This window comes from Desmodus rotundus, chromosome 13 (assembly GCF_022682495.2).
Source record: "Desmodus rotundus isolate HL8 chromosome 13, HLdesRot8A.1, whole genome shotgun sequence".
Taxonomy (NCBI): Eukaryota; Metazoa; Chordata; class Mammalia; order Chiroptera; family Phyllostomidae; genus Desmodus; species Desmodus rotundus.
The window spans coordinates 92,141,851-92,213,939 of NC_071399.1; positions in this window are offsets into that span (position 1 = coordinate 92,141,851).

Here is a 72,089-nt window from a genome sequence, read left to right on the forward strand (position 1 = left end):
ACGGGGTGACAAAGGGCTGTCGGCACACTTAACGGCGTGAGATCGGAGGAACATTGGGCTGCTGTGGGTGTGTCTCAGAAAGCCCACCTAATTGGAGAACAGGTTTCGTTAATAACCCGGGACATTAAGGTTGACCTTCCCCTCCCCAGAGTGACAAGTACCTGCAGTGACCGTCAACTGCCTTCGGAGAAACTGGGTTTGCATTAAAACACCGCCCACAGCCCGCACCTCTTATGCCGGTGGAGAGCTGTGCCTCAGCTCCTCCACATCTTCAGCAGCATCCGTTTAACGGCATCACACATCCCAGGGAGAACAAATTTCCTTTCTTCACACCAGATGGGAATGAGAAACGTGAGTGTCGTGCACAATGAAAGGACATCTATAAATCTAGCGTTTTATCGTCCCATTTCAGACGACGGAATTAGAAGATCCATCAGTTACGCCTCCAGCCATGCACTACGCCTGCTGAGGTGCGGGGTCCCTGTGGGGAGACTACACAGATGACACGTTCGGAGGACGGAAGTCATGCATCAGTGGGCATCCTGGGGTTGGCAGGAGCCACTTGCAGCCGCCACGCCTGCATTACGCCGTAGGGTGTCAGGCACAGGTCAGGGAGCCGAGAACCACTAGGAATTTGCTCACTATCATCTTGGTAACTCGGAGCCTCATGGGTATCTGATTTCTTATTTCTCTCCATACAACGGTACTTCCAAACATTATTCAGGCAGTAGTCAAAATTGACCAAAAATTATCTTCCTTTTATTAAGATGTTATTTTCATAGTGGGTAAAATAGGTGGTATTTCCCCTCGTTTCTCTTGGCTTTTTCCCAGTTTCTAATTTTCACCCTCACCCATGCTCTTTGTCCTCGTGGTTGTAATGATGACAGGCGGTACAGGTGAGGTGTTGACAATTTTTAGAAAGCTTGCACCCTTATTATCTCGTGTCTTCCCTGAGCGAGCAGCCCAGACAGGCAGGAGCAGGAACGGCTTCATGACCGAGGCCCGGGATGAAAACTCGGATATTCTGAATGTTTCTCAGTGTTGTTGTTCCCATCCCTCTCCCAGCATGCTCCGCTACAACATCTCCTTTTCCAACGGTCCAGTGATCAGCAAACTAGGTAAGAGGCATGCCAGAGATTCTTTGCTTTCTGTATTTGTTCTTCTTTTTCTGTTTGACAGAAAACCTGAAGAACACAAGGAAAATAGCAGAGTTCTCTGGCCACGTTCTCTCCATTGGAGTGGTAGTATTAATACATGGGCATACGATGTATTTTCAGCTACTTCGGGCCTGGAAACATACCCCAACCTAACTGCTTTGGCAACACACACAAATTAATAAAGCATATAGAATAAACTGCTCCAAACCCCAGTAGCTTAAAACAACAACAAGCATTTATTATCTTTGACAGTTCCCTTGGGTCAGGAATTTGGAAGCAGCTTAGCTGGGCATATTGACCTGGCTAAGCTACTCCCTGGCGTCTTTCATGACATTGGTATCAGCCTGAGCTGCAATTAGCTGAAGACAAGAGATCATCTTCCAAGATGGCCCACTCCCACGCCTGGCAGGTCGGTGCTGGATCGTGGCCGAGGCCTCGGTCTCTCTCCACATGCATCTCTCCCAGGGTTGCTTAAGCATCGTCACCACCAGAGCAAGTCACCCAGGAGAGCAGGTAGAAGCCACAAGGCTACCAAGGAGCCAGCCTCCAAAGCCCTAAGCCACGTACACCACCGTGATCTACTTATTGCCCTGGCCAGCGGGACTCAACAGGTGGCAGAACCACGTGGGTGGGGGTCGCTGGGTCCATCTTGGAGGCTGGTGATACTTACTGTGGACTCCCAAGTGAGCCACTGAGTATGGCGTCTCTCCCAAGGCACAGGAATGCCCTGGAGTGCACATCCTGGCAGGGGGTAGACGTCACCGTGGTGTACAGTCGGAACTTTCAACATCAGCCTCTCTCTTCCCCTGTCATGGGACTGCCTTCTAATACTTGGCTACCAGGGACACCCCCTTGGACTTAATGTCCCTGACTCCGTGACTGTAGTTTGCTGGTTCAGGATTGGGGTGTGGGGCAGCATTGAAAATAGCATCCCCCAGGCTACAGTTGACTGGTCCAGGTGGGACACCTGATGCAGACTAAGCCAGCATAATCATTTCTTGGGATTTTGAAGTTGAGAGCCAAACAAACGTGCAGGCAATCTCTTCCTCTAAGGGTTGACGTGTAGAATGTAAAACATCTCCATATGGGGGAGGCAGTCAGAGGGGAGGAAGAAGGTCCGTAGCAAGCAAAGCCCAGAGCAGCCAAGAGGAGAGAAGGCGTAGCTCCTGCCTCCAGCTGAGGCGTGCACTTCCCGCGGCTGGCCTGTGTGCTCCGCAGCCCTGCAGATTCTGCGAGCTAGGAAGGTCCCCCGGTGCACAAACTGTGCTGACAGAGTTGCTCACGCTACAACTCAGATGCAGAGAAGGTAGCAACTTCGGCCTTTGTGGGAAGAAGACGTGCTCAATTTCCCCTCCAATTGCTGCCAGGCTCTCTGCAACGGGTATGGGGTTGAAAGACGTACAGAGCTCACGTGGCCTTGAGGTTCTGGAACTCAGAGGTTCAGAAGGCCCCGAAGCTCTGGCCTTCAGCCACGGGTCCATTGTCCACTGTATCACAGCTCAGCTTAACAGGATTCACAGCTACAGCCCCTGAGGTCGTCACTCATGATCTACCCCGTGCACTTGACCCCCAGGACCGACACCCCCACTCCCAGGGCCAAGGCCACCACCAGCCCCAACTAGCCTCCCGGAGCATCCAGCAGAAAGCTGTCATCCTCAGCCCCTCCCTCCCTGTCTCTGCCACACCTGCCCTCTCGGGCACACGTCCAGCTTGGCCTCTTCTCCCTTTTCTGGCAGCAGGAAGTTGTGGGGTCTCCATCTTCCCCCCACCTTGAGGATTTTCTTACATGAAACTCTAAGGTTTCTTCCCCAGGCCCAACTTTCAAACTCCAGGGCCAGCTATTCTGCTTCTAAAATGGTGACGAGTCATCGGCCTCCTGTCCTGGGACAATAAGGGGAGGCTTTAAGGGAAAGACTTGAGAGGCACATTTAAAGACAGAAGCCTAACATTTGTTCAAAACTGGAGTGGACTTAGGCTGTTCCCTAAAAGAAGGATGACGAAAACACTCCCCCACCAGGAGGAAAGAGCCTGATTCCGTCAGGGAGGAGTGCAGGTCCCTTCCCTGCACCGAGAGAAGACAGCTCCGCCTGGCAGCCAGCATAGCCATCCCTGCCCCTACTGCTGATTCCACTGACTCAACTTAAACCTTTGAACTGGGTGCTTCCTAAGCCAGAATCCTGAGTGGGGCGGGGTCTTAGCGCACAGTTTTACCCATGACACCTGTTTTTGTTTACTTTGACATAAAATGCAAGTGAAATGGTGCTGGAATGTGCTGGCAAAGCCCAAGGACACAAGGGTCCCCCAAACTGCCTGGGAGTCTGGTGGGGTTCTCCTAGAAGCTCCAGGAGCCCCCCGGCCTCCCTTGTATGATGTTCACCACTGCTGCTTCCATCTTCACCAGGGACCTGTGTGAGGGCGTGGCTTTTGTCACCTCACTCCCTTCACGGTACAGTGCTGGCCACACACCCAGGGCCCAGTCAGTGAACGCGTGTCGGCTGCATGAAGAATGAGTACGACATGGTAGGATGCCCACTGGGTTATACGTGTTGGAAGTTCTTGACTCTCTTCAGGGACTAATGCTAAGGAAACAATGATGCGTGAGTGCACATTATTATTTACAGGAATATTCAGAACAATGTGGTTTATACCAAAGGAAAGTCGGAAATCATTGAAATGCTTAACAATAGTCTTGTTTAAAAAAATTATGGTAGAACCTTATTTCTTTAATATTTTTTTAGAGAGGGGGGAAGGGAGGAAGAAAGAGAAGGAGACCGACATGGATGTGAGAAACATTGATCAGTTGCCTCTCGAATGCTCCTGGACCAGGGACCAAACCTGCAACCCAGGCACATACCCTGACCAGGAATCACACCTGTGACCTTTCACTTTGTGGGATGACACCCAATCAACTGAGCCAGCGGTCCCCAACCTTTTCGGCACCAGAGATGTATTTCATAGAAGACAGTTTTTCTATGGACCGGCGGGCGGGCTGGTTCGGGATGCTTCAAGCGCATTACACTTATTGTGTACTTTATTTCTGTTATTATTACATTGTAATAGATAATGAAGTAATTATACAACTCACCCCAAGCTAGGGTTAGCCTGTGGGCTTACCGGAACTGTGACCGAGACAAGTGCACAGGGCAGGAAAGAGGCACAGAGGGACGGAAGCGGTAAATGAAATCATGGGCAGGCCACTTGCAGACGGAAGGAAGTGTCAGATTCTGACTTACAGCCACCAGGTGCAGCTGTACAAGTGGAGCACATCAACTCACTCGCCACTGTAACGCCTGCCACCAGATGCAGCTTAATCGCCACCGACCACTCACTGGTAGGGCTTTCATAAGAGCCTGCAAAGCAATTGACTTATTACGGTCTCTGTGCGGTCAAACCTCCCTGCCAACGATAACCTGCATTTGCAGTCGCTCCCCAGCCCTCGCATTCCCGCCTCAGCTCCCCCTCAGATCCTCAGGCATTAGATTCCCATGAGGAGCGTGCAACCTAGATCCCACGGACACGCAGTTCACAGTAGGGTCCTCGCTCCTAAGAGAATCTAACGCCACCGTCGCGCTCACCTGGCAGGAGGCTGAGCTCAGGCGCTGATGCGAACGATGGGGAGCGGCTGTAAATGCAGATGCAGCTTCGCTGGTGGCCCACTGCTCACCTCTTGCTGTGCATCCCAGTGCAGGGTTTGGGGACCCCTGAACTGAGCCACAGAGGTCGGGGTCAGGGTCGAATCTTAGAAAGAGCTCCCGTGCAGCCATTAAAAGTGACAGCAGTTATACTAACGTGATCACATTTTGGTAAATCGTGTTTGCTGTTGTCTGTAAATGACTAAGAGCACAGAAAGACCGGAAGGACGGGCCCTCACAGGTTGATGGTGGTTATCTCCAGCGGGGAAGTTTGGGGTTCACTCTTATTTTATTTTTGTCTTTGTCTCCTCAATGTTCCAAAATGGCATGTACTTCCTTTTCTGTAAGAGTAAAGCAACAAGGACGAAAAATGGATTAGCAGTCTCTCGGTGTGTGTCCCACAAAGCTGGCTAATTGAACTCAACTTCGTCAGTGCGTCCCCATTTGTAGCAAGCCACCCCTCTCCCCCCACATCCATGGGAAAGTTACACCGACGTAGCGATCCGAGGTGCTGACACTGAGACAAGATTTATGTCACCTTCTCTGCTTCCGTCCTGCCCACGGAGATGTGCTGGACGGCAGTGTATTAGGCAACATTCAAGCAAGCCTCCCAGAAAGCATTCCTTCCTTCACTGATGCCCGTAACTACCTGGGGAGGCCGACCCGCCTTGTGCGCACAACTACTAAAACTCAAACAGGCTTCGCTGCTGACAGGAAGTCAAAAGAGATAAAACGCCAGCGCTGGTCCACCCCACCTCTTGGCAGCTATGCCCGCTGGTCAGCAGGCAGGTGGGCCTAGACCTGCAGCCCCCTCTTCCTGAGCACACGGCATCTTCGAAGGCCACAGACGTCAACTACCAGACGGCCCTTCCAGGCTGCACAGGAAGAAGCAGGGAGATGGAATGACCCTGCATCCGCAGCACCAGGAGTACCTGCCTCAGGTACAGCCATAGATAAGGCAAGCGCCACGGGGAGCCCCTTCCAAGTCCAGTGGGAGTGGCTCCCACGCCTCAATGTCGCTACTCTCTCCCCAGCCCGACCTGTCTACACATTCCTCCTCGCTCTGACCTCAGTGGGCTCTATCTTGGGAACCCCTTTTTGGAGTCTGTGCCTTCTTCTATAAAAGCACCTGAAACGCATCTTTTTCCAAAGGACTCATTTTTAGAAAATGAAAATAAGGGGTAAAATTCCTAATGAAGTGATTGCTTCTGTAAATGACAGAAATGAAATGCCCTGAGAAGCCTACAGGGCCACTGTTCCTTGAGAAGGGTTCCCGTCATCGCCCATCCCGAATCCCCGAGGCTGCCCTTACACCCCCAAAACAGAGCCACACAACTCCTATGATTGAAAAGGCACCATTTATAGTGACAAAGTGCCCTCAACTTACACAGCCACCAGAGCTCTCTACTCTCGCCTTAGGGCGATAGCATCCTCGGATCCGCGGTAATTTCCACGCTGCTCATTGCTATCAAACTAAGTGCTTCAATCCTTATAGTTTTTTTTTTAACTGAATGAGATATGAAGATGTCACGCAAAAGTTACTAAAGAATTTATTCCTCTCCCATCAGCTTCCCAGTTAATAATCCTTCTTGCCAGAATTCTCTTTGCAATCCTCTTGATGGGGCCAGAGTTCACAAAAATTCGTGCGGGGGTGGGAGGGATGGGAAGAAGAGGTTAATGAATCAAAATCTGCTGTGAAAGCCTTAGATATAAATTCCAAATCTTCTTAGAAAATGACCGTACACGCACCATACAAAGATGGCTTCTTAGACAGAAATTCAAAAGTACAGAAGTGGGCTCCCAGCCTCACTTTACATCCGTTTCTTCCTTGCAAACTCGCTGGATGCACGATTGCCTGGCTGCTGTCGGCCTAAGAAAATTATATTGCCTGGGCTGCCAAGCAGGGGCCCGTGAAGTTCTGTGCTCTCAGTCTACCCCATAATGCTCCAGGGCAGGGCCTACGTCTCCAGGAGCTTCCCCAAGCAAACGTTGAATTGAAAAGTATAAACTAGAGAAATTAATTCTACCCAACACATATAGAGATAAGTGTATAGAATTCTGTGCGTTATCCTGCCCCTTCCAAAACCGAAAGTGATCGCTATTCCTAAATAATAGCAACACTTTCTTTCTTAGCAATTGGCTGCCAATTAAGCTCGGTTTGGGGATTCTGAGTGATAAGGGGGGACTGGATTCTCCTTCTGGGCTGAAAGACAGCCACGAGAATGAGCCCAGAGCAACCGAGAGCTGCCTGTGTTCTTCTGCCCGGGTCTCCTGGCACAGCCTGGCCAGACCTAGGCAATGCCTCTGTGTTTGTGATGTTTTGCTAATAAGTGAGCCCTGGTCAAGAAACAGCCTCTTGACACAATGGTGGCGGAGTCCTAGGGGAAGCTGCGTAGGTGGGTACTGTCCGTACCTGCCCAGTTCCTCAAGTCTCAGGCTGCTTCAGTCTCCAAGTGTCCAGAGCCAGTAGGTACTATTGTTGTCTTATTAATCCTTTTGGGTTGATATAGTGACTTAAAAGTTTAAAAATCTCTCCAAAGGCACTGTATTAGTTTGCTAGGGCAACCAGGGCAAAGTGACAGGCACTGGACAACAGAAATTTATTTTCTCACAATTCTGGAAGTCCAAAATCACAGATTTTGGAGCCACCAGGTAAGCTGTCTGATGGCACTGATGGTCCTGGGCGGGGCAAAGCCCTAACAAGCTCTCAGGGAGGACCCTGAATGAGCATCAGGACAGAGCGCTGTCCAGCCGTCACAGTGGCTACAGCCCCTCACTGCTAGCAGCCCCAACCCCTGTGTGGCCGCAACAGCGTGAGAGCGTCCCAGCCCACAGCACCCCAAGAGCTCCTTCTGAATTCCCGACTCACAAACGTGAGGAGAGATCAAGATTATTTAAATCACTGAGTTTGGGGCTGGTCTAGAATGTGGCCACAGAAATCTCCTAACATCACCCTTTGCATTCCACCCCCGCTCCCCAGTTCTGCTTTCAGCCTGAGTTCAAGTTTGGCTACAGATCCAATCCTCTTCCTTCAGTGTTGACATTATCCCATGAACTGAGGCACCCAGCGCAGCTGATCACAGGCCTGAATGTTGCTTTCCGCTCTCTTCATTGAGAAACAAATAACCCTTGCATAATCACTTTTCCTCCTGTGTATTGCAAATCTTTTTAACAACTGAGCCTCCCCAGGTGCTTACAATTGCATCCATACTATCCCCAAACAATTCAAAATTCACCACATGTCATAAAGTCCGTGATTTATCAGTCTCACATCTCTGTCCTCCCCAAATCCACCGAACCAACCCTATTTCCGGAGTTTCCCCTTTGGAGGAGCGAATGGTTGCTCTTAATTGATCTTTTTCTTTTTCCTTATCTTGGCCGTTCAACGGGATTATTTGTCAGTTTGATAACTGACATCTGAAGGCACTTTATTAAATAAGAAGTAATGGCTCATCCGTCTAACATAAATGCAGAAGAGAAAGGGTCAAATTTTATAACAGTAAGGGCAACGTAGGCAGTTGAGTGTGGAAGTGTTCACCACCGCTCTGAATACAGACGGATGCTTCTCCAGCTAATTATAACATGGAGAAAGCGATGCTTATCCTCACCACTCCGAGGAAAGGGACCACATGCGTTTAACGAGAGGAGGACATTTGCAGTGTGACTCTCCCTGTGGCATTGCAACCCCATTCTCAGTGACATCAGCTGAAATTATAGGGACCTTTCCGGTCACCATCTGGGGTAGAACTGTGGCCAAGATGCAGATTTTCGTGAAAACCCGCCCTACAGGGAAGACCATCACTCTCGAGGTTGAAAGGCCAAGATCCCGGAGAAGGAAGGTATTCCTCCTGATCAGCAAGGATGGGTCTTGGCTGGCAAGCACCTGAAAGACGGACGTACTTCAACGACAAGATTCCAAAGGAGTCCCCTCTCCATCTTGGGTTGAGATGCTGGGGCAGTGCTGAGAAAGGAAGCAGTCTTACCTCCCCAGGAAGAGTGGGCACCAGGGAGGGACGGAAGGCAGAGCCAGCCAGCCGGCACCACTACAGCACGGTGAGAGTGCAGCGCTCCCCCCCCCCCTTAAGGAGGCCCCCCACAGAGGGACACAGTCTGGTGTGGCTGGACCCTGCCGCAGGTGTTACTGCGGCAAGTGCTGTCCGACCTGTCGCTTCACCAAAGCGGAAGACAAGTAGCCGTAGATGAGTGAATAAAAGACATGAACTAATTTAAAAAAGGAAAGAAAATACTGGGAGGAAAAAATCAACACATTTAAATCCTGCTGCATTAGCTCTCCACCACTCGCAGATCATTTGTGTAGTTTTGTTAGCACGAAAAAATCCCCGCCCTCCAAAAAACGTCCATTTACCCTTGAAATTGTATTTGCTAACACCTCGTGATGAATTCTGAAGCAGGGCTGGAACATACTACCGAATCAGTGTCTATTTTAACCTAGATTCCCCTCCCATATGGCCACCATCTCGGAGTTCTTGCCAGAGTCTAAAGAAGCTGAAAGGAAATGATGGAAATTCCCCCAAAGAACTGATCCGCCCTTTGCCCAGATTGCCCTGATGTGGAAAACTCAGCCCCTCCTCCACAGAATGTGACATACTTTGGATCCCAATGACACATAAAAGGGATTGGTAAAGCAACATTTTCTCATTTCTAGAATCTTTTCGCTTCTAGCAAAAGCATCTGTCTGCAGGAAGAAAGAAGCCAAAGTTATACCTCCCTCTCTACTCAGGATCTTTTCCCCTTGACCTCAGCTTTTGGGGATGGGGAGACTCCGCGTGGAATGAGCCTAGGAAAGGAGCCAGCTTGAATTCCAGGCTTGCCAGAGCTCACCGTCTTAATGCAAATTCAACAATTAGCAATGCCTCAGCTGCGAAGGCTGGAGAAGCTCTGCACGTCAGATGGGGAGAGAGGCTGCTTGGGAAAATCACTTCCACCTCACTGTTGTCATCCTGTCACCACCTAACGCGACACATAACCTTGAAAGGAGACCTGGACCCAGATGGCTCCAGAAAGCGAGCCTCCTCATTAAGCCAAACTAGAACTACAAATGCATAAAAAAGCCTAAGCAGGAAAAGAGTGTTAAAATATAAGAAGCAAATCATATCATCAGCCTCAAAAACAGCCTGGGTTAATGAATACCATTCAATGCCAAGAGGATTCAACAAGATGAAGACACTTAAAAGAATCAGCTGTGTGTCCTTGCCAACTTGAATTTGAACTCTATAGTAGGTTATAAGCATTTTTGTTTGTTTCTTGAGAGGTTTGAAGCAGGCAGAAAACATACATTCACACCTTGGGGTCACGTAGCCTCCCAGGAACATTGGGGTCTCCTTGCCTTGATTTCCCCACCTTGGTGTTTTTCCAAAAAGAAGAAAAACGGCAGCATGTGACTATTCTCACCAATCTCATTGGAAAGAACACGATGATACGGCAAGCTGAGGAAGAAGACCTAAAATTGCACGGACTTGGCAGGGCAAACACAAGTACCGTATTTTTCAGACGGTAAGACGCACCTAGGTTTCAGAGCAGGAAAATAGGGGGAAACGCCAGCTCCACCACTGCCCCCACTAGCGAGCCAGGTAAGCTACATTCGGACTATAAGACGCAGCCCCATTTTCCTCCCAAATTTGGAGGGGAAAGTGCGTCTTATAGTCCGAAAAATATGGTCGTTATTTCTTGTGGGATTTTCCTCAGAAATCTTTTCTTCCTGTTTCCATTGTCAGTCATTAGAGATGATGCAAACTTTGTCACCATCCCCAAAACTAAGAAACACATTCCAGAGCAACCACGTACATGTCACCCCCAGCTGGGAAGTCAGTCTTGCTGCTTCCTTCAAACACTGCTCTTCCTGACTCCCCACTCCCCTCCTCCAACATGCTCCCAGTTGTACTAAACTCTTCAGAATGAAAACCAAACAAGATCAATGTTTTTTAATAAAAATACCCCCCCAGATTTTTTCTGTCAAACATCTGTTCGACATACATATTTTGAAAAAAGATTTTATGTATTTATTTTTTAGAGAGAGGGGAAGGGAGGGAGAAAGAGAGGGAGAGAAAACATCAGTGTGTGGTTGCCTCTCGCATGCTCCCAACTGGGGACCTGGCCCACAACCCAGGCATGTGTCCTGACTGGGAATCGAACCAGAGACATTTTGGTTTGCAGTTCGATGCCCAACCCACTGAGCCACACCAGTCAGGGCTAGCATACATCTTAATTTGGATTCTCCCCCAAAACACAGCCTGAGAAAAGATTTAGATACAAGTCCTTTGTTTGGGAAGTGACCCCAGGAAACAGACTAGGAAGGGAGGAGAGCAAACGAAGGGTGAATCAGTGAGCCGGCCACCATTGTGGGTGACGGCACCTCAGTCCAGCTGGGGACCCCCTGGAGCACTGCTTTCATATCCCAGAATTGTGCCACTACCTCGCATCCCTCATCGTGTGAAGCTCACTCCTAGGACTTTCCTTGACTCCCAGAGCCTCCAGCCTGCACGCTACCCAGGCAAGGACGGCCCCGTGGCCAGAGAACTCTGGCAGAAAGACCCAGGGGCTTTGGGGCCAGCCTCCTCAGAGTGTTTGGGAACCTCCCCCAAGGTGGCAGGTGACCTTGGAGCCGGCTGAGGGACCCACGCAGGGCCCCAGCAGTGGTGACTTCTGCCGCTGGTGCTGGGTCCCCAAACGCTCAGCCACGATCCCAGAAGGCAGCTGTGTTTGCCAAAGGAACAGTCAAATATTCTCTCTGTCTTCTGCTCTGACTGAAGCAGGATCCCTCTTTATACATTTCCTCAGGAATAACCTTTAACCCAGTCATTCATTTGCACATCTTTTAATCTGCACAAAAAAAACCTTCCTGTCTCCACTCTGCAAACCCTTGTTTTGAACCCAATTATCTCCGAGCTCTCTTCTCTCTCATGCCTTGTCAAGACAATTTACTTCAAGTGCGCTCACGGTCCCGCCTTTGAACCTCAGACAGAGAAACCGGGATGTCTTTCTCAACCATGACGCTGTCTGTGTCAGGAGGTTTATTTATTTATTTTTTGGAAGCTTAATGACTGTTTAGTTATTTCAGATTTGCATCATTATCTTCTGCATCTTCTATATTCATAAGTAAAAATAAAACATGCTCCTTGATGGATTAGCCTGGTACTCATCAGCAGAGATGAGGGCCAATTCCATCGATTTTACACGTAAACCACAGTTGCCACTTTGTGAATGAGCTTGTAGCCAAGTCCACTCAGAACCAGAAAACGAAAAGCAAACGTGTTCCTGTACCTGCGAGCTGTCGTCCAGCAACCTGTTTCCTCGTTCATGTCAGACGCCCTGCGGGCCTCCTTCCCCCACCCCCACCTTCTTCTATCACCCAGGGTGATTTATGAATGGACCATGGCTTTGGGGTTCGCTACCACTGATGCTCTAAAGACTCCCCACCTGACAGAGACTTCTTTCAGTGGAACTGTGAGACCAAAGGATTTTGGAGGAAAGGCTTGTCTTTGCGGTTTGCAGAAATAATTGTTCAATGCTTGATGTGGAAGGGCTCTGTTTCCTTGCAGGTGGGAGGAGCAGCCTCCAGGCCGCGGGAAGGAGTTGGCCGTAGGCTCCCCATCAGGCACCTGCTCACACTGAGCCTGCTTTTAGGTCATGGGCAGTACAAAGGACAGAACCCATGAGTGGGTCTCAGGGAGCCTCCTGTGAAGCTCTAGTGAGGGCCCCACGCAGCAGACGGCGAGCCCGGCCAGCATCTGTCACCGGAGAGGGCCCGGAGAGCAGAGGGGCACTGCGTGTGAAGAACATCCAGCCGGACTATTCTTTTAACAGACAAGGATGACCTTTACGGAGGAGGAAAGAGAGGAGTCACAACAAAAAGGCTCTTGCAGCAAATATCGATCCATTACCCGCTTCCTGGCTCTTGTATAGTCTCCAGGTGCTCCCCCAAAGGAAAGCAGCACACAGAAAATTTATGTGCCTATTGGAAGTAACCCTCCAAGCATGAATGGCTGAAGGATGATCACTCCTTTCCACTCCATCATCACAGGTCTCCCAGAGGCCACACAAATAACCAGCATCTCCTCATCCTAAACACTGAGCCGAGGTTGAGATACGAGCCTATTAAAATCCAGTTGAAAAAGAATTTTCTTTTACCAATGACCTCACTCATTAATTGATGACTGTCTTTTAAAACCTTCAGGGGAAGACAAAGAGACCTTCACAGCCTTTCTGTGAGACTTCAAGCTTTCATGGAAGGATTCCAGATGGGCTGCATTTTATGGATTAAAGTTCAAATGCTTTAAGCAACGGGTGTAAGGAATTTTACCCAGGTTTGTGGCACAACTGCCGCCCGGGAGTTCTTCAATTTAAATTAGCTTTACCCAGGGGGCCCTCGGTAATCACAGTCAACACAAGAGATAGGGAGTTTAGGAAACAGGCCCGTTAAGTGGCAAAGCTGCCAGCTTCCCGAGCTTACTCTCTGCTAACTCCATCCCTTGCAGACCGTGGTGTGCTTGCCCATGCACACTGAGATCCGATACCGGCCGGCCGCGCCCTGGTGGCGGCCGTGTGCCACCTTCACGTTCCGGTGGCTCCGTGGGCCCTCTGAACAAGTGACTTCAGAATCACTCCCCATACACCTACTTAAGTCCTCCGGGAAGTCCGCACGTTTGCGGGACAAGACCTAGCTGGCCCTTCTCAGGAAAGTCAGCAGAGGTCCTGCCCGGGAAGCACCGGGCTTTTCCTTCTCATTCGAAGTCTCACAAAACTTCTCTACGACTAGGTGCCCTCAGTATGGCCCAGTAAACAGAGTGCTTCACCTAGACTGTGCCTGAGGTTGGCTACCAAAAGTCTCAGGTTACCCACGACCTTGGACAGAGTATTTTCACCGCCGAGGATTCATCCTGAAGACCCGATCAGGTATTTGCACACAGACTTACAAACAAGCGTGATTGCTGCAGCATAGGACGTGGGCAAATGCAAAGCAGGTTTGTTTTACTTAACTACCTCTCCTGCATCCTCCTCTGTAACCCCCACCCCGCATACACGAGACCGCCCTTCCCTGCCGAGACCGCCCTTCCCTGCCGCGAACACCTCTTCAGCGCCACTGCCTCCCAGGCCTTCCCGAGAGCCGTGCCCCGCCCGGGGCCTTTCTCCATCAGCACCCACTGGTCTGTCCCCCACCCCCTCTGGCTCCTGCTCCCTGCGGCCGGTCAGACTGAAATATCAGATTCCGTTTTCGTACTGGGCTGTTAATAATGAGTAACATAACCCTCCACTATGTGATATTTTATATCTCAACACAAGACCTTCCTTAAGACCACTTCCAACCAAAAATGGGGTTATAATGGAATTTTAGGTGCCACAGAACCCAGCAATTGCTTTCATTGTTTAAAATCCTTTTTAAAAATAGTTTTTCAGTGTGTGTGCACACGTGTGTGTATCTGTTTATCCATTATGTTTCATTATGGAATGATACTCATGCTTATTATAGAAAATGTGGAAAATAAGGAAGTGAAAGGAAGACAAATGTACCCACATTGCCACCAGGCAGAAATGACACGTTTAACATCCTATTGTGTTTCTCTCCAATCACAGGAATGTGCACAGATTTTCTCATTTTCTGGGGTACACACAATTACAGTGTGTGTGCCGCTTTGCATTCTTTCTTCAGTTTGCATACTTATTGAAAAAACTCACACTAGTCCGACCCCGAAAGGCCTTCAGCGGGATCAGACTTCCTAGCAGCTCACCGTTTCTTCTCTCATCACTCTCCCGCCAACAGGCTTTCAAAGCTGGCCTTGTCTTCCTGGACCTCTGACCCATGAATATGTCTGGATTTCGCTGGAAGACTTTATATCAAGCTGGCAAATTTCCCAGGACAAGTGCAAGGGCAGGTCCAGGACGGGGACAGGACTGGTAGGTGTCGGGCACCGGCAGGCGTCCAGGCCAGGGCTGCCACACTCTCCTCCTGGGACTGCTCCCGGAAGGGGCCACTGGCCTCACAGGAACCTGCCTCGGCTCCCCGGAGGCTGTCTGCATCTTTGGAAGCACCTGTGGGAACATCCACGGGGCCAGAGACGCTGCTCTCTCATCTGGCCCTGAGGCAACCTCATCCCGAGCACCAAGGCATGCCTCCCCTTTACTTCCTTGCCCCTCTCCCCACTCAGGGGCATCCCTTCCCTTACACCCCCTTCCTTGGTTTGTGGATGAAGGTGCAGGGCACAGGGCTGGAGCCTCTTGCCATTGTGTGGGACTTGCAGAGCACAGTCCCCTTTCGACCTGGGCCATCTTGTCCTGCTGTGTCCGCTGGCCGCATGGCAAATGGTCGCATTTACCTTGTCTGCTGCTGCTGCTGGGTAATGGGTAATCATTTTCATAGCAGCTAAAGAGAAGCACAGTCCAATGTTTCTCCGGGAAACGAGGTAGGGAGATCTGATACTTTTAGAGTCAAACCACGTAGTCATACTTTTTCAATATGTTAAAAGAGGATGTTAAGAGGAGAAAGGAGAGGGGAGGGACGGGAGAATTGTGTAGACCACAGTTAATTCGAGTATTTTATTTGTAAATAGCATGTCAGGTTCCTAATGGAGTCGAATGACATTGAACCTCTCTATAAATGTTGGTTTGTATTGAATTTCTAAGCAAGCAAGTCCGTCCTGCTTGTTAATAGAGACTTAGGAGGAGCATCAGATTTCCCAAAACTACCAACACGACTGTCCACCGGGAGCACGAAATCCACACTGGACGGTGGGCGGCGTGTCTGCTGCCTCCTACACGGGACACTAAACCAACAGCCCGGGCAATTCTAGGGAAAGGAGGCCTCTCTTCCCCTAGCAACTGCTCCTGTCTAGCAGCAAGTGGGATGTCGTGAGGGGCCTTGGGAAGCAGGACCTGCCCCTCGAAGGGGACACGTGGAGCTGGGGGGTAGGCCCCACAGGAAGTCAGAGCTCTTCTCTGAGGCCTGGGCAGTGATAGCTCCGTATCACTGAGCCGGCCACCCGGGCTGACTGACCTCCGGTCCAGGCCTGTTGAGACTTTTAGTGAAAACAGACGGCAGCGTGACCCAACCGGGGGAGCTGAAATGATCGGGAAGGCACATTATGGTCCCCCCGAGGACCCCACGGGCACGTCGCTCAGGAGAGTGGAGTAAATGGCATCTTTCCTCTTCCATTTTCCTATGTCAGCAGAGAAAGATATGCAGGAAATGGCATAGCATCTTCTTTTGTACAGCGAGTAATTGTTATTGCATTTCATTTTTTGCAGATACCCTGAATTACTACTTGTCCCTGTCTCTGCTTTTCCGCGTGAAGGGTTCCCCGAGAGAAAAGCTCCTGCCACCTCCCCGAGCCAAACACTATCAGCACTTTCATTACTCGTCATTTTATTAGATGAAACGGCCTCTTCAGTTGCTGTAGAAATGATGCCCGCATATATTTCCCCACAATCTAAAAAAGGTTTTAAAAATGATGTACTAAAAATGCATGAAGGGCTGTCTGACATCCTTTTAAAAATTCGAGAAACGAGAGACTGGAGGAATGAACGAACCACAAGCGGGAAGAGACCCGCGACGTGCCAGTGAAGCAGTGCACCGGGATGCTGGAGCGGAGTCCACAGGTCACGGGTGCCTTTCACTGGCCTTTTAGAGGCACACGGTTTGCTCTGAGTTGCCCCGTCCCCAGTGACTGAGCATCAAGTGGAGAAGAGCTAGCCCGGGCTCAGGGTCCAAGGACTTGAAAGGGGCGCCCCAGCCTTTCCCCCTCTGCCCAGCCTCCTGGCCAGCAGTGGGCCGTGGTGGGGTCTTCAGTGTCTGCCGGAAAGAACCCCCCCTTGGTCACATTCAGACAAACAAGAGACCATTAGCCCTTAGTCTGAATCACACGGCAGCAAAAGCCAGCAAGGAAAAACCGACAAATGGGAACCATGTTCACTACGCCTCGCTTCTGTCAGATTCCAAGACTCTTCCTGGTCTCGTGCCATCCTCTCCGACACGGCGCCCTGACTTCCACTGCGCGGTCTCAGCCCACGACATGCCCAGCCCCCACTGCAGGTCTACGCCATCTAGTGCTTCCTGAGGTCAGACTTCTGCTCTGGTCACTTTGCTATACCCGTGCCGGGCACACAGGAGGCCTCAATAAGTGTCGAGGACGAAGGAAGCAAAAAGGTGGGTCCAGACATACAGGAAAAGTCGACGGGCTTCACCCAGTGAGTCTGCGGAACAGCGCTCTTGCCCACGAGTCATATGTTGGGTATCTTCCGCACCCAACACAAGAGTCTGAAAAAGCGCCCCAAACCACAGACTCCCATTGCTGTTGGTACAACGAAGGCCAATAGTACCAGTGACAAAGCGGAATCGAGACCTCCAATCTCGTTACCTGCATCCTTATATTCTTAATTTTGGGGGGAGGGGAGCCTACCTATAAAATAATATTGCCTGGTCCCACTAACGCTTTTCCTTATTAAGACTTAATTTTTCCAGAGAAGTTTTAGCCTCACAGCAAAACTGAGGGGAAGGAACAGAGACGGCCCCACAGGAGAACGCCCGGCCCCGCCCAGCAGGGCCTCCCCCGTCACTAACCCTGCCGCTGAGAAGGAGCCTTTGTCATAGCTGATGAACCGACAGCGACACATCACAGACTCCCCCAAGTCCAGTTTACTTTGCGGTTCGCTCATGACCTTGTATAGTCTATGGGTTCAGACAAACCTGGACGACGTAGCGATCGTTGTGGTGTCGTACCGGTTATTTTCTCTGCCCTGAAAATCCTCCGTGCTCCAGCAATTACGTTCCTCCACTGCTCCCCGCGTGGCAGTCACCGATTTTTCCCTTGTCTCTGCAGGTTTGCCTTTTTCAGAACGTCACGTAGCTGGAATCACAAAGTATTAGCCTTTTCCCCTTGGGAATGTGTGTTTACGATTCCTCCCTCTCTCGTCATGACTTGATGACTTATTTATTTAAACACTGAATCATATTTCATTCTCTGGATGCACCGTGGTTTGTTTGTTCATTCACCTACCAAAGGGCACCGTGGCTGCACCCTTGATTGGGCAATTGTGAATAAAGCCGCTGTAAACATCCATATGCCGGGTTTTTGTGGGGACACACCTTTGCTGCTCCTTTGGGAAAATACCAAGGAGCATGATGGCTACATTGTATAAGATTACGTTTGTTTTATAAGAAACCACCAGACTGTCTCCCAAGGTGGCTGGACCACTTTGCATTCCCACCAGGAATGAACGTGGTTGCTCCACGTCCTCGCCAGCCCTCAGTGTGGTCCGTGTTTGAGGTTTTGGCCACTGTAACGGGTGTGCGGTGATACGTCGCTGTCGTTTCATCTGCATCCCCGATGGCGCCTGTGGGCAGCATCTTCTCACACCTTTATTCGTTATCTGTGTCTCTTCCTTGGTGAGGGGTTTATTACAGTCTTTGGACAATTTTTAACTGGTTCTTTGTTTTCTTATTATTATTAAAAATTGCTTGTATATGTTGAATAACAGTTCTTTACCACAGGTGTCTTTTACACATTTTTCCCCCTTGGTCTGTGGTTGGTCTTTGCATTTATTCGGCACTTTCTTTAGCAGAGAAGCTTTAAGTTTAATAAAGTCCAGCCTAGCTGTTATTTCTCCAAAGGATTGAGCCTTTGGTGTAACTAGAAAGAGCAATCGCCATACTCAAAGTCATCTAGGGCGTCTCCTGTTAAGTTCCAGGAGACTGAGTTTCATTTTTTACATTCAGGTCTGTGATCCACGTTGAGTTAATTTCTGGAACGGGGGTAATGTCTACGCCTAGATTTATTTTTTTGAATGAGGATGTAGTTCTAGAACCGTCTATTAAGTATACAAGTGCTCTATTTTATACCTTACTTCTTTCTCAAAGGCCACTTTACCACATTTATGTGGGTCCACCTGTGGGCTCTCTGCTCTGCTTGGTTGATCTACCTGCTGAGTGTGTTGCCAACACCACGCCGTCTTGATTACTGTCACCCGTCAGTCTCGAAGTCAGGTGGATCCAGCTTCACTCTTCCCCTCCAATTCTGTACGGGCCCTTCTGTGTCTTCTGCCTCTCCCTACAAAGGTTACAATCAGCTTGTCAATATTTACAGAACAACGTTCTGGGACTTGGACTAGGATTGACGGTACAGATCAAATTTGGAAAAACTGGTATCTTGACCACGTTGAGTCTTCCTTCCCACGAACAGGGACTATCTCTTCGTTTATTTAGCTCTTTGATTTCATTCATCTGCGACACTTTTTAGTTGCGAAAGTCCAGAGATAAGAGGAAATATGTTTGTATAACCTTGAAATGTCTCTGCACAACATACTTTTTCATCTCATAGGGGGGAATAGAACCTTGACAGTGGCAGACTTCACCTTAACCAAGTGATCAAAGTTAATGTCACCTGTGGTGAGACACAGCAACACCAAGTGTCCCCCGATGTGACGCGTTGAGAGGTCACAGCATCACGATTGTGATATTCTTGCCAAAAATGTGTAATCTGAATTTGACCATGAGGAAATGCAGGGAAATTGTTGGACATTTTATAAAATAACTGACTGGCATTCTTCGAAAGTACCAAGGTAACGAAAAAGAGAGAGAGGCTGGAGCCTGTCCCAGCTTGGAGGAGACTCAGAAGTCAGACAGCTAAGTGCTGTGTGTAGCCCGGGATTAAATCCTGGCTCAGGAGAAGGGCAGCAGTGAGACAACTGGAAAAATTTTAATAATGTCTTTAGATTAGTTAATAGTACGCTATGTTACTTTCCCAGCTTTGGTCATTATGCTAGGATTATGTAAAATACTAACATTTGGGGAAGCTGGGTGAAAGGTTCATGGAAATTCTTCATACTACCTCATGACCTTTTTTTGTGGGTCTGGAATTATTTCAAATAAACAGTTAACATTTTTAAATAAAAACTCTAAAGATCCAGATATTGGAGTTCAGTGTACATCTGCAAACATCTGACACATTTCTGAGAAAGAGAAAGTGAAGATGGCAAAGTTGCTTGTGTTTACTTCAGATTAGCAGGTAAGTTGAGGATTCTGACATTTTAATTAAAGACAGAACGAGATACAGGGAGCTATAAAGATGGATAATCAAAGACACCCTAAGTTCGTGCGGCTGCATTGACGAAGCTTTTCGAAGGGAACCAGGGCTTCGTCTTAGAGCAACACCAAGAAGGCACGGTCCCCTCCATGGCCATGTCTGGGCCCCCTGAATTAAAGGCCAGCTGTTCTCTGATTGGCTGGGTTAGGGATCCACTCTCAGGGCCTAGGGTGTCACTCTGCCTCTTGACACTTACTCATCATGAACGAGCCATCACTGAACTGGACTGCACCAGTTCAAGGCCACCTCCAACGCCGAGAAATTATTAAACCACACACCTTCCTAAGGCCACCTTTAAAAAAATAATGCACACACCTGAATAGGATCCCCATCACCTAAATATACCACCAGGAAAAGTGTTCCTTATTGTATTCACATTCCCCTGTTGAACGTGGAATTGGGAGACCTGGTGGGGTGGCATGGGGTGGCCTCGGATGCCATCCACAGACACACAGCCATTCTCGAGAGGCCCGTTACTCCTCAGGAGAAGGACATGACAGCTTTGATGGCACGTGTGCTGATTGGATGTCAGATAGGTAGACACCAACATACGTACATAAAGCACAGGCTGCTCACCTCGCCCTTGCCAGTGAGACACCCTTTGGCTTTCATGCACCAAAAATCATTAAGAAGGGGCTTCTTTCCGCACGATCTTTCCCGAGTCGCTTGTGTTTACAGGGGAGTGTCCCTGACATACACAGGATTTTCCTGATGAGAGCCTACTGACTACGGCACAGGAAATTCTCAGTTTGAAATATCAGCCCATTTTCAAGCCAAAAGCAGCTGAAGAATTAGAATAGGTTTAAACAGGTGACAATTTCACAGTCATAAACGCAGCAGTTTGAAGGTAAACTTGCTTGTGGGGTAACGTAAAAATCAAAGTTGGTGGGCTTCATCTCTTTTCCAGGTCCAGTTAGAAGAATTAAGTCTATTCTATGTAAAAAGTTATCCCGTTGAGATTACTAGAACGTAAGAATTTGTAAACATACAATGGCAGGGTGATGGGGAAGTGCCTCTTAGTGGCAAGCTGCCGGTCGTTCTGCTGACTCCTCTGAGCTGTGAACTTCTAAGTCTTCCCCAAACCCGAGGCACAAGGTTAGATTTGGGAACAGGCAAATACACGAAAATTCTGTCTTGCTTCTCCTGCCATCAATGTACACAGTAGATCTCAGGAAAATGAGCTGTTTCACTAGGCTGAAACTATAAGCAGCTCCTCGTGGTAACAGAATAACAACCAAAAACATATCCTCCATCCAAAATTTGTGAAACCACTGCCCGGCTGCACTGTGTACAGCCAAGGGCAGCTACAGAAATCAATGTCAGGAAACCCAGCAGCTGCGGAATGGAAGGGAAGCAAAATCCCTCAAGATTCCAGAACCACTGAATTGTAAATATTCTTAAGCCCAGGCTTCCAAGACAAAGATGCCAGCCCATATTACCCTAAAGCGGTTGTGTCATTTTTAGATGAAGCAATTCACATTCGACCACTCCACCTGGAGCTACGGTCCCCCGTGGGAAGACTTGCATAGACATCTCTGCGTTCCTTCTCATTGGCTTTTACTGTCCCAAGAACAGGGTAGCTTTACATTTGTGTCGCCCAGCTCTCTCACCAGCTATACCGAGTAGTTCAAATTATATTCCTCTCTGGGAACAGTCATAACAGTTTATCTGACTACACACACACACATCTTATAAGGCAAAGTGGAAGAAGAAATGACTGATAACCAATTGGTCCTTGAAATAAGATAAAAACACTGCTGTCTCTGAGAAAAGGCATAGAATATGTTAAAGAAAACATTACCCAGGACACTGTGGAAGGAACAGGGAGGTAGGTTTTCTTCAGTGGCACTGAGGTGGGTGTAGGGACCACCAAAGAGGGTTTTGCCGAGGGAGAGAGCGATTGGGTCCAAGTCAGACTACAAGGAAAAGCAGGCAGCTTAGAGCCCACAGAGGGGCAAATCACTAAGAGAGCAGGGTAGTTCTTGCTAAACTGCCCCAAGAGGATTCTTGCTACAGGCAGGTCCGGGTGACCAGACACCCGCTGGGGCTGGGGAGGGGGGGAGCACAGTCAGGTACCAGCGGAGATCAGACCCTGAGGAGGGGGCTCTGCCCGAACCAGCGGGGCTGGGTTCTCCCTAAAGGTCAGGAGATGCAAAGACAGGCACAGACACCCAGAAGTTGGGGCCTAGCTGGGAAGAGGATTCCAAGGGATGAGACTACAGCTGGGTCCCTATGTCAGGTGACCCCGGCGGGCACCTGAGCAAGCACATCCACTGTCTGAAAGACAGAGGAGCAGCGATGGTCCCCACTCAGGGACTTCATGAGCCCCTCTGAACAACTCATAGACTTTTTTTTTTTTGCCCATCCCTGTAATTGGAAATCACAGAGAATGTCTTCACAGTTCACTCCGCACATTCGCGCACACGATCTCATCTGAAGTAAAGAGGGTGATTATGACTTTGCAGATGATACAGTCGAGACACGGAGGCCAAGGTGAGCGTGGAGGCCCAGCGAGGGCCCGCAACACCCGGCATCCACTCGCTCCTGTCCCAGGTGACTTTGACTGTGGTGCTGACCGGCACCCTCACAGGCAGGCACCAGCAGTGAGCTCGCCTCTCTCCTTTCCTCTCAATCCACCCAGCACTCATCTGCTCCCAGAGTCCCTGTGGGTCACACTGAACTGGCTCCTCGAACTGCACACGAAGTATCCTTTGCTTTCTTGACTATCGTCTTAATGCCACACAGCCCTGGAGACAGGAGTAGCTTTACCACCCTGCGTGTAGCCACGGGGGTGAGGCAGCTACGTGCTCAGGAAGGACCCAGTACACACGACATGAACAGAGCTCCCGGAGAATTTGGCCCCTGGCTGAGGAAGAGGGCTGACTCTCACTCACACCTAGAGAACATAAGGATTCCGCTGCCATAAAGTCCCCCCAGGGAGCTTCCAGAAAGGAAGGGGAATGACCACTGGCATCAGTCCCTGCCTGAGAACACGTGTCAGTGTGAACAATCCTTTCAGAATCCCCCCCACGCCCCACTGAAGCCCCGACCACAACCCGCCCCCTTGTTATGTGGATATAAACCCTTCGCCCCGGCTGCTCCGGGAGCTGCTCCCCATGGAGTGCACCTGTACACGTGTGTGTAATAAATTGTTCTCCCGTTAACCTGAGGAGAACTTCAGAGTGTCCACTACTTCGCAGGACCTGACCACGACCAATCGGATGGACCTCAGCTGGTAAAGGAGAAGTTTCCTTGCCAGACCTCCAGCGTCACAAGCCACCGAACCGACCTGTTCATGATTCCTATCACATAGAAAAATAACCTGTTAGTTTTAGCCACTACAGGTTGCATTTTGTGCTACTGGACGCAGGAAGGAGGCCTGTTAACTGGCCGTGCTCCCTCCTTTGAGCCCCCACTCCCTCCTGAAATAACCAGAAACTCTAGTTCAGACAAAATTACTCTTGTTCCCCTGAACAAAAATGCATCTTCATACCTGAGATCTTTTCTGAGCCAAAAAAGATCTTACTTTTCTTGCAAACACAGCTGTCTCCTCTTTGATTTCTAGAAGTTTTAATCATATATATTAATTAAAATTCTTACCCTTAGAAACCTTTTAATTTTGAGTGGAAAGTAAAAAGTAAACCACCGTGAACCGTTTCAGCACTCTGTGGCTTGGCAGACTTAGAAATCCCCGTTAAGATTTCTAGAAAGGTGCATGTTTTCCTCATAGAAAACTTTCTCAGCAGGGCACAAAACAAGCTTGCTAATTCTTCTGTAAGAGGAAGCCCAGTGTGGATACACTTGTGGTAAGTAATTAAGGTTTACTATCTTATCTTCCTTGGATATGATCGTAATACCCCATTTTTGTTCTTTTCTCTTCCTAAGAGAGCTTTCGTTCTAAACAATTGTCTTACTGGCATGTTATCATCAGGCCACATGAATGCGGATAAAAAGAAATGTGACGGCTAGCCTTAGGGACTTCCTTAACATTCTCTTTTAAATATAGACAATTCGAAGGACCCATTGTCTGGCCGCTGATGAGTAGGATTTCATAGTAATTTCAATAGCGACTCAAATCAGTAAGGCTTAACAAAAGAGACAAGAGGCATCCCAAAGAAGGGTGCAAAAAAAGAGGGCGCAGCCCCCCAAGATCCAGACTGTTTGCTCCCAGAGCCTTTGCTAAGAAGCAAAGCCATCCTTGTCGTAGCCACAAAGAAGCCTGCAGCCCCAACGGCATCTCCCGTTTTCCACTAGAGCGTGAAATGCGAGCAGGCGCAGGCCTGCTCATCGGTGATGCCAGGCAGGTGTTCCTGGGATGAGACTTTTCCAGCACTAACAGGACAGTGAAGGTCGAGAGGACGAAAGCCACTTGTGGGCTGGACCCCTGAGAGCTGGTGTGGCCCCACAAAGAGAATGCTGCCGTGACTTCACGTCTCAGCATCCCACCTTAGAATAATTGTTACAGTTACAATAACTGTAACTAGTCTAGTCGCTAGTCAGCCGGGGACCAGACACACCCTGACAGGTGCGCCTTTCCATAGCAAAGGCCAGAAAGAACACTCTCACTGGCCACAGGCCCACCTTCTCAGAGCATGGGACGAAAAGAAAAGGCAACCTCACCTGGTCTCTGTGAGGAGACCCACAGCGTCATAGGTCTAAACAGGTGCCTGTCTAGTGGTAACTGAACCCACCAATCGGGGAGGCTGGCTCGAAACAAACGGGCTTAGGGAGCCCATTTCAGCGTTCTGCCCTGTGGGTGTTCCTCCTTCTGATAACCAACACAAAAGGCAAAGACAAAAGAAAACCAGGACCATCCCTGGGAGGAAAAGAATCAGTAGGAAACGAGAGTGCTCCTAGTAGATCTCACCCGAAGAACTAATTTCACAAACACGTTCTCCTGCTAATCTAAATTTTAGAAAGAACTCTGACCACTCCCACTCCCTCCAGCCCCTGGCAGCCAGAGACCAGGAGACTGAGGTGGTGAGAATTCTCACCTACTGCTGGGGCTGCTGGGGGATCCCAGGTCTCCCCGAGGCAGCCGCCTGGGAGGGAGCGGTGTCCAGCCAGGGAGGGTTAAGCTGTTGGCTATGCCAGCTGTTGGGGAAGAAAATTTCTACTTCTACCTTTCTAAGTTCTTTGATTGTTCTAATAACCCAATCAACATAAGACAGATGAACAGGAGAAAAACATTTAATTTTACACAGGAACCCCAAAGTGATGAGGCTCCCAGCCAGTCAGGCAGTTGGGGCTCATCTGCTATGCTGAGCAAAGCAGAAGGGGATACGAGGTCCAAACTTCAAAGGGCAGCAGGATGATTCACCGGGAGCCGGGAAGAGCAGAGGTGTGGTAAACAAACCTTTGCCATGCTACCCAAAGCCGTCTTTCTCATGCAACAAGAAGTTACCTTTAGTAACAGCTCTCTTCCTGGTTCAAGCTCCCAATCTAAATTCTTTTAGGCAGTTTAGGGGGAGGTAAAAAGAAAAACTTCCTGAGTCTTCTTTTTATTAAAAATAGGCAGCCTAAAATAACTCTCACGCCAAACAGACACATTCTAGGGGGGCAAATTTTGCTCCCCTCCAATACAGAGATACGATGCAGCATTTGCTTTCAAGTTATTCAGGTGAGCTCGAATTTTCCCAAAATCTAATTCAAATACTGTTGAATGAATGCATACATAATTATTGTAACCGTAACAATTACTCTAAGGGGAAGATTCTCCCCTTTGGTCAGCACCTAGGAGGCGGGAACCAGAAAGGAGAACATTCTTATCATTTCTCCAGCTGGGATTTATGTCTTGACCCCCGACAGCCCACAACGACGGTGCGGACCAAGGTTTGATGAGCACCAGAGCAGGGCACCCCCCCTTTCCCCATGTTTTCTTGCCCAAATATGACCAAACAATAGTGAAGGCTTAGACAGTTTTTTGTTCATGGGTTCAGACATTTTTCCAAAACCTGGGGAGGGACAGTGGCAGGTGGAATAAATCTCCATGCCAATGGCCTCCTCACGCCCTTGAACTCCCGAAAGGAAGAGGCTCCTCAGCCTAGTCTTGTCAAGGATCCCTCACCTGGATGGTTTATTTTCGTCTCCAGTTCTGTTTCTTCCTGCTCTTTTTTCCCTTTAAGGGTCATCCCCAGCTAATGACCTGGAGTGACACTCTCACCCCCTGTCCAAGGATATCCTGTGAGCTTCTGACAAACAAGTTAAGTCCTAGTACTCGGGTGCATTTCTGTTTCTTGCAAACGTCCCCATCTGGGGCACTCCCTGAATAGCAAATGTTTTCCTCCAGAGGTAAGCTCAGCTGGTGTACAAAGTGCAGACAAGGTTTGCTAGCTCCACTCTGGGAAATAATGAGCTCACGCCTTTGGATTTAGGTCGGTAGTGAAGGGAGAGAAACAGTAGACTTTTCTCTCTGAGCTGTAGTAGCTTTTATCCTGAAGTCCAAACACAACAGCAATAACACCCCCACCCCCGCCCAAAAGAAAAGAGCAATAGAAGTGGTTTGATTTATTCCATAGGCAGTGTGTCCTTTTTCCTAGATCCATTCCTTTAAGAATCAGTGTTTATGTCCGACCACCATACTGTGAGAATTAAGAGATCTACAAGCAAATACTGATAAAAAGCCAGAGAAAGGAGCAGCTCCATTTGGTGAGATGCAGAACTACTCCAGAAACAACGTGGCATTGGACAGGACATTGGAAGGAAGTTCACCAGGAACAGATGTGCGGTAAGGGTGGGAAAGAAAGCTCGGGGTCCTATTGCTGGCAAGGGGAAAACACGAGCAAAACCCGGAGGCAAGAATCCGCCCGGTGTGTTAAGCACATCATGAAAAGTTAGCCATTCTAAAAGTGTTCTAGGGGTCTTTGACCTGCAGCTGCCTCCCTGGTCGCGGCTCCATGAAAGGACTTCTACATGCCCACACTACTTCGGAGAAAGAGCAATGGGAGACTCTACGGTGGTCCCCAGCTGACTGTATAAACACCCCCCGCCCATGTCACTAATGCTCAGGGAAGCCGTCTAGAACAGAGACCAGATGCAGAGTCAGGAAGGCGGGAGCACTGCCGTGCACACTGCCATCTATTTGTAATCTCCGTCCCACATGGAAGACAGAATTCAGTCCCATCTGTCACTCCGTGGCTTCTTAAAGTAATTCAACACTATCCCTATTTTCTTCAAACCACATCTAACTTTTTTTTAAAAGTTATGACGGATCTAGTCTTAGGAAGCAGAAGATCCTGCAAGGATTGAAGTAATCCCTGAGGTCAAGGAGTCTCTCAAGAAGAAGGACGGGACCCTGGAACTCAAAGAGAAACTAGGATAAGGGACAGGAGAAAAGAGCAGGCAATGAAATGAGGGGCATGGCTTCCTGGAGGAAGCACTAAGCAAGAGGAAGCAAGGTCATGAAGGGCAGGTGGAGGTGTGGGAGGGAGGCAGGTCCAGCAGGAGGCGGAGCACACAGCGGGGAGGCCGTAGGCACGTGTAGGGTTGTTCAACACACCTTTCCAAGCTGATGGACGTGCCCATATCCATACTGTTCAGTGCGGTGTACCATGTATGGTACCACGAGCCACCCAGGCTTCAGAGCCCTCGAAATTTGGCTAGTGCACCTGAAGGACTGAACTTTTAATTTTATACGAATTTAGTTGATTTAAATTTAACTAGCCACTACAGAAGTACATGAAGACCAACCAAAGGAAAGCAGGCAAAGGCAAGGTGCTCAGGGTCTGCTGTGCGAGGCCGCCTGCCATCGCCACGTGGGTTCTGGCAGAGGCTCCAGGCACAAGGAGCAGGGAGAGAGCTCTGTAGTGGAAGAGGGGAAGGCTCGAGGTGTTCCCGGACTGCAGGCTGTTGGCAGGGCAAGCTGGAGGCGCAGTAATTAGAAGTGAGGCGTCCTGTGTGCTTGGTTAGGGGGTGCACATTTGGCTTTCTCTGATTGGCCCTAAGTTGGACGTGGAATCAAAAATTAGACAAGCTATCACATAAGGATAAAGTCCTGGCCATCAGGGACAGTTGTTACAGAGTTTATTTATTGTTCGGCTTCCTGGAGTGTTGCTAGAGTGTTGCTAGAGAGAGAGTAGGTAAACTTCACTCACAGATAGGTAGCGGGCGGGCTGGCTTCCTGGGCCGTTTACTGTACATCACGGGCTGGCTTTCTGCACTGTTTGCCGCACACTGTGGACGAGAGTTCTCTTTCTACGTGTGGTCTACGCATCATCTGTATATTCTCTCTCTCCCCACTAATGGCTCCAACCAGTTTGGTGGAACACCCGGTGTGATTCAGGAAACAGTAGGAAAGAAGGCCGAGAGTAGAGATAAGACCAGAAGGTGGAAGCTAACCTAAGACATTGTGTTTGTTTTGATATGAATGAAGGATCAAGGAAAACATGAGCACAGGAGGCTGCGTGATCACAGCTTTGCTTTATGATTAATCTAATTTCAATATGCAAAACAGGTCTGAGAAGGAAGCTGCTAGAAACAGAGAGACCAGATCAGCATATTGTCATAGTTTAGGCAAGAGGAAATGAGGCTACGGGATGCTGGGAATGTTGATGGAAAGAAGTGAGCAGGGGCAAAAACAATTTAGATGTACAATATAGAGTTCTTGAAATCTGAGTGGATAATAAGGAATTTTTTGTAAAAAAGGCCTCAAATGACTTTTGAGCCCAGAGTAGGTGGACTAATGTACATCTTTCCGGGACTAGGGGAGTAAGGAAACGGTGAGGCTGGAGGTGGGGCAAAGGGAGGGAAAACGATGAGAGCAGGTTTCAGACTAGCAGTCCTCAGCAGACTGAAAACAAAGAAAAAGTAGAAGAAACAGGAACAAAACCAACCAACCAACCAACCAACCAGGCCTTCAAACAAGAGAAAGGGCCCAGAAAGATCAATATAAAGAAATCCTAATCATAAATTACATCAATTCATTTAGTAACCAATTACGTATTCTACTTCAAATCCAGGCATTATGCTTGATGCTCACAGTCAAATTAGAACAGTTCTGTTCAACACAAGCAGTAATGTCACGTGTCTTTTTATTTCTTCTTTAGAAAAAGACCTGATTTTGCTCTCTGCTCTGCTTGAGCTCTATTAATTAAAATAAATCTAAACAAGGGGTCTTAGTAACACGCCCTAATCTTAGTTAATAAACTCTAAGAAGAGAGTGTATGCTCTGACTTCGCAGGAAGAGCAGTGGAGTGGGTGGTCACCTAGACTTTAGGGTCGATGAACATCTGGAGTCTAACTTTGTTCACAGTAAATTTCTCTTCTCATTTCATGGGATTCATCTTTTTTGGTACATTTGTTTCCAATCCACATGCATCAGCTCCCTGCTTAGGAGACACCCAAGCCACCAGGATGCCCTGTTCCCTCCCACCTATCACCATGCCCCGCCCCCAGCATCTCAGGTGGAAACCGATCACTGAGGGCCCAAATTGTTCAAGAACCATTGACAAGATTGACAAAGACGTCCCCTCCCTCAGGGACCACAGCAAGGTGAGATCCAAGAAGACAGGGACTCTTGTCCTGTTCCATGACACCTCTGGGGTCTCCATGCAAAGGCCGAGCTACTGAGAAGGGACAGAAAGAAAAGAAGGGCGCCCGCAAGGCGAAGAACCTGACCTAGACAGGACATCCTCATGGATCATTGTATCGTTCATTTACTCGCGCACTGCTGAGGCCAACGACAGGTCAGGTGCCCTGCTAGCCAGATTCCTGAACTACAGAGGTAAGTGCTATACAGCCCCTAACGCCTCCCAAAATGCATGAAAATCTCTGCCATCGATGGTTTCGTGTGAAGCTGGCAAAGCACGCTCAGTTCCTGTGCTGCGTGATGCCTCGCATGGCACTGCCCAAGTCCTCGGAAATCTTCACCGGAGAACAGCAGTGCTGAGGAGGCCCCTGTGGTCTCCCAACTACACCTCCGCACCTCTCTGTTCTGAAAAGGTGAAAACACAGTCGGGTGTTTCAGACCCAGAAGGTCAAGGAGAGCATGTCTTCTAATCTCCTCCTAAACAGGATTCAAATACACTGAAAAGCAAACAGAAGTTCTTTATCTCACTAATTTGCCCTTAAAAGTGAACCCATGAAGACTAGACTACATAATTTCATGGACGTTAAATTTTCCAACATTGTTTTCTCCAACTTTCCCTTGTTTTAAATCAAGGTCTTCTCCAAAACCACACAAACAAAATGAATATTTATTCACCTGGGATCAAGAACACATATTTCAAGAAAAAGTAATTAAAGATAGACCGATGACGAAATGCAGAATAATAAAAATGGGATCAGTTATTTGGGGCTGCCTTTCCTTCCCACATTCGGAGGAGTGTTGCACAGACAGCAGAGCAGACACGCACACTTCGGGCTGGATCGGTCACTGCGTCTTCAAGGCGATTCCCTGGGAGGAAGGCATGGTCATCTGGAGTCGAGTAGGTCTTCTGGGGCTGTAACAGGCATGACCTCTGCGGGAAGGAGAGGCACGGATCAGCTGCAGCCCTGACCCCCGAAGCCGAAGTAGAGGACCCCGATGCTGCCGGGGACCTGAAACCACTCGTGCGGTCGGTGGGCTTTCAAATGCCAAAGGAGCCTCTGAAAACGGCTACCGTGCTAAAGTCCACGGCCCACGGCCGTCCTCACTGGTAAATTCTCTCGCTGGGATTTTGGCCAGCTTGGCAAAAAGATCAATACACGATGCAGACAGATTTATTTCCCACGGACAAATAACTTTGCACGGGAAATCACTTAATGCAATCCCCAGCTTTCAGACTCCACGTCACTCGCCTGCTCAGACTGAGTTTCTGGGAAGCAGGACTGGCCTTCGGGGAAGTCTCGGGAGCCCTCGGGTGCCCGTCTGTGCCCTGCTCTCCCCTGCACAGGGCTCTGTGCCTACCCGCCTTGAAGTCCCATCATCTGAACGGACGTTATCTCTCCCCCTCCAAAATGAGGTCAGCACTTTCAGGAAGCAGCGCGCCTGCTGAGGCTGAGAAGCCTGGGCCATGGGTTCTTCTCTCACTTCCAAGACGTGACGTAGCTGGAGTTTTTTGGCAGTGGAACCACCCAACTCAGGCTAACGCAGACCAAAAGGAGATGTGATCGGAACACACCACGTAGCTCACAGGATCGGGAAGGTCAAAGAACCAGGCCTGGAAGGATACACAGGTGGAAAAGATGTCCCCTTCCCTGGATAGGAGTGTGGGAGGAACTCTGGGCCCGCAGAATTCTCCCATCAGCCACGGATGAGAAATAAGTCATCCTGGACACAATCTTGCCGTTCTGGTGGGAAAGGGGGTGGCAATTCCCTCTTGTGGAGACGCCCCGAGCCCTTCTCCCAGATGGCTTTTATTGGGAATGGTGTGTGCAGGTGTATACAGCATACATGGATAGCTCATCAATCAATGTCAAAAAGGCCATAGTCATACAAAAACAGGTGTTATCTGTAGATAACAATTGAAGGAACACAGAGATCTGTCATAGGTCAGGGTCTGTTAGTCATACTGATGCCAGAGGGTCTTTAAGACGTGTTTCAGGAGATAAGGAGTTTACTCCTTATGCCTTGAAACATCCGGTTTGCACCACCAGGGCCATACAAAGCAGAGCAGAGCAAGCTTCAAAGGGTATAATGCACATTTCAAGCCTGATTCCCATGGGAACCCTCGGTGTTATAGCTGGGTCGTGCTTGACACCTGCATTTTTCCCTGGTTTTCCAGGGAGACCTACTAGCCCCTTACAGGGCTTGCTCTCGCAGGGCTACTGTCTCGGAAACCACACAGAGCGGTCCCCAACATAAGAGACAACCGTCATAAAAATGACAAAGAGGCCAGAGATACAGCCCAGTGCACCCAGATCCCTTGGTCTGGGACTGGCCAGCTAACGTGGGCCTGGCGTCCTCTGGGCCACATTCACTGCTGTGACCCCAGCCAGAGTGAGAGACCATGACAGCACCGGGACGCCCCCCACCCAGGGCCCTTCCACGGACCCAAAACGGAAACAGACACAATGACAGGAGCGGAGTGGCAGTGGTCAAGGGCAGCATGAAGTCCAAGACAAAAATGAACAATTTTGTCTTTATTCATGATCATGCAGCCAGGGAACCCAGCTCTGCCCTCATTTTTGATCCATTGGGGCTTCCAGGGTGTTGGTAGGAGAGTGAGTTTTATGGTATAAAAAGAACAAACACCAGGAGCCTGTCGTTGGCAAACATTCTGTGATGGCAGCATTTGTGGAAAAGGGGAGGCTTGCTGATTAGTCTCCCGGCGCATGTGACTGTCCTCGGTTGGCTGCAGGGGCCAAGCATGCATTTTAGGAACATTTCAAAAGAGAAAGGATTGCTTGATGTCGAGGGAGAGGGTCTTCTGTGCTGACCATTTTGTGGAGCAAGAGGTGTTCGAGGGCGCCGAGGGGCTGCTCCGTACCTCAGTGGTTCCTGTGACAAGCTGACCCACCAGGACAGGCAGTTCCTCAAAGCCTAGAAGAGAAAGTGGGTCAGGGACCAAGGGACTCCTCAGGGGGCACCCGTGCAAACTGGAGAAGCAGGTGCAGGGTGACCCAACCATGGTCCTCAGCAGCTCTCCGCCACCTCAGCTGGATTTTACTGGTCCAGCTGCAGAAACGGCGGCTGGGCTCCAGAGTGTCGTAACCCTGGCCTGGCTCTCCAGACATCCTTAGGGCGACACTCCCCTCATCTGGGCCGTGGGCTTCTGGGAGTGAGGATGGCGGACTGCATTTTCATCGCGCCTCACTTTATTGCACTTCGCACTTGTGGCATTTCTCACAAACTGAAGGCAAGACCCTCCGCCAGCAAAAAGACACTGGTCTCTTCATTGCGGCTCTCACTGTCCTGCGGTGGTCGGGGGCCAGACCCGCAGGATTTCATTGTGACTCTCACTGTCCTGCGGTGGTCAGGGGCCAGACCTGCAGGATCTTTGAGGTGTGCCTGTATGGTCCCTCCCCCGTGGGGACCGTGTTCCCAGACCCCCAGCGGGCGCCCCAAACGGCACCCAGTGCCAGACCCTGTATATACAACATGCTCTTCCGGTCCATACATGTCCATAGACAGTTTCCTTTATAAATTAGGCACAGTAGGAGTTTAACAACAAGAGCTGATAGCAAAATAGAACAATTATCACAGTAGAATAAGGGCCATAAGTGCTGTGATATGCCATGCCGATCTCATAGCCGAGACGCTACTGCATGGCTGAGGGTGAGGAGCTGGACAAAGGAGCAATTCACGTCCCAGGTGGGACAGAGCCAGGTGGCAGGAGATGACGTCACACAACGCAGAACGAAGTGCAATTTAAAGGACATGAATTGTTTATTTCTGGAATTTTCCATGTAATATTTTCGCACTGTGGTGGAACCACAGGTACCTGAAACTTCAGAAAACAAAACCTCGGTAAGGGAGGGACTACGGCATTCTTTACGAAATCCCCCAGTCGAACTGCTCCCGCAAAAATGCTCTGAAACGGTTGGTACAACTCTCTTTGATTAAGTGCCTCCTACAGATGTAGTAAACAAATGACAGTTGTTCAATCTACCCGCTTGCTTAACTGAAACTGAAACCTCTGGAGGCAAGAAGCACCTTACTCAAATACCCATGAAACTGAGATTTCTAGATAAATATGAAATACCACCGTGTGTGACACATCCACCTTCTAGAATTCGCCTCCCTGTTAATTCACCAGGGCTTAATACATGGTTGGAATGGTATGTGAATATTTTCTCTGATCTTTTCTGAAAATGAATTTAGAAGAGAATATTAATTTTTCCAAGTAGACTTCCTTTTATTTACTAGCAAAGTTAGTTTGAACAAAGTACCACTTCAACTTCTTTCTTAAATTCACGTCTGTACACAAACCATCCTTCTCAGCTGGAGTTTTGGACGTTCTGGTTACGGTTGCGTTGTCCTTGCCGTTTTGCATTCTACAGTGTGGTGGCGGCCTCGGTAACCCAAACAAGGATGCAAAACTTTTCAGTGACAACCCTGTCTGTGCCACATTATTCATTGGATTGCATTCAGGCGTAGTCCTCTGTTTTTCCCCCTTATAAATTTAAGTTACTCCTTCCTCTGTCATCCTTCTTTGCATGTTCTAAATACTTCTCAGCCAGTATATTTCTTACCTACTTTATTCAAGTGGAAAATCAAGTCCATGATCTTATAGACAACAGCAAAGGAGATATTTGTATTTGCATCTCAACCGCTATTGTGATGGAGGCATCATTTCTCCCTGAACAGAGGACTGTTCCCAGGGACAGTGTCAGGAAGCCCCTGGCGTGGTGACTTCAGGAGGTCTGGGGTCTGGGGTGCAGGGCCACTGGGAGCCACGGAGTAGGAGAGTGCCTTGGGAGGGCCTCCCTGGAGACCTTGGCCAGCTCCGCTCCTCAGGGAGGCAGAGAGCCACTGGGAGCAGGCAGCCTTGCCTCGCAGCTGCTGTGCAGCTGGAATCAGGGCCCCTGCTGTGTGGCTGGTCGCTATCTCCCCCATTCCTGAGTGGCACGGAAGGAGGCTGCCCCCTAAGTATACAACGTAAAGCTCTTCAGACATAAAGAGTTGCCAGGTGCTGATGGCAGCCCAGGGCTGAGCCATTATGGTGAGAACCAGCCAAACCCTGCAGCAAGGACTCCGGGTCACCGGGCAAGCAGACACCATGTCACCATCTGCCTGGGACCATCAGTTTATGCCCGTCTCCCGCTGTAATTATTAATAACACCCCAATTTCACTCTGAAAGGTTCCACTGAGCTGATAAATCATGGGGTCTCCCTACTTGTGACCTGCACAAGGATAGGGACTGTTGATTTGGCTCGACCCTCCGCTGCCACCCAAAAACTCTTACTCTGTTCTTTTATACAAGAGGCCGTCAAGGCATAAACATTTATGAGACAAATGTTAAGTAAGGTGGGCGGGTCCCCCTCTGGCTAACAGCTCCCACCTACGTTCAACAGCACTACCTCCCTCATAGCTCCAGGCCCAGGGAAAGGACAGCTCGCTGCTCTGGTTAGCGCCTGAGTGTGTTGCCGTTCCCTACCTGTTCCCTAACCCTCCCCTGCATTTCTGTAAGCAATCCCGCATTAAATGGTCTGCAGTGAAACCTCAGGATCAGGGTTGATTGAGTCAAGTCCGTCTGCCAGGACTTGCGTGATGCCCACGGTGACATTTCTGCCAATAAGCCCAGTCTGTGCAGGCTCAGCTGTGGGCAGTCACTGGAGGCCTTTCCACGCTCAACTCCGGAGACAGGTGTAACCAAGTGTGACAGCGTTAGCTCTCCCCTGGGGACAGGAGTGGGGATGCAGCCCTGCAAGAATAAGGTAGGATCCAATATTCTAGGCACCTCCAGGTTCCTCGGATTTCCCTCTCACCCCTAACCCAAAACGGGGACTGGCCCCCAAGTCCGGGGTCTGTGCTGGATTTTGTGAAGGAGCGCTAGTCCTCGTACTGTTGCTAGATGCTACCCCATGCTAAGCCCCCCCCCCACCCCGTGACACCCACACTCGCGAGGTTGCACTGTGCTCCACCCACACCCAGAGTAGGGAGGGGCCCCATCTCTGCAGCCAGACCCCCGTTTGGAATTAAAAGATCACCACTAACGTAGCTAGCTGAGAGAATACCTCAGCTCGAACACTCTTGTTCGGCTCCCCCCACACAGGTTGGACTCTCATGGGGGTTGAACCAAAGTGGATCAGCCCAGGTCAGTTACAATAGAATTGCAATCTGGGCTTTTGTGGAAAGTCAGGCCCATGGTCAGATTAACCCCCCGTGACTGGATTTCCATGTTCCCAGGTGGCACAGTCTTCCCCATCAGCCCCTGCTGGACCCCCGCAGAGGGCCATACTGATAAAAGTGATCGATTCTTATTCATATCCTATCTTCACACCCCTCACAAAAACTAACTCCAAGTCGATGAAAGGCTTACATGTAAGATCCGCAACCATAAAACAACCGGAAGAACCCCCGGGGAAAGGCTTCTTGACATGGGTCTCGGCAATGATTTCTTGGATGGGGTATCAAAAGCCCACCCTACGAAAGCAAAAATAAATAAATGGGAGGCCATGGAACCACAAAGCTTCTGCCCAGCAGAAGAAAGAAACAACCAACAGCAATGAAAAGAACAGGCAACCTACGGAGCCGGAGGAAACATTTGCAAATCGCGTGCGTGTCTGATAAGGGGTTAACATCCAAAATATGTGAGAAACTCATACAACTCAACAGCAAACCATCATCATCACCATCACATCATCATCCATTTAAAAATGGGCAAGGGAGCTGAACAGACATTTTTCCCAAGAGAATGTACAGATGGCCAACACATGCCCGAAAAGGCACTCAGCATCACTACTCACCAGGCAAATGCGAATAAAGACCACAGAGAGAGATCACTTCAAACACGTTAGGATGGCCACCATCAAAGAGACGAGCGAGGAATGTTGGCGAGGACGCAAAGGACAGGGAAGCTGGGCGCACTGTTGGCGGGAATGCGAACTGGGGCAGCCACCCCGGAAACAGAGTGGAAGTTCCTCGGAAAGTTAAAATACAACTATTACATGATCCAGGAATCCCACTTCTGGGCGTCTACCTAAAGCCAATAAAGTCACGATCTCGAAGAGACACGTGCGCCCCATGGTCACCAAAGTGTCATTCACAACAGTCAGGACGTGGGAGCAGCCTAGGTTTGTGTGGCGAATGAGCGGACACAGCAAATGTGGTGCACGCAGGCCGTGGAACGTTATTCAGCCACAAAAAGAAGAAATCGTACCATTTACCACACTATGGACGAAACTGGAAGGCAATGTAGTAAGTGAAATAAGTCAGACAGAGAAAGACAAGTACTGTACCTCACTTGCACGTAGAACCTTTAAAACAACCAATTCATAGAAACAGAGAATAGACTGGTGGGTGCCAGGGGCAGGGAGGTGGGCAAAATGGGCAAAGGGGGTCAGAGGTACGAACCTCCAGTTATAAGATAAATACTTCCAGCGTGGCGACTACAGTTACCAATACTGCATTATAAACGAGTACACTTAAAAGTTGCTGAGAGTAAATCTTAAAATTTCTCACCAGAAAAAGGGGTAATTACGGGAGCGATGGGTGATGGGTTAACTAACCTACATGGTAATCACTTCACTATGTACCTGTAGGTCGACTCGCCCCACTGTACCCCGTAAACCTACACAACGTTGCATGCCGAATACGGACCAATAAAGCGGGAGGGGGGTCTTCAATTCTGAGGGATACGTTAGAGCACATACCCTGAGTGAAAATCTCACCTGTGCACCACCTTTGGCAGTTCCTGGCCCTTCCTTCCTCAGGAAGGTGATCAGAAAGCGGCTGTCTGACCCTGGCAGTCCCTGGCTTTAAATCTGTCACTTGTTTTCCAAAGTGTCCAGACTCAAGCTTTAAATTCCCGAATGGGATCACAGGCCTTTTGTGACCTAAACTCAGACCCGCTGTCCCACTCACTCTCTGTCATCCGTGACCGCTCTCCCACACCTCCTTGGCTCCCGAACGGCGCCCCGGCCTTTCTGAATGGCCTTCCTCCTGTTCTCCCTCCAATGTTCACCCCCAGCACCCCCTCCTCCAGGGACTTCAGGCTGGATTTGTACAGCACTTCTCACAGAAGATCACCGTGCCTAATAGTATAACCAGCAGTTACTTGCCTGCCTTGATTACTAGCCTATAGATACTGGAGGAATTGTTCACATTGATGTGCCCAGCCTCTGAGACAGAGCCTGACACATAATAACACTTGCATGTGCGTTGACTAAATAAATGTATACATTTTGACAAAACTGATTAAGGTGGAATGAGAAGAAATTGCAGGGAGGAGGAAGGGGCACAACAAAGCTATGAGAAAAATAGAACCGTGAAGCCAGGAGGGGGAAATGTTGAGAATATCTGTCCTGGGAAAGACAGGATATAAGATCATCTATTTTCACATATGTAACCATTATAAGTAGGAATAGTTGAAGTGGTGTACTAAAATGATATCAAAAGAATATACTCCAAGAACAACAACAATAAAAAAAGTTTTACCCTAACTGTGACTATACAGAAAGACTTCCTTAATGCGTATTTTAAAAGATGCTATTCCTAGAAATATTTTTAAAATAAGATGAAAAACCATCTTGCTTAATAGTTTGGGTAAACACTTGCCTGGAGAGAACACTGAAACCGCGGTCTCACGTCTACGCAGGGCTGCCGACGGCGGCTGGCCCGCCCGCCGAGCCGAGACGGCAGGACGGGGATGAGCTCTAACAGACCGGTTGCCAGCGTGGCTCCGTGCCCACCATGCATTCTGTCTTACTACTTCACTGCTCACCGGTTACGTGGCTTTCATTTTTATCAACACATGGTTTCACGTATAAGGAAGCGATCATCCAGGGCGATGCAGTAACATGCCCGGGGTCACATCAACAGTCAGCGATCACGCTGGGACTTGCCCGTTCAGATGAGCTGCCCCCTGTTACTGTGACAGAGAGGTGAGGGTGGAATGAACTGAATGTCACTGGGTTCTGACACAGTGCTGCAGAGAGCGAAAAGCTGCATTCGGAACTCGAAACTAAAATTAGGTAACCTGTAACCCTTTTTTTTACGAAAGGATTAAAGCTCCGTTTTTTTTGTTAGCCTTAACTTTTTAATTACAAAAAGCAAGATACTTTCCTAGTGGCCAGCTCTCACAAGCTGTGCTTTCCAAGCCAAAGCTTTAACATTGTTTCCTTACTTAAAGCTGCAATTTTTTAAGGCAATTGAAAGTTTAATTGAGCCTTGGCTGGTGTGGCTCAGTGGACTGGGCACCTGCCTGCAAACCAAAGAGTCTCTAGTTCAATTCCCAGTCAGGGCACTTGCCTGGGTTGTGGGCCAGGTCCCTGGTGAGGGGAACGCAAGAGGCAACCACACATTGATGTTTCTCTCCCTCTCTTCTCCCTCCCTTCCCCTTTGTCTAAAAATAAATAAATAAAAATATTTTTTTAAAAAAGTTAAATTGACATTATGATCTCCAAAAGAGAACTGAAGATTTTTTCACTTTCCAAAGCTTATTACCTCTGAGAAGGTTTGTGTCTATTATTTGGAGAAGGCTGAGTGACGGGGTACTCCTATTCCACCTGTAAGTTTGAAGTCAAGTAGATTGAAGGAAACCCCGGATTCTTCTACTCCTGCTGTCGGCTTAGGAGATGCCTGTGCTTTGTGAGACGGCCAGAGCTAGGAGGTTTCATGCTTCACGGTGCTCACATTCATAAATTGGTCCCTAATCATCTTTCTAAACATTGTTTTCACTTTAAATTGTTTTCTTTAGGAACAAAATGTAGCTAGAATTGGGCTCTAGGAAGCAAGCTCAAAAATTATAAATAAAGGTCACAAGGAGTCACGGAATCACGACCCCAATCGCATCTAGAGTTCGTGTGCCTGCAGTATTATTAGCACGATGATTATCCGCAGCCGGGGGCGCAGTTTCTTCTTCATAATCCCTGTCTCCTCCGATTCAATGTACAGCCGTCGTTTTCTTTTTGTTTTGTGTGGATTAAGTTTTCTCCTCTGATGCGAGGGGTTTTTAAAAACCTAATGACTAGGTAATTTCACATCTTTTTGCTGCTATTATAACAATGCCTCATTTTGAGCTGAATATTAAGAATTTCCACCGTCCTTTCTGTTTCAAATAAATACCTTTTAAATGTCTGCAATTGAATGAAAGCCTTATGTTCAGTCATGAACCATGAAATTAGTTGGTATAACCAATGTTCTGCAGCTCAAGACCTGAAAAAAAATAACCCTTCACCACACGTATCATTGGTGAATAGGTCCCCCAGTCAGCGGGCTGTCTTTTCCTTTTGTTATGGCTTCCTCAGCCGCGCAAACGCTTCTCCGTGGGGTGTAATCCTATTCGTTTACTTTTTCTTTTGTTTCCCCTGTCTGAGGAGATAGATCAGAAAAAATATTGCTGTAAGCAGTGTCCGAGATTTTACTGCCTATAGTTTCTCCTGTGATTTTTATAGTTTCGAGTCTAACATTTAAGTCTGTAATTCATTTTCAGTTTATTCTTGTGTGTGGTGTAAGAAAGGGGTGTGATTTTTTGGCATGTTTCTGTCCAATTTTCCCAACACCATTTAATGAATAAACTGTCTTTACCCCATTGTAGTTCTTGCCTCTTCTGCCAAATGGTAATTGACCATAAGCTGTGGGTTTATTTCTGGGATCTCTCTTCTGTTCTATTCATTTATGTGTCTGCTTTTATGCTGCTGCCATGCTGTTTTGATTACTATGACCTTGTAGTATACTTTGATACCAGGTGGTGTGATTCCTCTAATGTTGTTCTTCATTCCCAAGGTTGCTGTAGCCATTTGGGGTCTTCTGTAGTTCCACATAAATTTTTGGAATATTCTAGTTCTTTGAAATACCTCATCGGTATCTCGGCAGGAATTGCACTGAATCTATAAATTGCTTTGGGTAGTATGGACATTTTAGGGATGTCAATTCTTCCCATCCAACAACACGGCATGTGCTTCCCATTATTTGTAACTTCTTCGTTTTCCTTCTTCAGTGTCTTACAACTTTCCAAGTACAGGTCTTGTACCTCCTTGGTTAAATCTATTCCTAAGTACCTTACTTTTCCATTGCAATTGTAGAAACTTTGGATTTCTAAGAGCCATTGCAAAGCATTGTGATTTGAGAATCACTTCTCACACCTGATGGGCAGGAGTGCATCTCAGATACAATGCTTACAACTTTCCAAGTAAGGTCTTGTACCTCCTTGGTTAAATCTATTCCTAAGTACCTTACTTTTCCATTGCAATTGTAGAAACTTTGGATTTCTAAGAGCCATTGCAAAGCATTGTGATTTGAGAATCACTTCTCAACTGATGGGCAGGAGTGCATCTCAGATACGCACGCTGAGGAGCACAGGTGTTACTCTTCCTGCTCTGTCGCCTGCGTACTGCATTAAAAAGGAAAAACTAACCTGCCGAGTGCTGAACAATGTTAACTCTCCCCATGATCGGGGACAGTCTGACCTTAAGGTAGCAAAGAGGCTGCTTAAAAAGTAAGCAGGCAATGCGGCAGCCTGAGGTCTCCAGGCTCCCAATGGGTGCCTTCACAGAAACATGGTGGACATGCCGTGGAAAGCCCAGGGACCCCCTTGGCTCATGCTGTCCTCAAAAGTACGCCTGTCACAGCTGCCACCATGCCCTCCCAGATGTGTTTCTCTGGTGAGGTCCACTCGTCCCCCAGCTGTGTGGGTGTTGGCCACCAATCATTCAGAGCTAATCCTGCTCCAGGAACTGTGACTGCGGGGAGCCCACTCACCTGGACATTCCCGGGAGGTGACAGCCTCCCTGGGGAGGTGTCCTACAGCCACTAACAACTGACGTGGTATACAGCAGCGTGGCACCGATACCTCTGAGCAAAACAGTTGCCCTGGTGCTGTTCCCGCTGCAGAGCCTGCTGTGGAGTCAGGCCCAGGACGGCCTCCCCCTGAAGCACCTCCCTTTCCCTCGGTTTCCCACAGGTTGCTGCGGCACACACATGCTCTCCAAGTCGTTCACACAAAAATCCCCATCTCGGTCGTCCCTTCTAAGGAAGCCAAAGAAACTATTTCATGCTTTTAAAGTGTCATCGCTGTGGCCGGGGAAGACACACGCTGAAAGGTAACACCGTCTGGAGAGATCGAAGGGACAGAAGAGGGGCCAGAAATAAATCCACACTCTTGTCCAACTGACTCTCACCAGCAGCAGCAAAGCAGTTCGGCCGGAAAAGGAAAGTCTTTTTGGAAACTGCGCTGGAACCATGGGAAGAGCCATATGGAAAAAAAATGGACCTTGACCTTCACCTCAGACCCTCCACAAAAACAAGTGTAAGATGAGAAGTAGACCCAAACAGGGGAATGAATAATCTTTTCAACAAGTGGGGAGAAAGCAATGAGATACTTATATTAAAAGTGAACAAGACTTACCATCATACAAAAATTATTTATAAATGATTCCCAGATCTAAACATGAACCCTCAAACTATAAAGCTTCTAGAGGAAAATAGAGAGAAAATGGATGTGAACTTTCTCAGGACACAAAAAACACAAACCGTGAAAAAATTTGATAAATTGGACTTTATCAAAATTTCAAACTTCCGTTCTTTGAGAGATAATATTAACAAAGTGACAAGAAAGCCAGACACCAGCACTAAATCTTTTCAGTGTGCATTTCCGACAGAGGACAGGTATCCAGAACATAGGACAATCTCTAGTACATGACGGCCAAAACCCAGTAAAAGTTATAGGCACATGAGGCGAACAATTACTCCACAAAAAGGTATATGCATGGCTGATAGTAACAGGAAAATGTACTCGACATCACTGTCATCAGAGAAACGCAAAGGAACCCACAAAACAGCAATACCTTTAATATCCACACAGCCCCAGGATGGCTGATGTTGAAAACTTCTGGCAATTCCAAGTGGTGGCGAAGAAACGGAGCAACTGAAACTGTCCGCGTTGCCGGTGGCAACACAGTCTCATCACTTTAGGAAAAGATTTTGTGGTTTCTTGTCAACCTAAGTACACACTTACCATTCAACTCAAAACTCCATGATTAGGTATTTACTTCACACAAATGAAACACGTTTACTAAAAAAAACACTGTTACATGAGTGATTGCAGCAGATTTTCTCAGCACAAAGTGGGATTGGTTGAAACATCCATCAACAGGTAAATAGGCAACAGAATAAGGAAACTGGAGATCATACAATGGGGGCATGACATATATTTGAACATTTCCATAATAAGCATTTTTAAGTAACATGGCAATCACTTTCAAAAATTATAAAAATTATCTATCCATTGATCTAATAATTCCCCTTTTGAAAAGCTTACCTGGAAAACCATCAGCAAGAGGAAATACGCCATAGGCATGAAAATATTCATCTAACCTGATTTACAATATTGGACAAATGGGAAAGAGCCCAATATATAAAAAACAAAGAAGGCTTCAAGAGATCATACTTTAGAGAATATGACACAGATACTAACATTCATCAATGTGAATAATCACTAACACTTATTGTGTACTTCTGATGTGCCAGATTCCGCTCTGAACACTTTAGTTGACTTAAGTCAGTTGATATTAATAATGAGTCCCTTTGATGAACGTTATCCACCACACACACCGGGACTCGGGGAGACTCTGGGGATAACAAGAGTGTGAGGAAACGTTATGTGCAGTGTAACGGAGCTTTGGAGTGTCTGTTGGAGGATAAGAATAAGTAAAGCAACAATGACAATACAATGTAGTTACTGTGCTGATAGGGAAAGTGAAATACCTCCCTTTGCTTTACACAGCAAAATGAATACATAAGTACAGTCCCTTTACGATGGCAACGATATAAGGGGACAAGGGTTAGAGGAAAAGGTCGACTTCTTCAGGTATCATAAGTACGCAACTGTTCTTTACTTCGAATTCCAGTCATTGTGCTGCAGTATTTTCAGTGTAACAAAGTCAGATCGTGTAGAGATCAGTAAATCAATGTGGTCGTGAGCAGGGCTTGTGTATTGCAGTTTGTCCAATCTAATCAGTTCCGCTGCTGACCTTTCTCAGGCTTCTACTAACCTGTGTACCAGGAAACATGCTTCTTGGCCCCGCTTCTTTACATGCTGCGAGGCTGAGGAAGTTACTCTGCTGAAGCTGGTCTCCCCCTGGCTGTGCGCTAGAATCAGCACGGGGATCTAGACCTAATGATTCTAATCACGGGACCCCACCCCCACCAACCCAACCCAGATCGCTGAGGGCAGGACCTACTGGCCTCCGGCAAGAACCGAGGGCCACTTCCTCTCCACTTCCTCTCTGTTTGCCAAGGTTTCTGTGGGACATGCTCCCCTTAACAAGGCTGATATCCACCATGATGTACCTTTGGCCGGGAAGTTCACTATATTTACTGATACAGACCCACAAAGTGATTAAACAAAATGCAGGCCTTCTCATCATTTCTCGGTACTCTGGACTCGGGTGCATTTTAGACGACTCACCACACGCAAGGTCGGCCGGGCTGCTCAGCACAGTGCAAGCGCGAGCCAGTGACTTTTCCCCAACCAGCTGCTTCATCTTTCCTCAGCACACAGAAAAGGCCCCGTCTGCAAAGAGAAGGGAGAATGCACCTATTTAAAACGAAGGTCAGAGCCACAGAGGACCCCAGACGCAACAGGCCAACAAGTGGACACAGTCTTGTTGCAAGAGAAATGAAAAATGACAGCCGTCGGGGGTCACCCCCGCTTCTGTCCTGGAGAGACCCCAGCACCCCTACTCGGGCTTCCACAGGAGGAAGTGAAATTGTTCAAAGGGGTGGATGGCGTCAGCGTTCCCTTCTTCCCTGCGCTCCGGAGCTGCTCCGTCTGCGTACCTTGGTGTCTCCTCTATCACACGGCCCTGCACTGTCTAGATTGAGGCTGGTGGCAGGGAATCTCGGGAGTGACCGTGTGGAAGGCAGAATAGCAGCTATTTAACTTGCTTGCTACAGTACTTAGCACACTAACGCAGGCATGTGGATGCCTAATAAGCCATGGAGTAAAATTAGCTCAGACTCCTTGTTCCATCAGCCTTCAGGGAGGTGGTGATAATCAGGTGAAATAGCTGGAGAATAACACTTAATCATAGGAAATCAATGCAGAAAAATCACCAAAAGCCAACGGTCTCTGCAGAAGGTACATTTCTACCTTAGGAAAAGAGTAAAATTAAGCAACCAGGAAGTCCTCCAAGCCTCACATACCAAAATGCTGGGACTTTTTTCTTCTTTTTTTAATAATAATCTGTCCAGGCAGACATTTGCCTCAAATTCTCAGACAGGTCAAGCTTTCCTCTGACCTTAGCAAATAATTAATGTGAGATTTTTTATAGAAACCTTCACAGTGTCTTTTACTCATTAATAGGAATTATCATTAAATGCACAGAAACAACTCAGTCAATTGCTCAATTCTTTTAAGTTTAGAGATAATCACTTTTCTTCCATACAGACAGACCGAGACTGGTTTTGATACAGTGACTTGCTTAACATCCAACAAGGTAATTAAGAACTCAAGGAAAGAAACCAAGTCTTATCTAAACTAACCACAGTGTTTCAGCTGCTTGAGCTCAAAGAAGCACCTCTCTGCAAGTGAAAAGTTCGATTAAATATGAGTCAGGTTGTGAGTGTGGGTGGTCACAGCGTCAGAATTGCAGAACAGGTGTGAGCTGGGCTTTTCCCAGGCCGGGCAGCCCTGCGGGGCTCATTTAACTCCATTACGGTGTCAGCTAATGGAAGTTTAGCTTTGGAGCAAAACGGGCACTCTGGGTAGGTAAACTTTGCGTGCATTTCAACCACATAGCCACGCTAATGCACAAACCCAAAGCATACTAGCTGGAAGACATTTTCAATAGATTATTATTATTTTAATTTTCATGCTGTCACTTTGTAACCATGATAACTTCCCAGGGCTGCAGCTTCGGGTCCCAGTAGGTGTGAGACCTCAGGACAGCTTCTTCCAGCAGCCTCCCTCCACGGCCCACTGCTGGGGGCAGGGGTTGGGGTGAGGGGCGGGTGCCGCACCTCCCTGCCTGAAGAGGCCTGCAAATTCCCTTTTACTTACTTCACTGAAATGAATAACTGCATTAGCCTGATGGCTATGCAAAGTTCTGACTTTGGTTCTGTTCTCCCTCTTGCCTTTTTAGATGATCTGTAGTGAAGTCGTACATCGCAAAGACTGAGCCAAAGAAGGGAAGCAGGCTGCGGAGGGGGAGGGCAGCAGGCGTGGGAGCACACCCACAGGACTGCTAGCGCGACGGAGTGAGCCAGAGAGGCAGACCCGGAATGTGTCCCAAGGAGCCTTCTGCCTCTGACAGAGACCTTGCCACCGTGCCAGCGGTGAAAACCTCTTCAGAGGCCCTGGCTGAAATAGGCTCTGACCTTTCCAGAGTGAAAAGCAGCAGCGGATTTGGGGTATTTGGGGTAACGTCACCCCCTAGGGAATGTGTTCCGAGTGTTTCCCTGCTTTCACAGGATTTCACCCACCCTTTGGCCTTGAGATAGGAACTACGCTGGACTACCTGAAGCCTGGCTTTTAAAGGGCTGCATCTGAAGCTTGCTCTCTCTCTCTCTCTCTGTCTCTCTCTCTGCTGTGTCTTGGAGTGAGCAGCACACACCCTTGGCTGCTGGGATGGCTAGGGGCTCGTGTGGTATCTAAACCATGTGTATGTGAACGGGCCATGCCTGAAACCGGACGGGCCAGACGGGGCCCCGGTTGGTTCTAGAGAGTCAGTGTGGTGTCTGGCACAGGGTTGCTGTCCAAAACCATGTGTTGAGAGCAAATGAATGAATGAGTGAATAGGCAAATTAATGAATGACCGATGAGTCTATTTGGGCCACAAGCAACCTGGGGCGATTGCTCACCCGTGTACTGTTCCCACGGGCCTAGGGTCCGGCCTCCTGTTCGTTCCTCTGGCTTCACAGCAGATGCCCAGCCCCCCTGCTTTTCAGGTCTGTGGTCTCTCAGACTTTCTGGAATTCTCCCACACGCCCTCTCCTCTGTTTCTCCGAGGTCCTTCCCCCAAGTCTGCCTCACATACAGCCCCCAAAGAGGCTGAACGAGGAGCCGGTAAAGCCCGGCTTATCTGGTTCAAATCGAGGTGAAATGATAAGGCCAAATCATAAATCACAGCCCTGGGAGGGTCAGTTTTCTTCCTCACAATCCTCTCGTGTGACCCCCCTTTAAACTCTTCTAGGTTGCTCTTATGAAATAATTTATTAATTGGGCATTTTAAAAATAATGGCAGCACTTATCTTTGTCTCCTCGGGTCTCTGTGGTCCCCAGCACTATTCCTGAAAGGCTGCCATGCCGCTACGTCCTGTGGCCAGATGCCAGTCCAGAGCACCCTACAGTGCCTGCGGGTGGGCCTCCGAGAAGCGGCACCACACGGAACTGCCGAGCGCTCGGCAATGGAGGCGGCAGGCACGTGACCCGGCAAGTCCACTAAGACACCCCTGAGCTGTCTTGGAAGTCCTGGATCGAGCGCCACTCATTACCTTGACCCGACAACTGTGCTCGGAGAAAGAGATTGCCCGTCAAGCAGCAAACTCTTCAAAGAATCCCACACGTCCCTGGCTCTCATTCTGATTTTCATCAAATCAAACAGAAGTATCTCTTTTCAAGCAGCATCTTTTGCCTCTAAAAACTGTGATCAAAAATGATACCTAGCAATGGTATCATTCATGTTTTCTGTTATGACTACTCAGAGGTGAGCTGCAGATGAGAAGAGAAGGAGCCAGCCTCCTAGATTGAGAAATTACTTTGCTTGTTCAGTCAACTAAGCACTGTATATCCTAAGCCTAGCTTCCCCTTGACCTCCAGTTTCTTAGTTGCTTCCAGTGTTGGCAGCAGGGAATGTCTGCTCAAACACAAACATGACTCAGCAAGCCTGCAGGGAGGGGGAGCCTGACATGACTCAGCAAGCCTGCAGGGAGGGGGAGCCTGACGTGACTCAGCAAGCCAGCAGGGAGGGGGAGCCTGACATGACTCAGCAAGCCTGCAGGGAGGGGGAGCCTGCAAGGCTTCCATGCAAGGAGGTTTGAAGAGACTCCAGCTGGAGGTGAAGGGTAACAATTAATGTTTAGGGAAAATGGAAAGAAGGTGGGAGGAGTCAAAATTTGATTCCAAACTAAGGGGCCAGGCATTGGACCAGAGGGAAGCACAGCATCCATCATTCTGATAAGCCCCACTCCCCAGGGACTTGGCCAGAGGACTGTGATAGGAGACCAGTGAAAACCAAAGGTCTAGGTTTTGTTCTAACCACAATTTTAACGGGCATAAAGAAGGCAAGGGGTCCTCCTTACTTGTGTGAACTGCTACTTGCATGCCTGTCCATAAATTGATCCAGAATCTTCTATAAAATTAAGAATGACAAAAAAAAAGCAGCCCTAGGAATAGAGTCCCTGGTGAGGAGCTGAGGTCTTACATGAAGCCCATGACAGACGGGGGCTTCCCGCAAACCACTGTGCCAGGGGAGCCAGGCCTTCCAGCCCCCGCCCAGCCTTCAGTGGACTTGGGCCCCCAACAGCCAAAAATTTAACTTTAGCCTCATGAGTGATATCAAGCCAGAACCACCCTGCCTGGCTGCTCGGGGCTGCTGGCCTGCAGATTGATTAAATGATGCTTATTAATTTATGCTCCTAAGTGCTGGAGTAATTTGTTATGCAGGGAGAGATAACTAATACAGATTTTGGTACTTAGAAGTTGGGTCCCAGAGTGACAAATAACTAAAAGTATCAAAATGGCTTTGGAAAAGGCAGTGGGCAGAAGCTGCAGAGACTTTCAGGAGAGTGCTGGTTGGAACAGACTGTTCACAGAAGCCAGATTGCCTTTGAGGAGGGTGTGAATTGGGGCTTCAAGGAGACGCACAAAAAAATACGGGAAACTGAAGGACAGGGGTGCTGCCCTGTAGTATCAGGAAGTTATGTGACACTCTTTCCTGCGGTGACCTGGAAAGCAGGAAGTGTGCCACGTCACCGGGGTGCCCTAGCTCCGGAGGTTTCAGTGGGGTAGGAGACGTGCTGATTCAGAGCTTGTGGCTGCTTACAGCAAAATGCACACAGTCGGGGATTAGCTAGAGGAAAGACTTCTAAACGAAAAAGAGCAAGGACTTTCTGGTTATGGCGATTCCAGGCTTGTCCAGGTGACTGACAAGGCTATAATTAGGAAACGGCTACCTGGGAAGGGTGAAGTGCCAGACATGGCTGGGGAAGCTTGGCTTTACGATAAAGTCAAGAGTGTGCCTGTAAACCCCATTGCCGGGCCTCGCGTAGAGCTAACACGGTGTCTTCGAGAACTGTTCAGCCAAATCATAGGGTTTCTAAGAAGCATAAGGGTGGAGTTCCTCAGCAATTTCAGCAGAAGCCCGAAATAGAGAAGGACCTCTCTCAAAAAGATTCACAGACATGGCTTTTTCCAATAAGGAGCCCACAAAAGTCTTAAGACAATTATATTGGCAGAAACACCACTAGCTCGGACTGAAAGGGACAGAAACAGCACAAAAGGAAGAAGGGGACTTTGGACTCCCCAAATCCAGCTTGCGGGGAGCAGGCCTGCTAGTCACACAGCTGCATGCCTGGGTCCCTTTGACGGAACACGATGAGCATCAGACAGCAGAACCAAGAGCCTAGAGAGAAGATCCCAGAACCATGGAGAAGAAGGGCTACATCGTAACTGGGCAATTTCCGATGAGATTTCAGACCATGGACACCTGTGTGCTTCTGTTTTCCACACGTGTGAACAGGCGTGAATATAGCAGTTATCTTATCACCACCCCGCCATGCCTATTGAGTGTCTTAGGGGAAAGGGGCTGTTTCTGTGGGTTCGCAGCTGTTCAAATTAAGGGTAACAATACTCAGGAACTGCGCTTAGAAGACTGGAACTGAGGCCCTGCAACTGGCACCTGGGCCCGGTTTACACAGCAGGGGTCTGGACTTCAGCCGAAGATATAATCACATGAGACTGGCGTTGGGCGGGGGGTCTTGGGAGGGGCATGGGAGTATGTGGGAAAGGCAAGGGTCATCAGGGGCTGGGAGGCAGACGGGAGTAGGCAGCCTCCAAAGTGGTCCCTAGTGTTAGTATACGTATGCATGGAAATTTGTCACTATCAAGGATGTATAGGAGACAATTTACATGTTCTAACCTCTAAACAATCAAGAAAACAAAACTCAAGTTCTGATCTGCAGTGTTTGCTGATATTGTAGTATGAACATTCATTCACAGTCGAGTTCAAGCTACCCACACAATGTCGCCGATTTCAGAGAGTTCGAGATTGAGACCTGCCATAGGACACAACTACACCACGAGCAGCTACTACCTTAGCTTCTGATACCACGCATTGACATAAATTTTAGATAGTTTCTTTTTATTAGAGGCTGTGTTCACCAATCAGCTTGCAGAGTTGTTAAATGTTAACAACTAGCTTGCAAAAGCAGGGATTAGCTGGCTGCAGCACTCCATGGAGCTGGACCTCCTGCCAACGGCCCTGCACGTGAGCCAGCTGGGCACAGACGCTCCAGCCCCAGTCACTCTGCAGGTGACGGGTGACCGCAGCCCCAGCTGACATCCTTAGGGCAGCCTCGTGAAAGACCCTGAGCCAGGAGCACCCTACCAAGCCACCTCTGAATTCCTGACCCAGACTCTCTAATAAATGTTTACAGTGTAACCCACAGAGTGTTGCGGTAGTTTGTTACTCAGCCACAGATAATAGCACATCGGCCACTGCTCCAGCCATGGAGACAAGGTGACCCCCACCCTGAGGGGAAGGAGGAGGGGGAGGGGAGCCCTAGGTAAGTTAGACAGTTCATGGAGTATCCTGGGCACGACTGTAACCACCCCGGAACTATTTGGGAGAAGTTCAAAAGGGAATTGAAGTTTCCCAGCCTTGCTTTTTATTCTCATTTTACTGACAATATAAGAGAGGCTACATAGTCTCTCTCTAAAATCACCCAGCCAGTGAGAGGCAAAACCAAGGTTTGAGCCCTAACCCAGGCCGAGCTCCCCCAGGGAGACCATACGAGACCTTTCGTTTTCAGAACGCTTTCTTGTTCATGAATAATTTGATGCCCACAGAATCTAACCAGGGAAAGGAGGTTATTATTTCTATTTCAAAAATTTTAAAAAATGAAATTTGTACAGCTATCACCAGAACTGAAAGTAGGAAACCTTCAACTCTCTAGTCCAGTATTCAAAAGAAGAGCTAAAAAAGTTAACTCAAATATCAAATATGATCATGTATAATTGTTCAATTGTGTAGTATAAAAAATAAAAATAAAAATTCAGAATTCCATTGCCTACTTATATTTTACTAGTCTTTCTAATTTATAGTTAGAGGCATGAAAACATCTAATAAAAGGAAGCTATTATGGTCAAAAATATAGATAATATCTTTAAGATTTATTAAAATTCTTATTTTTTCAAAATAAAATTTCTTTTGGGCCTTATTTTGACCCAGGTCCCATGAGCCCCTATGAATTTGCACAATTACCTCCATCCATATTAATATATTTCTGAGCTCTCACATTATCCACTTTAACAGCTTTCCGTAAGTGCTTCGCGTGAATAGTTACATGGCTCTGTTTTCCAGATGTCATTTTATGTGTCTATTTCTACCAGGCTTTTGGATTGCATCAGATCAGAGGGCACAGAACAGTCACCAAATGCAGCTTGGACCAGGTCTCACAAATTCCATATGTGCTTTTCCTCTGAAGCTGTTCCTGGCATTTGGTGCAGCCAGGGCAGGGTGCAGGCTCCATGGAAAGTGGCTGAATTTTAAAAATGGGGAAGTTGTCTGGGACCAACTTTGAGGAATATGAGCCAAGGGCCCACCCTGAGAGGTGGGTTGTAACTGTGACAGTCAGAGAAACAGAATGGGATTTGCATCCACTCAGGAACACCCGAGTGTGGATGCAACACAGTCAAAGGAACTAGTGCAGCCCTGGCCGGGCGGCTCAGTTGGTTGGAACATCGTCCCCGACACCAAGAGGTTGCGGGTTTAGTTCTTGGTCAGGGCACATACCTAGGTTGTGGGTTCAATCTTTCTCTCTCCCTCCCTCCTTCTCTCAAATCAATAAATATATCCTTGGGTGAGGATTTAAAAATAAAGGACCAGTGTAGAATCTCAGGAAGGCCTAAAAATGATTGCGGTCGAAGGAAACTCCACTGTTGTGTCACTGGCCGGAGAAGAATGTGTCCACACCGCTGAGGTTGCCTCCACGAGAGTCTGGGAAAGGGAAGTGGGGCTTCAGGGAAGCAGGTGAGTTTCCCATGCAATTTCTAGCATCGGATCCTTTATTTCCGACGTGGGGAGCTAGGGAATGACACCGTACCAGAAATAAAATGGTTCCTTCTCTTGGATGAGTGATTTCCAAGCATTTTTAAATTAGGGTAAAACAATGGCGAGGACCCTGAAGAGCTCTTCTTCACGTGAGTTCTACCCATTGATATGGATCGTAATGAAAATTGAAACTGGGAAAAGTTCAAAGTGCGACATATGTAATCACACAGGGCACGATCGACGCCATCATCGCTCATCACGCAGACTCTGCATACTCCACTGTTCACTTACGCTTGAGACTGAGAGAGAAAAATGCCCGTTGTTATCGCTATAAAAGCCATCTGGACGTCCAGACCCCTCCACGGGTCTCAAGCACTTGGAGCACGGCCCGTGGAGCACGTTCTTGGACGGTCACCCGGGAAATAACTAAGGCAGCCATTTTTCAACCCGTGTGCCGCAAGAATTGTAAAACGTGCCACACCTGACCATTTGTTTAGTCAGGGCCACTGAGCTCTTTTTCCTCAGACTGTCCGGTAAAAAACTGACAACAGCCAACACAACAGTGGCCATCCAGTGTGAATGAATCAAAATGACACCTATTTTTTGTCAGATCAGTAAAAAGTATATTTTTGGGTGTGCCACAGAATTGTAGTAATTACCCTCCATGTGCCACGAGATGGAAAAGGTTGAACACCGCTGCCGATGGGTATGTCGGCTTCCAAGTGGAACTTCCTCCAGGAGAGAAAGATATTTACCTTCTCAGGAGTTTCCTCATCAGCCCCCTTTTCACTAGCTTTCGGGTTTTTGCGTCAGATTGGGGTGATCTGACTTCGGGCAAGGGCTAGGGGTTTTTCTCTGAGTCTCCTCAACTTGAGTAAAACCTTACCTTGTTTTCTTAAAGTTGACGCATCAAGACATTTCTCTTGTAAAGTTCCAATTTAATCTCCCTCCCAAACCTCATTGGTTAAGATCTAAGAAATATATGAAGCCACGTGGTCACTGTTCAGAAGCCACAAAAGAAGTCCGAGGAATGGAGTATCAACACTTAGTAAGCACTTACATATGCCAAGTTCTAAATTCTACATTCAGGACTTTTCATAATACACCATTAATTCCCATCACAACCCACTTATTCTCGTTAGTTTACTTGTTAGTTAGGTCCTATACTCCTTAGTTTAGAGATGCAAACACTGAAGAGTTAGCACATTACACAAGGTCGTATTGGTAAGTGGTCGAGCTGGACTTGAACGTGTTGATGATAATTACAATAATAAACCACAATTGATTGCATGTCGAGATACTGCTCTGAATACTATAGGTATGTTATCTATTTCCCACAGCAATTCTATGAGGTAAATACCATAAATAATTTCCCATTTGTGGTTGAGGATACTGATACAAACAGATTAAGTGGGAAACACAGCATCTCACAGCATGTTGTTGGTGGAGCTTGAATGCGATTGTACCCAGGCAGTTTAACCTGTAATCAATGCTCTTGACCCCCGCCACCTACAACTTTGACCAGCCTTGCTTATTCTCTTACCCTCCTAAATGTTGCCTCTCTGGAAGCCCCCCAAGGAGAGAAGCCTCAGCAGCAGCGTCTCCTGGCTGCGAGTGTGTACGAAGTCAGACCAATGACAATAAGATCATCTTCATAGCTCAAATGTATGTAAATAGCACAGAGTGAGTATGTGGGAGTAACTATTCCAGCATCAATGTTCCGAAGCACAAACTTGATAGAAAAACCACTTGTTAACGTTATAAACGTATTAAAGAATAAAAAACAATTGTGAAACAAAGGAATCCCCAAATCCGAAGGTCATAAAGGACCACGCTATGACATAAGTAGGAAGGGCAGGTGGACTACGAACAGGGAGAACAGGTGAGCCCGTGTGCAGCCCCAGGCTACCTGCACAGGACGAAGCATAAACAACCCAGGACTCCGGCCCAGGAATCATTGCAGAGTGTTCTTATTCTACTCACCCCAGAAGCACAGGTGGGGCCACTGGCCAGTTTTAAAATACCCATTTGTTTCCTTGTATAATCTATAAATCTGCTTAGCTTCTTGTTTTTTTAAGGTTTTATTTACTTTAGAGAGAAGTGAGAAAGAAAAAGAGGAAGAGAAACATCAATGTGCAAGAGGCACAGGATCAGTAGCCTCTCTCGCACGCCCCGACCTGGTAACCTGGCCTGCAATCCAGGCACGTGCCCTGACCGGGAATCGAACCAGTGACCTTTCAGTTCACAGGCTGGAGCTCAATCCACTGAGCCACAGCAGCCAGGGCTAACTTCTTGTTTTTTAAAGAATCACATCACTATGAAGACAGAATTAAGAACTGCTTCTTTAGGAGTGAATGTTAGGGATGCAAGCTTTTTTTGAAAGTATGACTGAAATTATTTTCTGAAGACATAACTTAACACATTACACATTGTTTTCATCTCTATGGTTAATTACGTACCCAACTGCCAACTTTGACCATGACTTAGCACTCTGAGCTCTTTCTGAACGAAACTCCATTTTCAGTGATGATGGTTTCACTTAAGTTCTTTTACCAACATTTGGATATAAAGATGAACTTAGAAGGAATTCCTTTGATAGTCTTTGATAGTTTCCAACAGGAAGAAATCTGGAATCTGAGTGCTTTTTAACTTAGAAAACAATGTGCCAGTCAGAACTGGTTAAAACTTCCAGACCTTCCATGACATTTAAATCCTCTTCTTCGCCCTCACTTTGTCCTAACCAGACAGAGACTGGACTTCAGAGTTGAGAAGGGGGTCGTGCTCCAGCAAACTGACTGTAGTGATCTTCACATGCAGTCATGAAAAATCCCTCTCTCCCCCTCTCCCCCTATTATTTCCCTCTTCCTCTCCCTCTTCCCTCCCTCCCTTGATCTTCTAAACAGTTTAGATCGTCTGTTCTAATGATCACTTTTGATCAGTTTACTTACTGATTAAAAACATGTTCTATTCCTATTTAGAGAAATGAGCTAGGAGTAGGATGCCATCTTGGATTCAGCTGCAGCTGATTTAACAGTTTTCTTATTGTAAGTCATATGATCAATAATTAATTAATAATGTTTTTTAAGCAACTCATACATTTAAAACTGTGTATAATAATTGAGGCCACATTTTTATTGGCTCTTTTGGAAGCTGAAATAGATATGGCCAGGGGGGTAGGGGAATATTTGGAAGAAAAAAAAAAGACTGCAACTAAAAACCAGAGAGAGAAACAGCTCGTGGACTACAGTGTGGGAGTTGCATGGGGCAGCAAGTGGGGGAGGTGGAAGAGGGAATAACTGATGATGGAAAAAAAATCAAGAAGGAAAATCATAGACCGCAACTAAAGACAAACTTACGTGCGGCTTTGGAAACGAATGAACACATTATTTGTGGGTGTGGGTGTGGACGGCTTCTTAGGCAATAAGTGGCATGTAAAACACTTGGCAGCATGAACAACAGAATTTAATATGCTGAGCACACAGGGAATGTACATTTCAACATTTTAAACTAAGTTTGGTTGTGCAATTAATTATCCAAATGGCAACAGCTGATAGACCCAGAATAGAAGAGTTCAAAAGAACAAGGATAAACATGTTCGACTTTATAAATAACACCCATCTGCTATTAGCTGTATCTCCTAGATGAACCAAATCAACATGTGCTTCTCCCATCAGGGACTGCTTGTCCCGAGATCGCTCTCTCGCCAAAGCACCTGGGTGCACTATGGCTGAAGATAAAGAGCCAGAGAGAGTACTCTTCAACTTTTCGTCCGTAACGCTTCTATGGGATGGTGCATTTTCTTTGCTTCCCCTTTTGGAACAGGCTGGACGTGTTAATTTTATCTGAAACCATGGTGCCGATGCCCCACGATGGCTGTATCGGGTCAGAGGCAAGCATTTCCCAGTGTGCCCCGTGCGGTGCTGAGGGCAACAGGTGGCAGAGCCCGGGCCGCACCGAGCAGGGGTAGGACGGCAGTGCTGGTGGAAGAGCCCGAGCATTGGGCCATAGAAGGGGCCGCCACCAGCTGCCCAGGGAGCTGGAGGAGGGGAGACTTGGAAAACACTGACTCAGTGGAGTCTTTCCTTAGTCACGGCCGTGCCTCAGCCTCTGCTGAGTGTGATTGTCAAACAATCTGCTACCGTCAGATTATTATCCTCAACTTGTTCCACTCCTATGAAAGCAAATTAGTGCGGATTTCTGCCACCAACCTCACAGAACGCTCTTCAGAACAGTTACTGGCTGTGGACGAGTGTAAACAGGTAGGAGAATTGTTTTAAAGATATACTGCCACAGACATGTGCAAGCAGCACCGGGAATGAGGACGCCAGGGCTCTCCCTGTGTTCGAGGCACTTACAGGCAGCAGTAGAAAGAAAGCGCAGGAGCAGGTGTCAGGGGCTCCGGAACAAATCGCCCCACACCTTGCAGCTTCGCTTTGACTTCACAGTTGCTATAGGCCAGGGAGACGAGGGCAGACTGGCTGGGAGACAGCAGCCGGGGCTCAGAACGGAATCTAGCAAAAGGACCTGGATGCTACTAAGTGATTGGTTCCACCAGGTGGCCTGCCTGCGGACCACGGGGGCCATTGCACCTGTGGATGTCTCCAATTGGCCCACCTCGTCTACACCCCCCTCCCACACCTTACGGCCAGTTTCCTGTTGTGTGCTCCTCAGGGTGACAGGGTGGGGAGAGCGAGTCTTTGCCAACAGCTGGAGAGCTTGTGCAGAATGCTGGCCCGACTCTGCCGAGTTGGTAGGAAGCACACACACTGGAGCATCCAGCAGCACCCTAGGGAGAGCAGAGGAGACGTTGTCGACAGCCAGCCTGGCTTTGTGAGGTTGAGAGAAGGTTCCCAGTCTTAACGGTGTCCCTCCAAGAAGGAACCAGAAGTGAGGAGCAGGTGTATCCACTGGGAAGGTCTGCGAAAGCCTCAGAACCCTTGACTGATAGGGCTGATAGGAGGTATTTCTGTCCTGAAGTCGCCCGTAGAGCCTGGAGGAGATGGTGGCTTCTCCCAACGCGAAGACGGCAACACACGGCCCCACGGAGCACGTCAAGTCAGGAAAACAGGACACCACCAAAGGGGCCACAGCAGTTTCCTGGCCATCGGCCCCCAGGGAAGGGAGATCTGGAATGTGCTTGACAGGGAATTCAAAACAGCTATTTTAAGGAAGCTCAGGATAAATTCCTAGACACCCACAACCTATCAAGACTGAATCACAGAGAAACAGAAAATCTGAACAGACCAATTGCTCATAAAGAGATTGAATCAGTCATCAAAAACCTCCCAAGAGCAGATGACTCCACTAATAAATTCTACCAAATATTGGAAGATCTAATACTAATCCTTCTCAAACACTTACGAAAAATAGAGGAGGAGGGAACACTTCTGAACATGCTTCATAAGGCCGGCCACACCCTGACACCAAAGCCAGATGAGGCCACTACAGGGCGAGGAAATCACACACCGACATCCTAGATTAACAGACCTAAAAGCCCCCAACAAAACATCAGCAAACTGAACTCAGCAATACACAAAAGTGTAAGTCCTGACCAATGGAATTTATTCCAGGGAACCACAAATCAATCGTGGGACACAGTACACAGACACAAAGAGATCGCAGAAATGATCAGATCATCTCAATCAATTCAGAAAAAGCAACTGGCAGAACCCAGCACCCTTGGGGATAAAAACACGAAACAAACCGGGAACAGAAAGAACCCCCCTCACCATCGGGAAGGCCGTCTACGAAAAACGCACGGCCAGCACCAAATGGTGGCAGTCCGGAAGCTTCTCCTCCAATTCAAGAACAAAGCAAGGGCGTCCCCTCTCGTCACTTCTGTTCAGTGTGGCGCGGGGGCCTTGCCAGAACAGTCAAGAAGGAAATGAAATAAAAGGCAGCCAGGTTGGTGAGGAAAAAATAAAATTTCCGTTTGCAGCTATTGTATATATAGAACACTCTGAAGGCTCCACCCAAGAAACCATTAGAACTAGTAACTGAATTCAGGAAGGCTGCAGATTACAAAACCAGCATACGAAATCAGTTGTTTCTGTAGCCCAACAAGCAACTATCAGAAAGAGAATTAAAGGAAACGATCCCACTTACGGTTGCACCAAAACAACAAAATACTTCGGGGTAAATTTAACCAAGAAGGCGAAAGATCTGTCATCTGTATGAGACATTGATCAAAGGAATTACAAAAGACATAACTAAATAGGAAGGTATCCCATGTTTATGGACTATAAAAGATTAATATTGAAAATTAATATTGAGAAATTGCTAAAAGCTAGCTACAGATTCAATGCAATTCAAAATACATCACAAATACATGGGAGGGGTGGCCAAAGGGTACAAACTTCAGTTACACAATGAGTGAGCCTGAGGGGCTGATGCACAGCTTGGAGACTCTGGTTAATAACACTGTACTTTATACGTGAAATGTGCTAAGAGAGATAATAAGTCTTAAGGGTCCTCACCCACCCAAAAAAGATCAGAAGATTATGTGAGGTGAGAGGTACGTTCACTGACTTGATTGTAGGAGCCACGGCAAAATGTGTCCTCATGCCAGATCATCACGTGGAACCCTCCCAATGTAATGGGATTTCGTTGGCCAATGTCACACCTCAGTAAAGCTGGGTGGGGGAGGGACTTCCCTGAGTCCGCAGGGCACCCTGCGCTGGCCCCACATTAACAGGGGCCTCACAGACAGTCTTCGCTCAGCCAGCGTCTCCTCAGCACCAGCTGTACATCAGTCACTGTGGCAAGTGCGGAGAATAGAGCATTAAACCAAGCAGCCTAAATTGTCAGGACTGCCTACCTAATACCTGTCTGTGACTTTACACAAGACTTGAACTTGAAGTCTCAGGATGGCAGAAACCTAACCTTTCCGATTGGCCTCTCGGTCTTCAAGGCCTGGCACTGGACTTGGCATACAATAGGCTCTTAATAAGTATTTGTTCAGCAAACATTATGGAATGACAAAAGCACATCACTTAACACAGAAAAAAAAACCCCATCCATTTTCAATTAAAAAATGCTTTTCTCTAGTTATATTCTGCGATGGTTATAAACCTGTGGCCAGTGAAAACACTGGTTCTTTACCAGAGAAATCCAAACACCTCTGAATTTTTATGAACTCGGGTTCTGCACCAAAGAGAAAGAGTATGAGGGATACAGTTAGAGAAAATGTGCTTTATCTTTTGTTCTCCCCCCTTCTGAGAAATAGGCAGCAGCCAGCACACAGTTACAAAGGGAAACCCAAACACACACACACACACACACACAACATGCTCCGCTTTCTTTGCATACAAATCACATGGCATCACATGGCAACACTTCTCTACACCATGTGATGAAGATGACACCGAGATCATGTTACATGAATGTCCGCCGTGTGTTGGCACATGCGAAGGCTCACCCACACGTCCCTTGTTTTCCACGTTAGCTTCCCCTTCCTATTTTTCCCTGTGTGTCCCCTGTTGTCCTTATTTACTGGGCCCCTGGGAGCCTCTCACGGAAATTCTTCAAACCAGGAAACTGGTGACTGAGATGGATGAGGTTGTGCCGACTTCCTGCTCCAGGGCCGGGCAATCTGTCACCCTCTGCAGGGCTGGACCACCGACTTGCTCTGCGTACGGCCGTTCTCTCGAAGAAGAACTGAGGCCCGACTTAAAGATGAGGCCGACCCGCCCTAGGCAGGCGTTGGGAACGCAGGTGCCTTAGAAGTCAGTGTACTTGTTCGCCACGGAGGGCCTTGCCACGGAAAAGAAACTCAACGGCGTAACTGCGATGACAAGATGTCACACGGCTTTGTCACAGATTCCTTGGAGCCGGTGTCTCCCCTGAGCTCACTCAGGGACAGGGAAGGGGCACGGGAAAGAGGGGCAGGCCTGCTGCCCCTGAGGGCATATCTTCATTCAGGGTCCTTCTGCCTTCCGACCACACGTGCTTTGGAGATGGCCCCTGACACCTCTTCAGTCGCGGTCAGAGGCCAGAGGTCAGCCCGCCTTTCTCTCTGCTTGTGAAGCCTGAGGTCCTCCTTCTCTGTCTCCCTGCCTCTCCTGGCCCTGGTGGCTGGGTTTTCAGGGCCAGGTCCTCGGATTAGCTGGCGGCTGGTGTGGCTGCTGCCAGCAGCACAGGAGGCAGGAATGGCCTCCCACCGCTCAGACTTCTGTGGTCAGCCAGGGGTAGGCCCACCTGTCCAAGGCCTCGGGGCCTCCTCAGATGGGGCCCCCGCTGGCCTCGTGTCCTCTGCCTGCTGCCTCCTGCCCTTGCAGGGCCGGCCCAGAGCAGAGCTTGTGGGCAAAGGGGCAGCAGCCAGGCCCTGCTCCCTGCTTGGCTCCCGGTCAGGAAGACCAGGCCGGCCTGAGCCGTTTGCCAGAGGAATGAAGTTCTCCTTATCCACACACACGCACACACGTGAACAGCAAAAAATAGTTTTTCTTCTTTCTGTCTTTGGCAGTCTTACAGGTCACAGACTTCCTTGGCTGTTTGTACTTAATGCATCTCAACAAGTTTGCCTGGTTCCCAACCTACTTGCTGATTTTACTCTCTCTACTTAAATATCCTATTAATTTTTGCTTATAAGCAACCATTCTAGCTTATAAGCAATCAGTTCTCCGTCTATGAATTTCATCCATTCTATTTGTTTTTCTTGACTTCACAGCAAAATTAAACATTTTCAAAATACGCATTACATAAAACACATGCAGATATAGAAAACACATATTATGCATCATATATACCAATGAAAAATATGTAGAATTGAACGGTCTTTGAATACTTGGGTGATGACTGAATTCTTACCTTATCATACAGCTTATCCTATTTTAACTCTACAATTCACAGCATCTGGCAGACACTTAATTAACGTAGCTCTGCCGAACTGATATTTGCTTCTTCAATAATCTGGGCCACTTTAATTGAATTCTAGGTACAGCCACCAGCCTGCTATTTGACTTTGAATTTTTTTTTACAAGTTTATCAAGTCGTTGCTTGTGTTTCCGCCAGGATTTGTCATTTGGTTTAAGAGAACACTGGCCAAGGAGACCCTGACCCACGCAGAGCGATGTCAGGAAGACTTCCCAGTCCAGGGAGAATGTTTTCAGTGACCACTGACAGAGGTCACAGCTTCAAGTTCCTGCCCCACACCTCAGTGTCCGCATCCGATGCTCTGTGTCACCTCAGGCAGCAGCAGGTGCCACGGCCACTGTCCTCGGCCCGTCACTCAGCCACTCGACGACACCAGCAGGCCCCTCCATACTGAACAGCCACTACAGGCTCCCTGCTCTGTGGAATGCACAGGCTCCCTCCAACGAGAGCCTCACAGCAGCTCTCAGCACAGTTAGGGGGGCAGGTAAGTAAGTAATAATAATTATAAGAAAGCGCTGATTGCTGAACATGACATTGAACCCCACCAGAACTGGGGAGTGCAAAATCTGACTGCCTGAAATCGAACTCGTGACCCGTGTCCATGACTTTCTATTTTGTGAAACTAGAGTTGACACATGGAATCGCGCCCATCTCTGACTGTTGACATTATTTTCAGTCTTTTACAGTAGAAAACCCCAAGGATGAATAAAAGACCTGTTTTCAGCACATACGCAGAAACAAGCGGGTCAGAAGGAGTATAAAACATGGGACGACTGGTCAACCTTTTCCCTGATGCTGGTTTCCAAACTTTCCAGTTACGGGGACTACTCCATCTCAGCCAACCCTTCCACTGAAACACAATCTCAACCCCTGCTCAGTGATGGCAAAGCGGATCCCCACTCAGATGCCAATGGCTGGTAGCCTAAGACATTGTAACACTGGAGGGGGGGCTGTACACCAATAGATCCCTCTTAGAAACAATACGCTTGAATAATATGAATCAGTCATTGTAGAGCAGCGAACATTCTATGAGTTTTGTCTCCAAAACCGAATGGTCTGCCCTGATTTGTTCACATCAGAATACGTGAGGACGCCTCAGGTCCACGCGGATGAGGCCCCGGTCAAAGTCACGTGTGTCCCGAGACGAATCACTCCGCAGACCACAGCCGTCAATCTAGACGTTTGTGGTACAGAATTCACAAGAGCAAACGTGAAATGACCCCTTCACGTGAAACTAGCACTCTCCGAAATGATGGTAACTGTGGGAGAATGGCTCTAGCTGTATTTTTTAATGGCCCGAACCGTGTTCATGCTTTCCGTTTTTTCTTTTCACAAGGAAATATTTTCACAGAGTCACATGCTGACAGTATGTTATTCATGCAATAGCTTCTCAGATAAAAATGTAATAAATAAACACAACGAGAAACTAATGGAGTAAAACACACGTTTTGATTTATAGAGCAGAGTCTCCCGAGTGCCACTCAGTAAGAAGTGTCACGATCTGAGGCTCCACAGGGTCATCTGGAAACCCCTTCTGGAGGGAAGAGGAGAGGCACTATGCAATGTGAGCCCTGGACCACCAGAGCCTGTTTGCCCTTCCTGGCCTGGGATTCTGAGAGCTGAGCCCAGCAGGAGCCTGGAGGAGCCCAGAGACCACTTCTAGCAAAGTCAGAAATGAAAAAGTCGGAAGCAAGCATCAGATCACATGCCAGGTCAGAGAGGTGAGTACATCGGACAAGATGTTGGCGTGGCCCTCCGAGCACCAAGACGGGAGCAGGCAAGCTGTGTTGGAGGAAAACGAACTCCCTGGCTTGCCTCTTCAAAGGGGGGGGGGGGAAAGGAGCAGATTGAAACAGATGAAGCCCTTCTCAGCAGAAGCTGTACAGCGTGCCCTTGAAGAAAAAAACGTTTCCAAATTAAGATATAGGGCACACACCATTGGGCGAAGGTTAGGAAGCCCAAAGAGATGGAGTTTTAAATTCTTCTCAGCTTTGCTCAACAGATTTCATGTCCCAAAGTGCCAAATTATTTTGCTTTCACTAAACTGAATCCCAAACGCAAAGCTTCAGTTCATTAAAATAGCAACACCTAACGCACTTTGAGGTTAATTCAGATGGTTTCAAACCTTCAGCAAAGCCTTTTTAATAGTTTCAAGCAAATTACACATCAAAACTGCTATTGGGGTTGCCTAGCAACAAAGCTAATTGTATAACACAAACCCACTACAAATCCTTAGAAAAACAGATCTGTATTCAAACATAAAAGATTTCCCTGCAAAAAAAAATATTTTTAAACTGTATGATGTGAAAACGCCATACAGAATTTTCTATTAGACTAGTTTAATAAACTCACGTATGTGAACAATCACTTTCCGTGTGGGAATTACACGGCCATCACAACTAATGCTTTAGTGCATCTCTTTGTTTCCTGCCTCCCGCCCCTGCGTGTGGTACACGTTCTCTGGCTTGTGAAGCGGGGACTGATTTCTCTAGAAACCAGGAGGATCTCTTTCTGGCATCCTGCAGGGGTATCTGCCGTGCTGGTCAGCTCCGCAGGGCACGGAGTGTGATGCAAAGCCACACGAGCATTTCTCCTGCCTGACTTGTGCGCATAAGGATGCAGCCATGGTTGTATTTATTCCGAGAAAGTACGCACTGCCCTGCTCACCTATCCACAATAAAAATCAGGAAGAGTCGTCACGACGATGTCGCTGGACGATTTTTCACCTGAGAATTAGAGAAGTGCCCACACTGCCCGGACCGCCCTGTCACTAGTATTAACAGATCATCCCTCTCTAGGGAGGGTGCCTTCATACGCCCAACACGTTTTAATGGCGTGTTTGCCACCATGCAAATACTAACGTAAAAAACAAAACTTCATGATAGCTTTCTGTAGGGACATTTCGACTGTGACTGGTTCTTGTACGGAAACTTTGAAGATTGGGCTTTTTTTCTCTCTCCAGTTTATAAACTTCCCCTCCAATGTACACGTAAGATATGAAGAGAAATGATTAATGGCCTATTGCATTACTGTGTTGAGTGTCCAGCAGTATTCAGTATGTACTAATTGATCATAGTTTTTTCCCTCCCCAGTACACATTATCATCAAATATTTTTCACTTATTATTCACTTGAAAAAGAATGATGATAAATATGTTTATTTTATTCCTCACAGCTTCAAAGACATAAAAAACCACTTCAGTAGAAAACCTACTATTTTTCTCAAAAATAAGCTTTAGAATTGAATGTATCATGTTTTCTGAAGCCTGCACATTGACCTGTGGGATTGTTTCTTCCGCGAACAATCATTTAATTATCTGTTTGAACCAGGACAGGAGCCTCTCACCGTGACATGTTAATTGACCACCCCGGCCAGTACGGAAGATTCACGTCCTAACCCGTCCCTCCCGTTCTGTCACAGCCGACAAAAGCTTGAAGCAACGGGAAAAGCTTTTAAACGACTCCAGCCTGAGCACCAGAGTCAGGGGGCCACGCTTCAGAGCCCATTGTGATGTGCGGAGCTCAGGGGACCACATGGGACTCATCCCTGTGACATTTCAGAAGTCCTCAGTCACTCACAGCATTTTCTCCCTGCGGGCTGAACAAGGCGCTCACGAAATAATCACCAGAACCCTGGCTGGACCGTGAAGGGCCACGCAGGCCAAGAACAGACAGACCACTTCTGCGAAACTCTGGGGGACTCTCTTCAACCCTCCCAGTGAGGAGAATAACTGAGCTCAGCAAGCAAACTGGAACTGGCACAGAGCTGCCCCGCTCCGCAGAGCTCAGACCAACACAGCCACGGCATTAAAAGGCCGTAGAATTTAAAATGGAAGAGCCAGTGTAATTATCTCTGCCATTCTCTAAGGCTCTGTCTCTAAACAAAATCTGAAACCCTCAAAGTCAAAGCGAATATAAGCCTACCTCCACCTTCAGAACAATGAAAACCCTTTGCTGGGAGTCTGCCACATACTGAGACTGGGCCGTCTCAGGGCTTCCGGTGGCCACCGCGGTCCCATCTCAACTTCAAGGTCAGCTACAATCCCCACATGTTCCTGCCTCTTCTACCTCGTGCCAGTCCTTCACGAATAATCCCTTCTGCCGCCCGTCACAACAAAGCAAGAGGGTCTCATCGTGGAAGCCAGGTGTGTGAGGGAAGATTAGCGACCGCACCAGCAACAGACTTGCTTCGTCCCTTGAAAAATCGTGAGAAAGGGGGTTTTTGAAATCAAAAAAGACTGATGTTGCTTTTCGTTTTGGTCACCCCCGTATTTCTTCCTGGATGCCTGTAACCTCAGGAAGGTGAAGTCTTTGGGGCAACGTATGAGCATGCCGAACCTGAGAGCTCCGGAGTAAGGTGGTTTTGTTGGAAATCCTGGTTCCACCACCTTTCTACAAGATTTTGATCGAGTGTGTGCTCAGGATCCTCTTCTGTAGAAGGGGAAGGAAAGCAGCACTACTTTTGATCTGTTTTGAAAATTGAGAGAGAGCACCAAGTTTTGGGGACAGTGGCAGCCACATAGCGCTCAAACAACAGTAGTTACTCCTCCTCCTAACAGCGCCTCACACAGGCGATGCACAGACGCTGCTGAGTGGTGGATAGATGGATGCATTGTTGAAATAAAAGGAAACAATTGGTAACTCCAGGCAAATAGCTCAATTGGTGTAGATGTAAACAACCCGTTCACCACCATTTATTTCTCTGAAAAGACTAAATACCAGAAACGTGGAACCAGAAAAACACTAGCCTGGGAGGCAATTGCAAGAGAATTGGAATAATCAAGCAAGGAAATCAATCCTTCCAGTTCTGGGTCTAATTTGCTAAAATTTTCAATGCACACAATGTTTTAAAATGTCATTTCTTGGAATTCCCTCCTCTCCTGGGAGTTTTCACTTAGCCTCTTAATGTTGGAAATTTAAAAACCACTTAAAAATCTGTCAGGCTGATAATAACGATATATGTCTCATTCTTGTCATGAAGTGCTGGCAGGTGGGTGCTATAATCTGTTTCATGGCTAGGAAGCTGAGAGCCGGAAGGCGGGGCCAATCTGAACAGGTCAGACAGCTAACACCAAGCGGTAGGGGCAGGGTTCGGCCCCGGGCTTGGATGGCACTGCCGGTGTAATTTGGCCATTACCTCAGCAACAGCACCAACCAAATACACTCAATGCCTGTGTCTCGGGTGCTGCTTAGGGACTATAGATACAAATACAAACAGTACATGATGACTCCCCTCAAAATGTTTATTGTTTCATATAAAAGACACAAGTGAATTCAAAATCAGAAGTGCATTCTACTGTGTTCTAAGTAGCTTATGAAAAATGCGGATTCCCAGTCCCGCTCCAGAACTCTGATGCAGCGTGTCCGGGAACTGACGCTTTGAGCAAGGCCCCTGGGGTCATTCATGCAGACCCCACCTGCAGAAAGGAGGTACTAGAGTAAGTCCAACAGCAGAAAGGAAGACTTTCGGAGAAGATGATTCCTAAGCTGGGTGTTGAAGGACCGGCGCAGGGTACCTAAGCAGAAAGAGTGGGAAGAAGAGAGGACCACTGGGAGAGAAAAACAGAATCGACCCATCTCTGGGAGATGAGCCTCATTTGGAAAGATGAGGCAGTAAAGTGTAACCAAGCCGAGAGAGGGCAGAGGGGAATGGATTGAGAGGCAATAGCTACATGCAGATCCACTAGCTCCCTGGAGGCCACGTGGCCTGGCGTGACCAGAGCCCTGAGTTATAGAACTGACAGGGGAGGGCAGCCCCAGCTGGGCTTGAAGCAGAGGGGCAAGTGGCTGGACCTCGAGGTGCTGCCTCCGCTCAGCAGAATCCCAGACCGGGCCACGCAGAGAGCTGCGGATGTTTATTTCTCAATAATTGGATTTCCCTTGGCATGACCGTGTTCGTTAACACGGGTCTGTAAGTGTTATATGCGAGATCGAGGGTTCTCGCTCTAGGAACCGAAAGACTCTGACTCTTAAGAGATTTATAGATGGTTTATTGGCCAAGCAAAGCTTTTACCTGCGCAGGGGCGGACTCCCCCAAAGTGACCGGAGTCACGGTGCTCCGTAGAGCTGCAAATGAGAGCCGCGCCAAACGCTCACAGGCTAGCTCTTTTATACAGTGAGAAGCAAGCAAGCAAGTTACAAAAGCAGGTGTTGCTGTTATCTCTGCATAGCTCTGAGCTCTGGAGGAGTTTTGCTCTGGGTTCAGGAGGAACTATCTGTCTGTCTCCTGTTGATAAGCTTATTTCAGATGACGATTTGTTTCTCTTCCTTATCCATTCTAGTGACCTTCAAGAGGTTTTCTGCTTAGCAATGCTTATAATTGTCTAGCCCTTTTTCCTAGCTCTCAACATAAGGAGGACTTGACCCAAGCCAGTAGCTGTTTTCAACATACAAAACACATATTTCAAGATGAAATGATGAATCTTCAAATTACATTTAAGTCAATACAAGTTACAAAGCTAACGAGAGTGCAGCAAAGGCGAGGCCCAATTAGCAGCCCTTGATCGTCTGCCCGGTGCCCCAACGGGCCAGCAGTTCTGTCCCCCGGGGACGCTGAGCAAACATATAGTCATTAGACAAACACCCTGTCCTGCTCAGAGGCCGCCTTCACCTGCACCGCTGGCGACATTCCCTGGACCACACGTGGGAAGCGCTGGCCTCTCCCACCGGTCTCCCCCGACTCCGCCCTGACCCCACTTAGTCCTGGAGAGCAATGTGTGGGCGCCATGGCCTCTGGTGGAAGAGAGCGGGTGTACTGCAGTCACTGTATCTAGACGGCTGGGAAATGACACAGTGTGTGCACGGTCACTGGCCGTCAGGGAGAGACAGCAGGCGGGTCAAGATGACAGAGTGGCTCGTTTAAGCCGCCTTCGAGGCAGAGCAGCAGGGGGTTCACCTGTGACCTTGACCAAGGTCGCAGTGCTTTGTCCTTGAGTCCCCACACCCACTGGGGAGCTGAGGGGAGGGGACTCCGGGAGGCAGAAGAAGTCACCTCCTGACTGGCTGCTCCTGGGTCTCTGGGTGTTTCTCAGTGGGACACTTGCGGCATTTTTTTCTAGACAATTCTTTCCTCTGCGAGGCTCTCTCGTTAGCTCTAAGATGTCTGTCATCCCTGACCCTGCACACTAATGCCAAGAGTGACCTACAGTCCTGATGACTGTGCAAACCACCTCCCCGCCTCCAGACTCTGGTAGGGATGGCAGCTCCCTGCAGAGGAGCGCGGAGCAGAACTGTAACTCTCTGGCGGGGTAGGGGCGGTGGGGGGGACAGAAAACACATTTCCATTGTTTTCACTCTGTGAAATGATAGCTGTTGGCTGAACTTGCCGAGGTGATCATTTCACTACGAATGTAAGTCGAGTCACTCTGCTGCGCACTTACGCTGCACGGCGCTGGGTGTCTGTCACAGCTCAACAAACCCAGCAAAGACAAGTTCAAGAGGGAACTGCAGGACTCTCTCCAGGAGGGGGAAAGGAAGGAAGCAAAGGCCCATTTCTGTGCTGTGTCTTTGCAAATTCCAGAGCATTCATTCGCGCCGCCAGGGGCCCTGCGACTCCTCCTCGGCGCCACCATTGCAGGACTGGAGGCGGCCCTGCGACGTTCGCGGCCCGGTCAGACCCACACAGGACCCGGGCGTCTGCGGGGACTTCAGGACTTCACAAGGCTCCTGAAGTCATCCGAGAATCACTATGCACACCCTTGTCTTGACAGACTCCAAGAGGGGCCTCCCGTCCGTGAATGAGTCTCGACAGTGGCAATTTCTTTTGTCCTGAGTTGGGATGCTCTCGCCAGCCAGCACTTCTCTCTGGGCACACCTGTCCCTCGTCCTGCCAGGGCCTCGGGCACTCTCTGTCTTTATCAACGCACCTGCCGTGCCCATGGAGAACGCTCCTCTGATGGCGTTAGACTCGGCAGGCTGGAGGAGCACCACAGCAGGGTGCAGGGGTCCTCTCTCCGGGCCCACGGGCCTCACTACTGGAGTCTGAGTCCTCTTGTGTAGGCCAAACGTTCGGGGGGCAGCCCTCCTGCGGGGACTCGGCCGTATCTTTCTGCCACGTGACTTCCGCTCCACCCCCATCATCACCCCCAGCTGCCATCCTTAGACCAGCAACCGGATTGTGGTTCACGCTTTCCCCCCTAGAGGCTCCTCAGCCCCAGGAAAGCCACACACTGAAGGGATCACATAAGGGCTGTGCCCAGATGCACTTGGGCAGAGTTGTTCACAGTCACCATGAGGCTGTATAAACACACGGAGTTGAATCGCCATTTAAAATGCCCTCAGGACACGTACACGCCAACCCAGCCCGGCTGTGAAGAGCTGCTGTGTGTGAAGAAAGGGGAGGAAACCAGCGATGGGGCATAAATCTGATTGCACGCAAGCAAAATTTTCTTATTAGAAGAATGACTGCAGTTCCATACTTTCTGGCAAAAACAGCCATGCGGTGCTTTCTCTGTAGGAAAGGAGAAAGGAAGAAACCCACAAATAAATTAATCTATGTGACCCATGTGGGAAAGAATTGACAAGCACACCTAAGAAATGCACCTAACGGCGGGAGAAAATGCCAAAGCCGTCAGAACGGAAGGAGGAAACTTCAGACTCGGTGGGCTGGTGTGACAAGTGACTCGTGCCTGAGTCACCAGCACTGCGGCACCAAACAATTTTGTCAGACACGCCCTTCTGCCTTTGAGCGGGAACTACCGAACTTCCAACACGCACGATTTAATTAAGAAAAACATGACACGGGATTCATTCAAACAGGAACCCTAATGAAACCCCAGCATTCTTTGATATGCTTTGAAATTGTATCACTCATACTATGAAATCAAGAAATCAAAATCATGAGTTTGGGTGACAAGAAGTGGTTTATCGCTGTGATACCATGCAAAAGAGCACCTGGCTGAAAATTTGGCCCCATGTTTAATTGTAAACCCCCAAAATCTAAAACTAAGACAACCCCCCCAAAAAATAAAATTACTTTCTCTCAAAAAAGATGCGAACAGACAGCCGAGCACATGGAGGACGGGTGGCTGAATTTCCTCAGAGGTGCCCAGAAGCACCGATTAGCCCAAGTGCAGTGGTTCTTGGTGCTTTTGAGACATGTGTCGAAACTGCTCCAGCGAGAAAAACAAAAACCTGTCAGTGGACGGGAAGAAAATCCCAGAGAAAATGGTGGCACATTCTTGTAAGGAGTCCCGCGGGCTCCTGGTGGGATGGGCGGGGATGGTGCTCTCCGTGAAAACCCAGGCACCCGCTGCGTCTGGGTGCAAGGCACTGCCCGGGGTCGGGCCGTGAACGGGAAGTTTTAGGGCTGCTTTAACCATCCATCACTCTGAAGAATATAAATGTGACAGATGATTTTTTTAAAGATGACGTTAAAATGTCTGAAAGTCCTCTTCAACATATCCAAATAGAAGATAAATTTGTAGACGTCAGACAGAAACATTGGGCCATGGTTTAATTGGAAGTGGTCTGTCTTTCTCAGCACATAAGTTAATGGTGGATCTTACCATGGCAGCGCCTCCAGTTGCGTGAAATTGGAAGCCCTTTTTGGCTCACTGCTTCCCTCGTTAGCTGTACCAGCTCAGCCAGCCACCGTATGAGTAATGGAGACGGCCGCCCCAGTGGGGACAAACCGCACACCCTCCCTCCTACTGTTGCCAGGACCCTCCAGCCTCTCCGGGGATTGTGCCTGCACACTGTGAAGGGGGCGCCATTCTCCTTCAGCACCAAACCGTGACGTCTCCATGGAGGCACTCTCCTTAGGGGATGAAGGAGAACAGGAATATTTGGTGACAAAATAACGAAACTGCCCGTTACATTTCCCACAGATATACCCAACATTCAACAAGCATCATGGAGGATAATTACCGTGTTCCCAATACTCCACTAGCCACATCTCATCTGCAGGAAACTTACTTGCTGCAGGAAACAACCTGCAGGAGGGATGACAGGTGCATAGAAGTGCAGCCTTTCTCAGCCTGGCTCTGCTAACACGTGAGCACGGACAGCGGTCCAGTGCCTCTCACCCTCCCCGCCCATCACCTCCGGATCTGCAACTTACCGGGTGAAGCGTTACTTGAAAAGCACTTGTGTTTGGTTGCATCTGCCTTTCCCACCTTGTAGGGAGAGAGAGGGTGGCCGCTGCGCGGGGCTCTGTGGTAAAACCTCTCATTTCCCAGAATACGTGTGTGTAGGTTTCCACCCGAGGAGTTTCTGCTGGAGAAGTGGTGACGATTGCCTAGGACTTGCCTGTGGATTCATCGCATTGAAAAGCCAGGTCACACTCTTCGTATAACACAGCACAGTTTTTGGCAGCTAGAGTTTATTCCACCTGGGAACATTAAAAGGAAATTTGATAGAATTATAGCCAGAATATTCAAGCAAAACAATTACGTCTGTCTCAATTATTCAGGGTAAGGGATTTCTTCTCTTACAGAATGGCTTTATCAGGGCTATTTAAATAGCCCTATCAGTGTTTCTAGGTGAGATAGTATTTAAAGAATAGAGATGAAAGAGAATTAATTTTAAAATGTTGAGGAAATACACAGTTAGCTAAAAACAATGAAATAAGATGTTGGGCTTCGCTTGCACGGTAGAGAGAATAGTAAGTGAAGTGTGGCTTTTCCAATACCAAGCAGTGCAGAGTTCTTTGGTCCTAATTCACCCGAAGAAATGTTTGCCATCATTTAAAAGACTTTCATGTCGTCAAAATCAATCTCTCACACTTCCCTGGACCATTTTGTTGACTTTTGACATCCCACATATGCAAAATCATTTACTCCAAGTGACTAGGGAAGTGGAAAAATTAGAGTTTCATGGTTTATGAATTGGAATTTATACAGATTTTACAGCTTTGCTTTTAGAGAAAGGAAAATGTTTTCTGCAGCTAAGAAATCACTCCAACAGATGGGCCTAGCTCCACTATTTTTATTTCTAGTTGGCTTATGGGTGAATTACCCTGGACATAGTTATAAATTTGAAATTATCGGAACTGCTGAGGGGTGACTTTTTTTTTTTCTGGCTATAAAATACAATGAGGGCACAGCTGCAGCATCTAGAAAATGAGAGAAGCTCAAACCATCAAAATAATACTGTTTCCTCTTCCTTGTTTTGAATGAAGCTCTGGAACAAGAATACGATTATCTGGTTCCCCATTATCTATAATGATTAATCCAGGGCCGCATTCCCAGAAGAGCAATTAGCCAGTCAATTACTTCAGTGGGGATCCAGAATTTCTGATTAAGTGTAACTTTACAATCACAAGTGGTCAAACACTCAATAGAGCATTGTACAGAGTATCTTTTTACATTCAGGGTGCGGAGGGTGTGAGAGGAGGCGGAAGTATGATGGGAATGGCTGGTTGATCTAATTCCACTGGAAAGAGATCTTGGGACAATTGTGAATCATATTGAATATGAGTCAGCGCTGAGATTCTATCTACTTGCCTTTCTGTGTGTGTTTGCTGGGCTTTTGTGTTTTGCCCGCCACATGTTCAACCCATCACACTCTACTCTGTACATTATTTTTAGCAACTTTTTCATTGT